The sequence below is a fragment of the Mytilus trossulus genome, chromosome 6, assembly GCF_036588685.1.
Source record: "Mytilus trossulus isolate FHL-02 chromosome 6, PNRI_Mtr1.1.1.hap1, whole genome shotgun sequence".
NCBI lineage: Eukaryota > Metazoa > Mollusca > Bivalvia > Mytilida > Mytilidae > Mytilus > Mytilus trossulus.
The window spans coordinates 84,598,079-84,670,167 of record NC_086378.1 but is presented as its reverse complement, the minus strand read 5'-3'; the positions used below and the strand labels follow the sequence as shown (position 1 = coordinate 84,670,167).

The window sequence follows — 72,089 nt, the reverse complement described above, 5'->3', positions numbered from 1 at the left end:
TAGAAAGAAAAATATATTTTGGTAAATTTAACAGTCTAGAATTGTTAATAGAGACATTCCGAATGTGTTTTGTCAACAAACGGACCAAATTGTTTTTCTTGGTATATCATTTCTGCCACATCTGAAACCTGTCGAAGACAGACATAATGTTTTTATAATGATCGGAAGTATTCGGATTGATGTTTCAATAAACAATACTTGTATATTTCATGAATCCTTGTTGTTTTCGCCGAACAACTAAAACAATATGTAGTGTTAGAGTATTACGCAAGAGTATGCTGAAAAGGGAAGAGTTTGTCATCAAGGGAACTCTATATAGCGCGGGAAACATACAAACAAATACTTATTTTGTGATAAAATAAACAAACCTAAAATAGAACACAAATATACTGACTATTTATGAACAACAAATTCAAACTTGAGTCAATATTTATAAAGATGGTAATTAATTAAAGAAAGGGGTATAAAGTCCCAATGACCGTCAGTTGTTGCAATTTCTGGTTAAAGTCTTTATTGAATGAAAGTGGTTTTATTTTATGTCGTTTTTAAGGATTATTAATTAACATTAGGATTTATCAAATTGGATTTAATATTGTATAGAAGGGAACAGGGTTCTTATATAGGTAGGTTTATATGTCTGAACAAAAAATAATGTTATCACACTGTTCTTGTTCGTTACAGGTATGCAACAATTAGGCAGCAACCATTTTTTTTTTTTTTTTTTTTTTTTTTTTTGGGGGGGGGGGGGGGGGGCTATGGATTTTTTTCCGGACATACTTTGTTTTTGCCTTCGGCGAAAAACAATCTATTTTTTTAATCAGCATTAAAAAGATCACTGTATTTTTTTTAAAAATAAGTTTAAAAAGGGTTGAAAATTCATTATTTGATACTTTGCAATGTTAAGCCTTGTTCTATAATTTAGTTGAAAGCTCTTTGGTTATTTCTAAGAGAATTGATGATATTCCATAGTAACGCAGGCACTTGTCTAAGATTTTTTTTTCGTATATACCTTATTATGAGGTATATAGGATTTTTTTGTTATGTGCATATTAAGTTAACTTTTGTGGAGAGTTGTCTCATTTGCAATCATCTTATTTTTTTATATTATAAGAAAATTTGTAACATTTCTCCAATAAAACTTTATACATCCTTTGTTTTATGTTTTTTCAACAATGATTAGATATTCTATTTCACGGGGATATACATTTCATACATTTTTTTTTTAGAACTACATGTATATATAAATATTAGATATATAGCAATAGCTTTCAATCAAATTATACATGTAGAACATGGTTAAAGGTTCCAGATGATAAAGATTGTCGAGCCAAGCCAATATAATATTAGTATTTCCAGTCGGCTGCAAATTGGCAATAGGTTTCATATGTGTGAAGAAAAACAATCTATCTTGATGGAAACCATACAACAATCTGGATTAGTCCTTAAATCGATTATTTGTCTTTGTCTTCAGACACATCCAATAAAATAACCAAAATGTATATTTTCGAAAGATTTATTTTGTTTTTATTTATTTATTGCCATTCAATTTATAGAAACATCGCAGTTGTTTCTGTCTGTTTTCTTGGCACGTTTTGTACAGATTGAAGATTAAAATAGAGTTCAAACCGTCTAGTGTCCGGGCACTGATGTACATAATTATAATTTATAATAAGCTGAAAAGATATTGATACTTTTAGATAGAAGCAGAACAAGAGTCAGATAGATTAGAATATTGTTTCTTGAGGGAAAGGAAAACATTTGCTTTGTTTCAAAATTAAATAAGCAGATCAATAAATACTTTTACCTATAATGGAAACGTTCTACATCGAATTTATAAAACCATATTTTGACATTTATTTTGCTGCATAATAAAAAAGGTTAAATTTGTTCCTTCTATAAGTTATACCATTGCATACATTTTCATTTTACACTACATTTTATATTTGATATCATAAATGTACGTCTTTATAATTAAATTATTTGCATTATTCATATCTCATATATAAATAATGATGAAAATACAGAAATGCTTTAAAATATATGTTAGCACTTTTTTTTTTTTTTTAAAGTATGAAGCTCAACATGGCTCTTTTTATTCTGCGATCTATACAAGCAATAATTAAGATTTTCTCTATATCAAATGGCATTAATACTCTTTGCTCACATGTCTCTGGGACACATAAAAGATTTGTCTGCACATTATAACAACGCTACCCTTGGTCCCAGGACAATTTTTAACAAATCAATTATCAAAACTTGATTGAAAGGTTCGTTCTTAATCAAAGAGATCTTTATGTTTATTTTCATACAATTCCATGTGAAAAGACCGATGAAACTTAAATCGTTATTTTGTTTATTATTAAGACATGATACGACCACTTTGATATTGTCCCGGGGGACGAACTTTTGTTTGTTTTCTTAAACCTATCATGGAGAATATTAAATGGTTTACGAGGTGAAGATGGCGAACATAAACATATTTTATTTTTCTTTTCGGCACAAAATATAAAATTTCTGTTATTATTTTGTAATAGAGGCGTGCTTTGTAAGCAAAGGGAAGATTAGTTGATAGTAGAAAAGAAAATGCTGATACAATCTATATTTTAATTGTTTTATAAACAGATGGATGAAATGTGATACATTAAAGGATTAGCCACAGAAAAAAATCGTTCTTTTCTTTTCAAAAAATACGTAAAAGATTTTATATGACGTCTACTTAAAAATTGACAGTTCAAAATTTGTGCACAATCCCCCCAAATAGGGCATTAAAAGATGAACTGCAGTTGAAAAATTTGAACTTTAATATTAACTTTTCACAAGAATATTTGAGATATAACTATACAAAAATCACAGAAATTAAGAAAATCATACATCTCATTCAAAACATCATATTTAAGTTTATATGTCATTTTAATGTGTCTTAATCCTTTGAAGAGTTATATTTCAAAATGCATTTTTTCGAACAATATTTATCTCTATCTGTTAATGATTTCTAAGGATTTCTGTATAGTCCTCGATATAACTATAAAATGGCTTCCTTCCTTCCAAAGAAAGAGTAATGATATAATTGCAGAAAACTGTTGAATGGTTTTTTTTGGTTAGAAAAATTTGTTTTTTTTTGTATAAAAATAAAAAGTTTACCGTTATAATTAACATGATCTTTTCCCTGCATTTTGAAATAAATACTCAATCTGTTTACTCAGAATATGCTGAAATATAAAAAATAGTTTTTTTTAATATATCGAAATTGTGTTAATGAAACATAAACAGAATTGTTTTAATTCTTACTAAATCATGTTTTTCTACAATTAAAATTATTGCTGACTACATGCATATATAATTCGGAATTTGGTTAATGAAGTGGCATTTTAAAGTACCATAGCGAAAAGTACAAAATCATGAAGATTATGTAAATAAAACGGTATACACTCTTTATTATTTAATTAAAACAAAAAGAAATAAACATCACAAATTTGCAATAATGTTTCGAAAACTTTAAATTACAAATGTATTTGCAATTATAACTTGTGTCAATCTCTCAGAGACAGTATTGGGATTTATTTTTATAATAAGATTATAATAAATAAATATTTTCATATTTGAGACTTTGCTTTGCAAAATTTGTTATTTATTTTTATACAGTCTACGAAGATTGTACTTTGAATTGTTAAACCATGAAAGCATTTCTCTTTACTCCCTAGATTAGGCATTTTCAAAAATGTTTCTGCAGTCTGCTATATTCTGCTAACCGTTTTGTGGGTTACACTAAAAACCCGAAAGCGGACATGACAAGATTTGAATAGGTCCGAAGATATATATATACTTCTCAATTTATTACAAATAAGATAACTTAAGGACCCTCCTCAAGTTATAATTTTATTAAATGTCAAGATTCCAAAGGTATAATATTTCAATGAACTCAAAATATATAGGAAGACTCTGTGTGTCTCTAACTTATAGGAGATTCTCATAAATTGCTCTGGTAATTTTCAGACAAACTGCATGCCCAATAAGTTCAATAAATGTTTTACATACGAAGACATAAACAAACGGTTCTTGCATTATATATAAAAAAAACATGCAATTGAAATAGAAAGGACTATTTACAAAATTAAGTACAAGTTTGAATAAAAAGATGACTTAGAATATCGTTGTAAAACCTTATATGATGAACACTATTTCTTTTTGTAATGTAAAATTAATGCAGATACAAGAATGTCTTTTTGCAATTAGATATAAGACACTGAAAATTGTTTTCATATCTGCTAAAAGAACAAATTGTCTAACCAACCAAAGAGCTCTGATTTTAAAGAAGCCATTGTCTATAAGTTATATATGTTGTGAACAAGATGTAAGTTTGTACAAATTATAATTTGTATGTAGAGTTTTTGTACAAGTTTTTTAAAGTTTTTTTACTCTTGAACCAGCTGATACAGTTTTATATTCTGAAATGTACTAGTTTAATGTTTTAAATTCAAATTTATATACTTCAACCTAACATTTAGTGCTACTCTTCTTGTCATCCAACTGGAATTGAGGATACCTGAATGGTTTAAATTCAAATTATATTTTTTTCCTGATACCACATTCATATCCATAAAAAGTCTTTTTGTGGTCTTAATATTTTGTTTTCGTATACAATGCTCAATATTAGATTGTATCATGTAGTTGTGAAAATATAACAGAAATATGCGAAACAAAAGACTGTGCCCACAGTAAAATGTAAAAAGACCCAAACCAAACCACCTACATATATACATCAAACTGTGGGTATATTACTACAAATGTATTAGATTCAAATGACACCAATACATTCATTCTTTCAAAGCTTTATTAAAAACCACGAGTTAAAAAAGTAAGTTCAAAAGAATCAAGTAAAGATCAGCTGTGTTGTCTTTGTGTATTTTGGAGTATTTTTTAAGAAATAAAAATGATATGGTTTCACGGAATGTAGAGCCCATGAATGCAGTTATTTCATATCAAAATTATAAAAGTTTAAAAAAAAAAGGTATGGGAGATATTACAGTATACTTTAGCTGACATGTTAACTTGATACGTTTGCAGCTGCAGGTTGTATATAAAACAAATGTAAACAAATGTAAGATTTCCAACCGAGAACCACTTAATTGTCACACCTACAACTTCGGAACCCCTCGGGAGGCAAAATCTATTGCTAGCAGATTAATTTGATATGGTGAGAGAATGTCAAACAATCATGATGATAATTATACGATTGATTAACAGAATAACTCTGTCTTCATTAGCCAGGTCATAGCTAGAAGAAAGGATCTCCAATTTGTATCATGTAAAAAATGAGGCAATAGAAAACATGGAAAAAATGGAAAATAGTGCAATTCCGATCCCCAATTATGATTTTTTTTTCTAACTTCTTATTATTACGGCGGTCTTAGGGCGGTCATGACTACAATGGTCCTTACCCATTTCTTTAATTGAAAAAAATATGAATTCAATGACATATATTTTATTGTATTTCATTTTGTGTATGAAGAGAGGGAGGATAACTCTTTTAAAGAAAACAATTTACGCAAAATAAAAGATACGTAATTATACATGATAAAATAATATAAATATAAATGAATTTTATACGACAACAAAATTTAAAAGTCACACAGCTTTGTTAAATGTGGTATTTGTGCATCAAATTAATGTAAGTTTGTAAATTAATTCCATCTTTGGGTCCACTCGATTTCATTACATGTGTTACATGTATTGAATAAATATTCATTAAAAATAAGTCAATTTTTCCACATTTAGATTTGGTTAGGTGAAAAAAAAAATTCATGTTGATGATATAAACGTTTTTTTGTAGATATCTTGCGTTCAAATAATTACACAAATTGAAAACAATGTAACACAATTGAATCTTTTGAAAAAATATTTTATTGAATCAGTTTTTTTTTATAATATTATATTGTATATGTATTTCTGTCATTGAGTTTATGCCATATTTGTTTTAATTTTTTAGTTTGAGGACACCGTAACTATTAGGACTATTTTAGGACACCTATTTATATATCCTAATTTTAGGACCAAATTTAGGACATATCTTATCTTAGGAGACTTTCGCTAACCTGACTTAAGACTATAAGACGTGTCCTAAGACCATCCTAAGACATGTCCTTGTACTAGGACAGCTTTGTGGACACGGGCCCTGGTAATTGAATAAAAAAGATGCAAGACTTTAGTCTTCCATGCTCTTGGACACATATATCATAGTAATTTTAGTATTCTCATTTACACATTGTCTTTATACCTTATTCATTGGAATGGAGACTTCATGGCAAAATATTATGACGACAAAAATTTTTTCTAGCATAAAATATTAATGATAAAGCTATTTTTTTTCACGTAAAGGTCCCTGGTGGAAACACAATTTTTTCATAACCTATTATCGCTGTTATTAGACTGTGAAAAAAGGGTTACAGCCTTCATAACTAGTCTCTCAAAAATTATATAAAAAGATTCAATTGTTATATTTTGAAAAAGTTAAAAAAGCATATTATTTTACCAACTCTGTCGTTTTCATTTGGTCCCTGGTGGAAAGTTGTCTCATTAGAAATCTTACCATATCTCCTTAGTTATTTATCATGCGTTTAAAAGATTATAGACTGGAGTAATTACGCAGAATGTAAATGGAAAAGTCGGGTTGTTGGTCCTTAAAAGATATCCTTAAAAATTTACATGGACAAGACTGTCTTTTTAGAATCGAACAGTCGTGGTGTGATGACAGAAATAAGTGAAATGTGAAGCCTGCTAAAGTGATCATAATAAAACGTTTATTTTCTAAAGAATTAATTTGTTTGTATAATCTGTATCGTACATAAAACTTATGTAAATGCACTGAAACATGGTATGCATGATTAATCCAACGGGCAAATCTAGTTTTCATGACCACTTTCAAAGATTACATAAAAAGATATAACAAGTACAACACACTAATATTCCCAGCGGGCTGAGGACAGAAACAGAGTTTTAATATTTGAACTCCGAATGGAACTTCTATTCGTAATTCCAGTTTGCGCTCGTGCAAATCACGAACCGGCGAGATGTAAACAGAGAAAAGTTTGTTTTAGCGGTTAAAATCACATTTGAATATGGCCATATGTTTTGTGTATTGACAATATTGTTTTGACTTGGTGAAAAGAAAATGTTTTCCCAGCAATCATTAGAGAAACAAATGAAGCTAGGAGCTGTTATACAACATCGTTTACAGCGTAAGAAAACAGACAAATGACAAAATTATTACGAAACTATGCCCAATCAACCATTTGCAATGTATATCGTCAGTTTTGCATATGTTTTATAAAGTTTTAACAGAAAGACAAACAAAACTACTAAAGTTGTGTTCAAAGCAGTTTTTCATGCGTTTCTCGTTTCCAAAAGCATGAAAGACATAGAAGAATTGGACATGTGAAAAACAAATTTATCAGGAAAAGTGGAATCCGGATGATAAAGAAATTAACATCCTTTCAACACTTTATGATTATATTTTCTTTTTGTGTCAGAATTATTTTCATTTTTGTAAATGAAGTTAAATAGATAAGTTTTTTTCTCGCTTTAGTTGAAGTCAAAGGCTGCAATGTCTATGTATATTAGGAACATCTGCAATAAAATACATTGAGATACATTGTAAAAATTATGATTTAATCATATAATAATACTTTCTCAGATCAATATTAAAATTTAATATTATCTTTATTTTACTACAATCATATATTGAAAGTTTAAGAATACCAATAGTGTTTTTAATAACAAATTATTCTATATTTCTTGAAAAAGATAAAATTGTAGCTAAGAATCGAAAATTAGGGAGAAAATAAATGCGACCTGCAAACGTCGGTGCACTTTGTTCCTAAAAATTAATACAAAAATTACACATTCATGCGATTAGAAAAAAACGCATTTGGATTTGCGTAAACTTAATTCGTACTTGAACATTAAAACTAGAATAAAAGTCAGGAGTCGGTTTCAAAAAAAAAATTACGACCAAGATTGATCGTACGTACACTGAGTTGTTCATGCCTTACGACCAATCTTAGTCGTATATATAAGTATCTTTGTGAAATTGACTCCTGTAGATTTGGTTAATGTATGAAATGCCTATAAGACAAGAATTTACCGAACAGTAAATGTATAGCCATCAATAATGAGCAAGCAATTAAAGTATAATAAAATTCTTTGTAAAGGCACGATTTTGTATGTTATCATCTTAAGTAACCTTAATAAAACTATAAAACTCGATCATCAGGTAGAGTTGACATCAGAAGATTTAGTTTGGTTATTTTTTGTTGCCAAAAGTTTGATTTTGGATGCACAAGTTTGCATAATCGAATTTATTAGAAAAACACTTAACTGTATACACATTGGTATTATATTTTATTTTAGAAAACAAGACATGCGCATGGTTTATTTTATACAAAACAGAAGTCCCTAAATATAGTCCAAATTGTAGGTAAACATTTTGTAAGTTTGATTGACTCATAAAAGTAAATTGTTATAGGGAAGTATAGGGAGAGCTGGAGAAACGTAATGTGCAATCAAAGCTGTTCTGTATTTATCGAAAAAAGTGTCTATATGTAAAGTGTTTTGAGGACTTGTTTGTCTGTTCGTGTCTCTCGGTTTTTGTCATTGGGTCGTCAGTTTCCCTTCGAGTTTCGAGTTTTGAAAATTGAATGTCTTTTTGGTACTCCCGACTCTCTTTTAGAGTATTTTGTGCAATGTGCTCAATATGAAGTTTTCACTATAGTATATTGTGTCATATGAAACATCTTTCTGAGTCAAATAGAAATTCACATAATAATTCAAACCTTAAATAAAAAAATCAATAAAAATATATAATATATATATATATATATATATAGGAAGAACCAAAAATTTGCGAAAGCAAATTTACAGATCTAACATTGTTGGGTTGATGTTTAGACGAGTTGTATATATATACAACTCGTCTAAACATCAACCCAACAATGTTAGATCATTGTTGGGTTGATGTTTAGACGAGTTGTATATATATACAACTCGTCTAAACATCAACCCAACAATGTTAGATCTGTAAATTTGCGGTCAAATGAACAAAAAAGTCTATACAAATATTTATTGGCTGCGATCAGGTGCCGTTGTTCTCTCTCGAAAACTGTCTTTTTGTTAATAAATGTGATATTAACTTGATGAACTAAGTATATAAAACATCTACTTTGAAATATATATAAAATTCGATTATTACAACGTTTTACACCAAGTAACAATTTACTATTTTCTGTTTAATTTTCTTGTCATGGTAGCTATTTACATTTTTCTGTTTAATTTTCTTGTCATGTTAGCTATTTACATTTTGTTGTTTCACATTTTTGTTGGTTCCGAGTTTCAGTGCTTTGCTATATCTAAGTACTTTATACTTGGTATCTATCTCGCACCTGAGGGTAACTAAATAATTTGATAAAGAAGTAGATTTTTTACCAAGATAGCACCTGTTTATAATCAAAAGAGCTTCACAAATGTTGAAAGGAACATTTGAGAGAGAAATTTAGATTTCGAGTCGAAACTGACATAGCTGCCAATCAAAGTTTGAAACACACGTCGCTCGTGGTGAAACCCAACAAAAAGCTCATCGCTCTTACAACTACTACGTCTAAACAGGGCTTTCATGCTTTCTAATTGTAGCCAGAATTTAGTTAAGGAAATTTCATCAAGTTTTTGTGTAATGCAATACAAAATAAACATTCTAACAATACAGTTTGAAATTTGCTTTAAAGCTGAAAATAAAAGGAAATCGTTGATGAATGTTGTTTTATGAAATTGAGTAGATGAGAACGGGTTTTGTCAGCGTGTCTTAGCATTTTGTTTTGGTGATAGCAGAAAATGGGCAGAATCTTTTTCGTTAACAATTATAGAATAATTAAACTCTTGTCATTCAATTTAACCACAAAAGAGAAGAAAGACATTGAAATATCATATAGTAATGAATAAGTCATACGAGAAATTATACAAGGTTGTTAACAGGGGGCCTGTTTTATCTTATATTTATTAAAAATGAATATCGTTCTGTATGTAGCGTTGTGGTTTCAATTGATTAATTGAATGGTTCTGATTAAATAATGTCCAGTGGCAAATACATCAAGTATATTTATACAAATAAGAAGATGTAGTATGATTGCTTATGACACAAATTTCCACAAGAGAACAAATGACATATACATTAATAAATATATATGTATAGGTCAATGTTAGAACGATATGGAATCGAAGCAATATGAATTTTACCCAAACAAATTTATCATACTAAAGTGAAAGGGATTTGTAGCGAAGTCTGATAGGCCAAAGAGTGCAAAACTGAACAATTACGCATGCCAAAATCACAAGACATTTTTTTTTATTGAACTGATAAAATTAAAAGTCTCTTCACCAACCGCAGTTCATCTAAATTGTTATACTCGGATGTTCTCGTGTTACGTCTTTGAAAAAAAGTAAAATTAAGTGTAAGATCAATTAAAAATTATTGCTTCGTTTTAGAACGAAACATTTGTATTTTCCTGTAATGCGAAAAGTACAAAAATTAAAAATAATAAACCGTTGGGTTAAATGCAAACGTTGATGTATCTTATATTAAACACCATCAGTGTTCAACATGTTTTGTTCTGCTACTCAGATAATAGGCAGGTCATTGCATGGTTTAACAGAACACTATCTGCTTTCTATATTGTCATTGCATTATCGTTTCTGTAGCAGAGGACATTTTTCTAAACATTTTGTTATAAATGTTAAAGCGAAAAAACTAAGGTTCAACTTTGCCATATCAAATGTCATGCCATATCAGTGTAACGGTATGGAATAATGTATTGTTTTTGTGTATTAATTATTTTAATCCCATAATTTATGAAAATTGATAACAGCAGTAAAGTCTCAGAGATTTTCTTGAATTTCTTGTCAAACATAATTATTTTATAAATTGTTTTAGTGCATATTTTAAAACCTGATTCAGTTAAACATGACATACGATACTAAGTAGGATTAAGGTTGTCAGTTTCTCACTGAAGTGAAAGCAACAGATATCATGTGTGACCGGAAGCGGAACTAATTCGACGTGTGACCTAGATAATTTGAATCAATGAAGCATAAAATGCCAATTATCCTGCTGATTAAGATTTTGACATAGCAACATACTACTTATATTGAAAGGTAATAGCGGGAAGTAACATAGCTTATGAATGTGGATTGACCATTTCCTTTGAAAGTATTAACAATAAGTTGGATGCAAAAAAAAACCAACTGGAAACCATAGACCAATTCCACCCCACCCCTCCTCCTAAAAATAAGAGAAAAGAAATACGGCCATCAAATCCTGAACTTAACGGAATGTAACGTACCGTTTATAGTTAATTCCCTTTTCATAGATAACTTCTGTCTTCTTGAAAACGACTTGAGAGAATTTCACCAAACTGGCACAAATTCATCCAAATGACAGGCAAAAAAAACAACAAATTCGATGTAGTATGGGATTTTAATTTCCAGAAAACCCATTCATAGATACAAGTTTAAAGACAGAAATAGTCCTAACCAGAATCAGACTTTCTAACGATGTTTGTTACTACTAAACTCTATGAATTGGCTTTATGTTTTTTTTTACATGTATCAAGAATGTACCACATACTATATAAAGCTTGTGCTATTTTAATTTTTTGGACAGAATGATTTTGGCTTCACATACAAGAACATGGACTTTTTTCCTAACTTGCAAATAGAGATAATTTTCAATGTAAATAAATAATAATATTTTTATCCTCTTTATATACTTGTCTTTTCCTAACAGAAATATGTTTTTGTTCATAAAACACACCTTACCATTGTCCATGATTGAAATCAGTCCACCCTCCACTTCAATGTACTCTTATTTTCATTATTTATTACAGTAATTATCACCTTTCCAAATAATTTGTTGTATCATACATGAATTTGAATTTACATGAAAAATGGAGGGAAAAGCAAAACAACATTTATAGACTAATATAGGTCAAAACTTAAAATATTTAAGGTTAATTAAAAATTTCAATATTTGACTATAGTAAATAAGAGTGTGACATTGAAACGATAAAGATCTGCGTAAGATTCTAACTTATCACATAATAATTAATTCATCTCATATATTATAAAACATGTGAAGTGTGGTTTTACAATACGAAGTGACAAGTAAATGATAAAACCGTGAAATGATTGACATTCGGAAGCTATCTTGATCTATCAGTAAAGGATGATCAATATCTGATCTGGAACATGATGTGAACATGCCAAGAAAACTATGAAGCGACGAGGAAAATTTCCCAGGAAACTTTTGACATCTTAATCCACCTAAAGTGCTGATAATTTTTAGAGACCGATGATTTTTCTAACTTTACACCACACACTTTGAAATTTTTGTTTTTGCATATAATTGAAGTTTTAATTAGTTCAATTCAATTTCAATTCTGTTATTAAGCAAATAATGCTCATCAGTACAAACTATCAGTTAAAATAAGATGACGTTGGAGAAATGGATAATCATGAAATATTTCTAAACTTTACAATCAAATTAGTAATATAGATTTATTTACAGCGTCTATCCTGTAATTCCTAACTACTTTGATCTCTTTGAACAGAGGAGATCTTCAGTAAGTTCCAATTCTTTGTGTTTCTTAATTTCTGGGTGAACCATTTAATGACCGACATACAGCTCCCATTAGGTTGTTAAGACGTGATGCTTCGATGTTAATAAGAATAAAATTAAATACATCCGGGACTTGATCTATTCTGATAAATAAGAGATTATTAATCGAGCGCGCCCTGGCGATGATGAGCGCCTTTTGAAGGTGAGAACATAAAACAAATTGATACTTTCACACATCGTCAAGTAAGAAACGAGCAAGTCCTTTGGGATTCAAAGCTGAATATGTTAAATTATTGCCTCGGTAATTGCAGTATTATTTGGAGGAGGAGACTTTATACACACTATTTGTATGATAGAATTAAATTATAAATGCTTTGAATTAGTAAAAACATACAAGAACAACATGTTTTTTTTGTTTCAAAAAAATGTTTATATTTTTGAAATAACTGAAAGGTATATAAAAAGAAATGTAGTAAAATAAACAACGCTTGTTTGTTGTGTCACCTTGTTGAATGTTTTTTGTTTGTGCGCTTGCCTGTCTACATGCATTTGATTTTTCTCTTTCGTGCATGGTTCTCTGGACTTCTGCTTTTTAATTTCTCCTTTTTTTCACTGAATTTGATATGCAGCCTCTTCTTGACGTTTTTTTTTAAATATTTTTTAATTGCTTTTATCGCAATCCATTAGCTAACTGGAAAGGAAAGAATTAATTGCACGAGATATAAAAAAAAAAGTGAGTGCAAGAAAGACATAGAGAGAAAACATATTTTTTCTTTTCCACTTAAACAATGATTTTTCTTTAAATAAAAAAATTGATAACACTTTTAAATTTAATAAGTCTTTCTGCAGAAAATTTAAACTAGTCATTTAAACATGTTTTTAAGATCCATTGTCTTCATATTAAAGTTATCTATATATTCATTGAAGACTAATAAAGGGTTACCTATAACAGAATCAATGGTTGCACTAAAATAAACTGGAGACGAACGATTATTTGGAATGAATTTTTTCAGAATGTGTATACGAGAGTTTTTTTTTGTATGTTTGCAAACACGAGGTTTACCTCTGAAGTTCCAACACCAGGTGGTTCCCCTTATACTGCAATATTTTAAGATCCCTCAGCAATTGAAAACAATCTTTCTATTACCTCCCACGAAAAAGACTATACCCACACGACAAATACAGATCTATATCTTTATATATATACTTTCTTCCTTCGCTTTGAAAAATGTTAAAACAGAAGGCTTTGATTTTTTTCTTTTTTTCACGATTTTGATGGAATGAACTGATAGTGTCCAGATATGAAGCTGTTTGTATGATGCTATAGTTCTGTTTGTACGATGCTCGAGTTCTCGCTGGTTCTGACATATTATGTGCCGTGGTTTAGGAATGATAGAACACCGTTTAGAGATAACATTTTTATCCCATCTTGATAAAGAGTAAGAAATTTCTTGTATATACAAAATAAAATCTGTTGCTTGTGAATCTTTTTCATCTTTAAACATTGTACCTAAGACGCATTAACGAGGCACTAAGTGGTATGAATGAGCAGACAAATTGATTTATAAACTATGCTTGTTTGAAAACTAAATTTACTTGTTGACTTTAAACATTATATATTGTTTCTGAAAACATATTGGGTGAACAGAGTCAATTTGATCACTATTAACAAGTCTAGAACAATATTTAGTATCAAATGAATTTTTATAGCTCTTCATTTATGATAATAGTCGAATGTATTTTTATTCATTCAAATTATGTGGAAATGGAAAATATTTATGTTGACACAAAAATATCGTATTCTGCCACGTATAGCTACCGTATCCTCTTAACAAAATAAAACAGAACTGATCCTTTTGTGAGATATTTAGACTATAATTTCCAAAGAAATTCATCCGAGTAGAAAATGTCCGTCCGTTTCACTCCGCCTTATATAAACAGTCCTAATCGTATCTATATGTCTTCGAGGCAAATTGATTAAAATCTACTGAAATTGAAAATAAATAATAATTGAAATTTGTCCATGTGTTTCATTCGAGATAATTGTTAATTTTTTCAATACAATACACAAATGGTTAAGTGGACATTTGGTTAATTGAGAATGCCACTCACATAGATGACATGACAAAATTTCGGACATTTTTCTGGTCAGTCTTGTTTTCAGTTGACCACATAATTTTTTGAATTATCATTTACTGTATGATTAATTTTACTTCGATTATTTAAAATGAAACAAAAAATACCCTTTTGTAAAATATAAATTCATTTTGTTAAACGATGCCAACTTTCGGGTCCAATGCTGAAGACATGTAAACTATAAGATCAAAATCAAGAGAGAAATTATATTTTTTTTAAAGCACATTTTGGCACGACTCTCCATTTTGTATTTACCGACCATTGACAACAAACCCGTATTACTTCCTATTCAAAATGCCTCTTTGAATTCACATGTTGGCCTATACCAAATACACCTCCCAAAAACTCCCGCAAAAAAATAAATAAATACAATATGTCAATTGAATTTGTCTCTTATGTCTTTGCTAACAATATTTTCGTTTTTTTCTAATGTACAAAAAATTGTGTGGACTGTCATGAAGTAAATATTAAGTATTATGAGTAATACTAGATAGACGCAGTGATACTAAGGTGTACTTTTGTAAATTAAATTAAATATTAAAATCATAAAATTTAATACTTAGAGCGCGAAGGCCACAGTTATTGTCAATTTGACACCGATTGACTGACACTTACATGGAGCCCCTGTCAGCTTCGGGATGGGTGAGAGAACAGCTAAACAACCGAATCAAATTACCCGAGCATAAACCGAGAGATACGATAACGGACCCGTACGGCGCGTACAAGTTACAGTATGTATAGCCACATCAACTTTTCAAAACCTTTCATTTTGAATTAAAATGACGAACCACCGTATTCAGTCATCAGTCTCAGTATTACGTTTTGACACTTAAAATGAGGATTTTGTCCAGCTCAGCATACCCCCATAATTTCAATTAAAATGGTTTACGCAACCCGTGGTGAAAGTATTTCCCTTACATTATATTTTAGATATCGTTTTATTTAAAAACCGTCTAAATATCATATTATTATGCTTTGTTAGATTATTTTCATTTTGCATCAAATGAACAAATAAAATAACAACGAAGGACATATATTTCTCTCAACAAAACGGGAAATTACAACAAAATGTTTTTTCAAAGTATAGACAAAAAAAAGTTATTATACTGTTCATCAAATTAAATTATTAAGAGAAAAAAATTATTCAAAATAGCGAAAAAATCTCTGAAGCAAGAAACATAGGATCCTAAAATCGAATATGTCAGCTTTTATTTTTTCCCCGACTAGAGAAAACTGCATTAACACTTATTTCAACACTTCGTATTTTTTTTTAAAGAAAGATCAATAATTTTACTTCTCGGTTAGAGGTATGCAAAAAGCACATTTTGCCAACTATGCCATTTTTTTAAGTTGTCAAAATGTGTAAGCAATTTATTTGGTATCTTCGTCAGTTAACGGAACCCATCTGTGTATGATTTCTGCTTGTTATTACTTATCTTACAAACGGATATACATTCAGTGTGATAATTCTAACTCTTGCTGTGGGAATAATTAACAACATTATTGTCATAATTTGTCTGAAATTTGAGTAACTGCGTGGAAAATAGCCAACGGTATGAATACCCAGGTTCCCTCTTCTTAACTCATATTTTAGACAGTATTTTTTCATAAGCATTCTTCAGTTTCGTTATATATTTTCGTGAGTTTATTTTTTTTAGCTTTTGATAAATTGTTTCAGATTGTTTTACAATAGTCGACTTTTAATTTATATATCCGATATCATTTCAACAAAAATAACCCGAAACCTTTATTTAAATAAGCAAGTACTTCAAAGAAGTTGATTTTTATAAGTCTGGTCGTACATTCTTACTTTTCCCCTGTCGTACGAATTTTCAGCTGCAACTTTTGCATAATTCAGTCTGACGAAAAAGGTATCGTTTTAACACTTAATTTTAATCAAAAATTGAAACTTCTTTTATTTTATTCTATAAGCGCATGGCGATATTTAGATTAAAGGTGAATTGTTATTTTTCGCTTGTCAGTTTAGGTTAAAGAAATCTATCTTTCATTCAGATCCACTTATTAGAAAATTAAGTTTGAATTCATTAAATGTATACCATCATTGAAAAATTCGTTGGAAATTGTCAATTATTTTGTAAACTTTTCATCTGTCTGTTTAACCAATGTGTGTGGCCATTTTCATAATTGATAAACAAGAACAGCGATTTGATTGGACTCGTTGATTGGATGGGCGGAGCTAATATCCTTATTTGGAAAGGCATCATAGAATGGTTTGAGATGTTGATTATAAGGGTAAAAGGATCAAATCTATCTTTGCTTATAATAACAGTCACTCGATCACAAAGTATAGAATAAGTGTAAAACAGACATTTCAATATAAACATTTTATAAGTGATTGTAAAAAACGACAGGAATTCTGATCGTTCTTGAGAAAAACACGAAACATTTGTCGTTTGACTTCGTAAATGGTGAATATGCAGCCTGGAACCCTACAAAGATTCCATCACAGCCCTGGAGTTTCTAGTTTGCCGAATGGACCAAGTCTAACAAGTATGATGCCAGCTCTGTTTGGAGACCAGAATTACTACAGACATGGAGGGTACATACCAATGAACGTGAACAGCATGGCGGCAATGTATGGTGACCAATATTCGGCGATGGGAAGACCGTCTCCATACTCCCCGTACGGACATCACCAAAGTGCTAAGGACATGGTTAAGCCACCGTACAGTTATATAGCGCTGATAGCAATGGCTATCCAGAGTACTCCGGACAAGAAAGTCACTTTAAATGGAATTTATCAGTTTATTATGGATCGTTTTCCTTTCTACCGTGAAAACAAACAAGGATGGCAAAACAGTATCCGTCATAATCTATCGCTAAATGAATGTTTTTTAAAAGTTCCTAGAGATGATAAAAAGCCTGGTAAAGGAAGTTACTGGTCTTTGGACCCAGACAGTTACAATATGTTTGACAATGGTAGCTATTTACGCAGGAGAAGGCGATTCAAAAAGAAGAAAGATATGGAACGAGCTTTAAATGATGACAAAACGGATTTAAACTTGAAACATGGCGACAGCAGCGACAATGAAAGTGCAAGAAACGGTGAGTGCGGAAATTCTGAGTATTCTGACAATTCGTGTAGTCCTAATAAGTATGACATTTGTAGAAAATCTCCTCCTTTAGAAACTAGCGTCTCAACAAAGTTGGAGCCCGTTGAACTTCAAAATTCTAACAACCTACAAGATTCTCAGCTAGAATCGCGCCCGAGCCCCAATACCCTACCTATTCCAGCTGATCCGTTGGAACCAAGCCAACCTTCTAGTTTTACAGTGGAGAACTTAGTGCAAAATTCCGCCAATTGTGATATGAGTGGATGTAACTTTTTATCCGGACGACAGAGTATCAATCCGCCAATTCCGTACTCGAGACCTACTGATATTTACCGGAACATTGGATCGTGTGGTCAGACATCACCTCAAGGACCAGGGTATCCGTATCCGACCTCTTCTATCATTCAACATAACAATTCTCTATCTGGTGTCAATAACGAGGACAATATTGAACCGCCGTCACCAGCTCACGCGCACGCGACACTATCGTCTGCTAACAGTGTCAACCCAAGCATGTTCCAAACGTATGGGAGACCAAATGGATGGTATGTTTCAAGTGCAGCTGACTTTTCACATCATGGTGCCGATTTTCCTGGAGGATCTTTTGGAAGTGTTCGGGACGTTTTTGAAAGCCAAAGACTTTTAGGACAAGGGAGTCAAACAACACCTCAATCAAGTTGCCAACTTGCCGCATTTAGGAACCCTTACAAATCGTATGCATGCGAATACAGCAAATTTTAATGACTTGTCTAGATTTATTTACCGTATGTATAATTTTGTTCTTTGTTCTGGAAATGTACTTGAGTGTGAGGTTATTCTCACAAAGTTTTCATAAGTGCAGTGCTTGTTTAACATTTACGTTGATCTGTATTTCTCTCGCGCTGAAAGATGGTTGTCAACAGGTTTCTGTCGATTGTGTAATTTGCGAACATTCCAATTAATTTTATATTCAGGCAGATAACAAAAAGACAATTTATAAATTAATGTGTCAGTTTTGAGGTATGTAGGAATCCATGCATATTTGTGTAAAATTAAAATGATATTTAACCAAAGTTTTTATGTATTTGATTTTTTTTAACGAATTAGTTTGTTTGTGCAAATACATCAATTTTGAATTTACGTTTGTATTCATATCAATGTTCTTTTTTAGTAGTACAAAGGTTTTTCAAATTATGTGTAAATATAAGTTCGAAACTAAAATATTTATTAGATTTGCTTTATCCTAATTTTTATTAGATGTTTAACAATAATTCGACTGATGAGAGAATATTTGAATTTTCTTTTCCATTAAGAATCGAATTTTCTACACATGGAACAATTTCGACAGGAAGACAATGTTTACCACAATATTTAATGACATAGTTAAGTTTATTAATATTCTTAATACAGATTAATTTGAATTTATATGGTTATTATAATAACAAATTCAAATTGTTTATAGTAAATTATAATTACAACTAAATATTTAAATGTCATTGAAATTTAATTTCAGAGAAAACAAATTAAAATCAAATATTGATTTAAGAATACACGATACAATCTGTAGCTGAAAGCTACCTAAAGAATTTTTACATCGGCCTTTTAATTTCATTGGATAGAAGTTCCCCTTAAAATTGGACACGGTAGAATTTAAACTAGAATATAAACCAATATTATTAGAAATTACACGAATTCATACTTCTTGGGAAACATATACGTATAAAAATAGACTCTGAAAAAGTCGTAGGTCTAATTTTTTTATGAACCACTCGATGGAAGTTCTTTTTATAATATGAAATAATTATTATAAAAACTCAGCTTCAGAATATCATAGAAATCATATAATAATTTTATTTTGAACAAAAATAAACAGTAATTAATTTGATCTTTTTCATTAACAAAATTTTTGAGTTCCAATTTTGACGGAATCTTTCATCTATTTGTTTGTCCGTTATTTTCTGAAATAGATTTGATCGCCCATTCTACACTTGACAGGAAATGTTATGTAAACTGATCGGACAAACTATTATTACATCAAATAACATTTTACTTTTTGTTGACAAAACTGTAAATTGGGCCGTCAGTAAAAGTTGTTAAGTTACAAAGTTTTATTTAGTTTATTTTTTCTCCTTTAAAACAGATGGTTTCACAAAGTTTTGTGTAACATTTGAAATTAATTAATTTTTACTACACTTGTCAATTTCATTTTATTCATGTAAAAAAATATATTTGCTACTTTTTTGTAAATACATTTCATTTGCAAAGGCATTTTATTTGTTTAAAAATTATATTAATTTCTCAATTTATTGCAAAACAATATATATTTGATTTGCTTTTAAAATGTTGTCGAAAACTTTATCAAATATTTTCAAATAATTTCAAGTTCAAATTTAACAGATTGGACAATTTATACAAAATAAACAATAAATTGAAATATATTTGTTTTGTATTTTTTGTAAATTATAAATTTAATAATTATTTAACTGCAACTATTCAATCCGAAGATAATTGATAATAAAGATATGAAGAAAATAAAAACGAATGAATAATAAGAAAGAAAAGTAAGTTATTGTAGTGTATGCGTCGTTAGAAAGAGAAAACCCGGACATTTTACAACTTTGAAAAACAATTATAGATGAAATGTATTGGGTCGATTTTTTTTTTGATTTTTGAAATTTATAACTAATAAATTATTCAATTTTTAATCGAAAATATAAAAGTCGTGCATTGGCTAATTTGTGCAATTCAAAGTGCTCGATTTACAGATATTTGTACTCGCAATATTTAAAACTTTAAAATAGTCTATTCTATTAGTTTTTGCTATACGCATACATGATTCGCAATTTTTCGACCGTGAAATGTTAAAAAATTATATATAATGCTAAACACGGACTTTAAATTCAATCATTAAAAGAAATAGATTGTTCTTTAGTGCAGACAGCATATTTCAAAATATTGAGGTAAAATAGAAGGAGAATTAATATTTTTTAACTAAAAGGTATTCTCATGAACAAATGAACAAAAGGGGATCTGTGATATATACTACACGACAATAAAACCACAATCCAACGAGACCACAATCCCACGAAACAGTGATAACCAAAATGAACAATTTCGGAGACATAATTTTTCCACTGCTGGTGGACGTTTCGTCCCCGAGGGTATCACCAGCCCAATAGCCAACACTTCGGTGTTGACATGAATATCAATAATGTGGTCATTTTAAAAAATTTCCTGTTTACAAAAGTTTGAGTTTTTCGAAAAACTAACGATTTTCTTATTCCAGGTATAGATTACCTTAGCCGTATTTGGCACAACTTTTTGTAATTTTGGATCCTCAATGTTACTCCAACTTTGTACTTGTTTAGTTTTATAATATTTTGATATGAGCGTCACTGATGTGTCTTATGTAGACGAAACGCACGTCTGGCGTACTAAATTATAATCCTGGTACCTTTGATAACTATTTTAGACACATGTAGAGTAGGATCTGCTTACCATTCCGGAGCACCCAAGATTGTATTTAGTGCATAGGGTTTGTGTTGCTCAGTCTTATGTTTTCTTTGTTGTGTTTTGCGTCAGTTTATTTTTGAATTGTACGTTTGTATAGGTATAGGAAGATGAAGTATGAGTGCCAATGAGACAACTCTCTCCTTATAGGTCAAAATACGGGTTTCAACATGGAGCCTTGGCTAGTAACGAACAGCAATGTATAAAGGGCCCCAACAATTACTAGTGTAAAACTATTTAACTGGGTAAACCAACGATCTATAATCTATATAAAACACGAATGTTACTTATGTATCTTTCATCTCTCTCTTATACAGTCTTCAGCAATGAACTGATTCCAAAATGCCAAACTTTTATCCTCAGCCTATAAATGTTGTGGATACCTTAAACAGAAACTGTCAAAGATGATCCAAATCCGACCCTTAACATAAAGTTATCCATCAAATTAAAAAACAGATGAAACATACAAGTTATATGGTCTCCAGCTATTAAATATTCGATTTCGCTAATTCATGTTGCTATGGTTGACGAGGCTTTCCCTACAAAAACATCAGTCGCCACAACCCCATGGAAAAAGAGCAAAAAACATAGGCTCCATACACACAGGAGAATACAATTTATCGTCATTATATTTTTTTGATTTTTTCCCGATGGTATCAAATAATAGGAAGGTTATATATTCTTTCAATTTTGTGTCGGTTATATTTTGTATCATCGTATTCACTGTGCAGTTTAGTATTTCATAAACCATACTAGTTTTGTTTATCTTGGAATTGTACATAATTGGGAAATTTTGATGTATTTTTTATGATTGAATATGTCTATAAGAAAGAGAACAAAACCCTCATCATTCTTGAATTTATTTTGGTACATTTTTTTGAAAGTTAGTATAAGCTATATGCCTCAATATGAAAATAAGAAAATGTGGTATAATGGCCAATTAGACAAAACAAAAGATACTAAAATGACGTAAAATTGAGGAACAATGAATTACCGACGGCCTTCAAAAATGAACATATCTCGTATCGCATAACAATTTATGAGTGGCACCAACATTACAAATGTAAAACAGCACAATTGAGAAAACTAACGACCGGATTAATGGTAACCAAACAAACAGCAAAAAAAATTACCGAAAAAACAGGAAAATAAAACCAAACAAGTGAAACTGCGAGCTACTGCTCACTGATGATACCCCCGCCGCAAGTGGATAATTAATATAAATAGTGTAAAAATATGCAAGTGTTCGGTAAACAGGAAGTTGTCGAGTGATGAATCTGAAAACACATCACACGGTATAGCTGACTTATATAAATCCTGAAACCAAATTTCAGATATCCTTGTATTGTAGTTCCTGAGAAAAATGTGACGAAAATTTTCAACTTGGCTATCTTGTGTGAAATCATACAAGTGTTCGGTAAACAGGAAGTTGTCAAGTGATCAATCTGAAAACGCATCACACGGTATAGCTGACTTAGATAAACCCTGAAATCAAATTTTAGAAATCCTTGTATTGTAGTTCCGGAGAAAAATGCGACGAAAAATATTCATGGGACGGACGGACTGACGGAAGGACAGACAGAGGTAAAACAGTATACCCCCCCCCCTTTTTTTTTTAAAGCGGGGGTATAAAAAACCCACATATGATATACAGGAAAAGAGGACTACTATGCCCTTTGGGATATAAATGTGCATTATGAATAAACATATACTATACCCCTGAAATTTTTACGAATGAAGGAACGCACACACAGAATGTGGCGTGGATAATTTATTTTCAGGGTAAACAAAATCATAAATTCTACATGTTACATAGAAATCATTCTTTTAAACAAGCAAGGTCCAACAGAAAATATTGAACCTTTTATTAGCCCGAGTCAAAGAAAAGAGAATGACTACAAATAAAAGACCTTTAAAGATCTGAAATCAACGCCATATATTTTCTAACGTCTAAAACATTTCCATAATACGAAGACAACCATTTAGAAGTATTACGAATTGGGGAAAGGCAACTGTGGTGCATGGGTGACGGTGATTAGATTTTGAGCCCTCATCACCTTGTTTCATCTGAATCAATCAGTTGAATAAGATACACAAGAATGTAAGCATATATATACTCAGAAAAAGACTCTGAGTCAACTCGATACAATACTGGTATACTTAAAGTACTAGTAATACAAACAATCATGTTTAACCTCGCCCCATTTTTGCGCCTGTCCCAAGTCAGGAGTCTCTGGCATTTGTTAGTCTTGTATGGTTTTAATTTTAGTTTCTTTTATATATTTCGGAGTTTAGTATGACGTCCATTATCACTTAACTAGTATAAATTTTTATTTCGGGGCCATCTGAAGCACGCCTCCGGGTGCAGATATTTCTCACAGTATTTGATATCCATTGGTGGTCTTCGGCTGTTATCTACTCTTTGGTCGAGTTGTTGCCTCTTTGAAACATTACCCATTTCCATTCTCAATTTTATTGTATACTTAGAGTAATAAGTATGAAGAGTAAAACATACGAATGTTCATGCTGTTCGACACTCTTTAAATATATAGTATCCATCATAGTAATCAGAAGTTCTTTTTTTTTTTTTTTAATATTAAACATATTTTATAAATAATCATCTGTTACATCAACCCTCAGTTGGTCCGAGTACACATTTATCGTCCTTTGATTATAGTCCTTAGTGTGGACAGTGTGTTACTTGCCAATTTTTGTTATACCCCTTCCAAATTTATTTCTTCATGTTTTATTCCTCATATAGCAAGAAGGGGGGGGGGGGTGAAATGACACTGTAAACAAATTTGGGTCATAAATATTAATGTAAAGTAGTGATTAGGTCCAGCTGAAAAAGGTAAAAAAAATAGCACTTCGGACACTGTCAAAAGATTTCAAGACCCCCTTAACATAAAACTGTCCATATTTTGATTGATAAAGTTTTCTATAATTTTGATATAATTTGTCCCAAAAGTAGTTCAATACACTTTAAAAATATTATTGAGAAAGCGCAGGTGTTTTTTTTTTTTAATTTTCATTTATTGTCCTAAAGAAATGCACTACGAAATAACTGTGTACTCGGACCAGTTGCCCAGAAATTCAACATATGGTTTGCGTACTGTTGGTAGGCATGGGCATTGCTTTAGAAAATGGATGTAATCTTCATTACATGTTCCAGATTAAGTACAGATACATAAATTATGTGGCACAGTTTTAATAACATGCACGTCTTGTAGCAGTTCTACCTCCCTTTTAACTTATATATGGGGGCAGTGTTGTAGCAACACGATATAAGAACAAACTCTCACATTAGTTTGCGACGACTTGACTCATTAGTCTTATAAATAAACAATGTTTTCCCAAACTGAAGTATTGATTAAGACACCTACAATGGATTTACTGCAATAACTTCATAAGCAGTTTCAGAAAAGCATGTCATTAGGCGATGAAATGTATAAGAATCCAAAGGTTCAGTGACTATAACTGTTGCTTTAAAAATGTACAATGAAACACTAAAACCGAGCAAGCTGGACAGTTAAAACAATGCTAGTTTTACAGCTTACAGAAACATTGTTTTAAAAGTCCCTGTATGGCAAACCTAGAAGGTTACTTTGCTATCGACCATACTTCCTTCTTCCAAATGAGGAATAATAAAATCATATACCACACCAATAGGTCAAAATATTTGTATAGCAAACAAGTTCCTCACCCCAAATCATAACGAAGAATAACAGTATATAATTTTAGACGTTTAGTGATCTTATGTTCTGAAGCTGATGGCAAACATTTAGAATTCTATATAGATGTAGAGATTAGGAATTATGGGGAAGTGTTGATAACAACACATGGAAAACACATAATACGACAGAAATAAATTACCACAGAACAGGTTACAAGGATTTATTTGACAGACAAAATTGTTTTATAGGCGAAAACAACACACATAAAACATTGTTTTGTGCAATCATCATAGGGAATAGATTGATTTATAAACCAATATCGAATAATGTTTTGTTTTGGTTTATTTTGTTATATAAGAGAGTTTCATGAAAACATGTAAATTCTAAAATAAAAAATTCATTGTGTTATGTTCGCAATTACGATTAAATATAGCCAACCAATGTTTTGAGGGGATGTGTCTAAGGACATTGTATTCCATTGATGGCACTTGATTATTCAGATACATGATAATTCTTACAGTTATTGTACGATTAATGCTCTGTTAGCCACCAACCTCATAGAGGCATACCTGTGCAATAATATAAATAAAGATCACCAGAACAAGAAAAATAGAACATTCCAAACTTTTGACCATCCTGATTATAATAAGAGGAATATACATATCACCGAAGTCTTTGTTCAATCTATTAGCTTCATTTTATGCATCTAGCAGGTCGTTGCATAGATGATGCATACTTGCTGTGGGCATATCAACCGTCAAAGGATTAGCAAATTGTGGAAATGAGAGTAACAGATCAGTGAGAGCTTCTGACAAATTTACTTTTCGCTTTACACGTAATTATAACTGACTGACTGATTCGGTTCTAATTAATTTAAGAAAACTGGCTTGGTGTAAAGACTTCAAAGGGAAAACAATGTACACATATGTATGGGTTGAACGTTAAAGTTTCTAAACATTTCCACCTCGATGAAATTTTGGGTAATTTAGAAGTAACGCTCGTATACGAAGAGATAAACAGCTTAACCTCTTGGAGAACAAACCATGGTTATTCCAGATTGTATTGTACGTAACTGTAGATCTCAATAAATATTAGTTTAGATATTGTTTTACTTGTAACTGTCATACTGTTACTATGTTACTTAATTTTACTTTACTGTATAGCTATATTTTTCGTCTCTGTAATATCGTCATAATAGGTGCAAGTGCTTTTCTGGATTGCTTTATATTGTCATTTTTTGCCTGTTCTTCGTCCTGAATAAACAGACTATACAATGGCTGCAAAAAATGAAAAGACAACAATAGTTTACAAAGCAAAACTTACAAAAAGTATCCAAAAGTTTGAGCAATACGTATCCCACAAAAAAACGAGTGGATCAAATGTTCTTTGGAATTGTCACAGATCCTGCACAACTAGTATCACCCGCCATGTGATATTAAGCCGAACAAAAGACGAATGTATGACTTACATTGTGTTGTTGAGTGTCTGATATTAGGTTTGTTTTGTATATAAATCAGGTCGTTAGTTTTCATTAAATTGATTGGGTATGTCATTGTTGGTCCTTTTTTAGCGGTCTGGTCCGAGAACACAATTAATTCGTAGTGCATTTCTTTTAGAACATAAATGAAAATAAAAAAAATCTCACCTGCGCTTTCTCAAAGAAACTTTTACAATGTGTTGTACTACTTTTGGGACAAATTATATCAAATTTATAGAAAACTTCATCGCCTCTAACTCAAAATATGGACAATTTTATGTTTAGGGCGTCTTGAAATCTTTTGACAGCTTCCGAAGTGCTCATTTTCAACCTTTTTCAGCTGGACCAAATCACTACTTTCCTTTAAAATTCTGGACCCAAATTTTTTTACAGTGTACTTTCATCCCCCTACTTGCAATTTGAGGCAGTGAACATGGAGAAATAAATTTGGAAGGGGTATAAAAATTAATGGCAAGTAACCCACTGTCAACACTAGGGACTATATTTGTGAACAACGAAAATCAAGGGACGACAATGGTGGTCTCGGACCGTCTATGTGGTATGGATTTTGCTAATTGTTAAACGCTGTACGATGTATATAGTTGTTATATGTTCTACATCATTTGTTCTCTGGTGGCAAATTATCTCATTGGCAATCATACCACATCTTCTTATTTTTCCAATACAGTCTCATTGGCATATACATCATATGTTGGTTTATTAGAAAATAAATATATAATAAAAAAAACCACAGAAATAATATATCGTCGTTTAGATGGTTTTAGTCTGAGAAACTATCATAAACCCCATGACCAATAAAACATTCTTTTAAATACACGAGTATGTAGACTATGAATCTTCATGCGATATTGCATCAGTAAAAAATGGTAAAGTTGATGGACAATTACACTTGTGTTTTTGAAGATACATCAGCACAACATTAAATGATTGATCGCCATTTCCAGTCCATTTCCAAACATTTCTGCCATTCACTGCCATTTTCTCTGCTAAATTCATTAAAGTTGTTCAAAATTACCGCAACCATATAAACACGTGTTGACCCTAAATTCTTTCTGTGCAAAATGCTTTTTTTTCATCCAGTCTGAGAACGCCCCCTAGTGAGACAATTTCTTTTATTCCCTAGATTCGCAATGACGGCTGTGGAAATCTAAGGTTAATTTTTAATCATTTCAAATCTCAGAAATCTCAATTCTGACAGGTTTAACAAAATAGCAGAGAATGTGAAACGTCTGAGGGGATAAAACACAAAGCTCTGCTGTTTTTTCACGTGACATTAGGAACTCTACATGGTTCTGTTGCGTGTCAAAATTCTGACTGACGAAAATAACAAGTGCTTTGTATCACCGATTTAAACTCACAAACGTACCTAGAAATACTCATATTTCACCAAATCTATTGTTTGGAAGAGATCTCGAGTATACAGACTGTGTATGTGACTGACGACAATAACAAGTGCTTTGTATCACAGATTGTCATGATAACTCACAAACGTACCTAGAAATACTCATTTTTCACAATTGATAAATCTATTGTCTGGAAGTGAGTACTATAAGAAGGACGAAATATACCAGAGGGACAGTCAAACTTATAGATCGAAAATAAATTGACAGTGCCATGGATAAAAAAGAAAAAGACAAACAGACAAATAATAGTACACAATTTAAAAGACACAGCATAGAAAACTAACGACTTACCAACACGAACCAACATAGTAAACTGACTTTGTATGTGACTGACGAAAATAAAAATTGTTTTGTATCAGCTTAACACATTTAACGCATCTAGGAATTGACAATGAGGGTCGGTTGAAAACAAAACTTTACACGACAAAAGAGATTATTTTAGCTTTCCAATTGTGAAATTTCCATTTCTAAGTAGCAACATTCCAGCAGCACCTGCATACGGGGTATATATCACACAATCGATGCGACATTCCCGTTCTTGTATTTCCTATCATGATTTTCTTGATAGAGGGTTGCTGTTCACAAGGAGGCTTTTAAACCAAAAGTTCCAAATAATGAAGTTGAAATCATCCCTTCGTAAATTGACGGACGCCACCACGAGTTGGTTGACCATTATGGAATACTAGTAACGGTTTCACAGATGGTATCGGATATTTTCCTTACGTCGTAACTACTATCCCCTTCCCTTTCATGAATGTGACCTACCGAATTAGACTATTTACCGGATTTGTTATAACAGGAACAATACGACGGGTGCCACATGTGGAGCAGGATCTGCTTACCCTTCCGGAGCACATGAGAAAACCCCTAGTTTTTGGTTGGGTTCATGTTGCTTTTTCTTTAGTTTTCGATGTTGTGTCATGTTTACTATTATTTTTCTGTTTGTCTTTTTCATTTATCATTGTTTTGCAGACGTATGATTTTGATTGGCCGCTTGGTAATGATTATTAATTACTTGTACTTTTGAACATTGTAAGAGAAACTGTATATATGCTGAATTACCTCTTGTGTGTTATCTTCTAATTTCTCTCTTATGATATAACTTGTGTGAGTATGCAGTTGGAGTGTGTTACTTTATCTATTAGAGGAAATTATAAAAAGAGAAGTTAGCAAAAGTACTAAACTCCAAGGGAAATTCAATATAGAAAGTCCCTAACTAAATGGCAAAACCAGAGGCTCAACCACATCAAACGAATGGAGAACAATTGCCATATTACTGATTTAGTAAAGACAATTCCTTATGTAGAAAATGGTGGATTTAACCTAACAGCTAAACCTCTCACTTGTATGACAGTCGCGTAAAGTTCCATTATATTAACAAGAATGTGCGACAAAACAAGAAGGCATAAAGGGTAAAAATGTCAAAAATTGGGGTACATCAGTTAAAAGAGGGACGAAAGATACCAAAGGGACAGTCAAACTCGTAAATCTAAAACAAACTGACAACGCCATGGCTAAAAATGAAAAAGACAAACAGAAAAACAATAGTACACATGACACACCATAGAAAACTAAAGAATAAACAACACGAACCCCACCAAAAACTGGGGGTGATCTCAGGTGCTCCGGAAGGGTAACATTGTGTTATCATAACCATATAAAAAGAAACAACTGTGTCAAATAGACAAAGCACATAAGCAAAACAGAAAGACATGTAGTAATACAAAAATGACAGTAGCACAATAGCACGATGGCGGAATGTATAAATATTAGGCCATTTCAAATAAACAAAATAGATTAAACAGTACAGGTTAAAAAGACAAATAAGAAGAACAATATGCATGATAATCAACGACAGTATCAAAGACCTTTATGTATCATTTGTGCCAACAATTTGTTTTAAAACTGCTACACAAAGTTCTTGACAGTTCGTGAATTGACAATATAATAAACTGTAGTAGAAAATGTAGTCTTTAATAATTTACATTAGCTATTACCTGACAAAGGTCAGAAATACATCTAAGAAGATAAGATGTCATAATAATGCTACAGTTTCCAATACTGATGACAACTGGGACTCATTTTGGTTTTGACTGCAACAAGTTTGAGGATGACTGATATATAATTATTTCGCCTAGCAGAGCACACACTAATATTAATTCCATCAAGTTTATAATACAAAATGTTGTGTCGATATAACCAGTTTATTATAAATACAAGATGTGGTATGATTGCAAATGAGACAGGAAACCAACTACGTTTAGTCCACATTGCCTATACCAAGTCATCAATATGACATTTGTTGTACATTCGTTTGGTGTGTGTAAGCTTTCGATTTTGCCATTTGATAAGGGACTTTCCGTTTTGAATTTCCCAAGGAGTGCGGTATTTTTGTTATTAACTTTAACTTTTCAGAACAGTGAAAATGGTAGTTATTTGCCGTTAGAAAATCGACAATTAAGTGTTGATTTTTTTTTTATACATTCACCAAAATTTAAATGAAATAATTTCATTGGTCAACTTTCGTATGCCTCAAACGTTGAATACCAATCATAATGTACCTCTATACTCTTTTAGACTGTCTACATAAAAAAATAATATCGATGTATATATTGGAATGTCAACAATTTCAAAGTTTTGATGTACACTTGTGAAATGTCAACGGCCACAAGTATACATATCAAGCCGAAATATTAATGTATGCTTTTGAAAGACACGTTATGAATTCCAACGTATGAATTTAGAAATTTATTTAGAATATTTTTCAAACCTTAGTGTGACAGCTTTGACTGGGTGTATGCAGGTGACGTTGACAACAGTTTCCTGTGAACGTTTTATCTGAGATATCTTATGTCACAAACAATGATATAATGTTCGAATGAGCAAAGGTCAAATGATTAATTTTTTATTTCATTTATTAACTGACAGGTATAATTAGTACAACTTTACCAACAAGTTCATTTCACGTATTTGTGAAGAAAAAAGTAAAATCACAAAAATACTGAACTTAGAGGAAAATCAATAATCACATGGCAAAATCAAAAAACAAAACACATCAAACACGAATGGACAAGAACTATCTTATTCCTGACTTGGTACAGGCATTTTTAAATGTAGACAATGGTGGATTAAACCTTGTTTTATTGCGCTAATCCTCTTACTTTGATAACAGTCTCATCAAATTCCGCTATATTTACAATGATGCGTTAACTAAACAGACATTCCTACTTTACAGATAAGGTATTCTATGCCTGGGATATGAAAATCTTTATTATTTCGAAAAATAATATTATTTATATATAAACTCATCAAAGATATAAGGATTGAAATTTAGTATTTGCGCAAGACGCGCGTTTCGTCTACACAAGACTCATCAGTGACGCTCGAATGAATCAAGTTAAAAAGGCCAAATTAAATACGAAATTGAAGAGCATTGAGGACCAAATATTCTTTAAATTTTTGCGAAGTAAAGCTAAGATAGTCTATTCCTGAAGAAGAAAATCCTTTCATGCTTTTCTTTCCCCGAGTGGTCTTGCATTATTTGGACTATATTCCTGTTTCGTAATAAGGGCATTGTAACGGCATTTTAAACAGTCATATTAGCAGGAGGTGTTGCTAGCCATAAAATATGGTTGAACATACCAATTCCTCTTAAGATGTCCTATACCAAGTTAGTAATATGACAGTTGATATCAAATATGTTGTTTCTATATGTATGTTGCATTGTCGTTTATTTTGGTTGTAATTCAGTATTTCTGTTCTTCCGTTGTTTTCATATTATAGTTGATGTTTTTCCCGCGGTTGTAAATTGTAACCCATATGACTTTCGAACAGCAGTATACTACTGTTGCCTTTATTCGTAGTCAACATTTTGATAAAACTTGTGGTATTTCTTCCTTGCGACTATTGTATACTTTGTGTGCAAGAAAGTTAAAATAAACTCATCTAGTATACCAGGCGTTAAAAGTTGTAAGCCAGCCGCTCATTTCGTCTACGAAAAGACTAATCAGTGATGCAAAAAAAATATGTTGAAAGGTAAAAAAATGTGAAGTAGTGAAATTTTGTTGATTTGCCTGCAAATAAGATTTTCAAAACTGAGTCTATGCTTTTCCCTATCATTTTTTCTTCAAAACTAAGCCATTTACCAACTTCTATTAATAACACAGCATCTTCCAAAACATTTTCATGTCATATCTGGTGTTTTTATTCCAATTCAAACCACCTAATGGGCGCCGAATGGGACTATTGTGGTTTTGTACTCGAAATTCAAATTTGAACGGACAAAAATGAGTTTAGATTAACGAAATTGTCATACAAAATTATCTATCGGTAGACAAATATAAGAAAGAAGATGTGGTATGATTGCCAATGAGACAACTGTCCACAAGAGACCAAAATGACAAAGACATTAACAACTATAGGTCACCGTACAACCTTCAATAATGAGCAAAGCTCATACCGCTTAGTCAGCTATAAAAGGCCCGATAAGACGATGTAAAACAATTCAAACGAGAAAACTAACGGCCTTATTCATATAAAAAAAAAATGAACGAAAAACAAATATGTAACACATAAACAAACGACAAACACTGAATTACAGGCTACTTTTGTCAGGACAAAATTCGTTTTCGTATCACAGATTTACTTTGGTTACCTTATTTGAAAATTAAGTTTAGATTCTGTGAACTAATTTGCTTACAAAACTGAGATTTTGTCAGAAAATTCAATGTTGTGTTTATTTTTGTTTAAAGACACAATAAAATGTTATGTCACAATTGTGTTTGAAAATTAGTTTATATTTGCCTACCAAATATTTTTGTCTACAAAATTGATATCGTCTACAAAAATGATATTTTCTACAAAAATGATATTTTCTACAAAAATGATATTTTCTCCAAAAATGATATTTTTCTACAAAAATGAATTTGATCTACAAAAATATTTTGTTATTACAAAATTAAAGCTATCATAAAACAAGTCTGTATCACATAGTTTTGTAAGACAAAATATAATTTGAATTTTGTGTACACAAAATTCAAGTCCCATTCGGCGCCACGTACCACGTACTGAGCCATCGTCAATGTTCGGTTTAGTGGAAGAAACCATTAACAACATAACATTGAAAGGAATTTTATCCTATCAACTGTGTATTTCCAAAAAAGGGTTACAGACTGATTAAGCTGATGGTATGCCATAAAACCAGTTTCAAACAATCATTTGTTTTTGTACCAAGTCAGGAAATTACCATTGTTATATTATAGTTCGTTTCTGTGTTACATTTTAATGTTGTGTTTTTGTTGTGTCTTTGTTCTCCTTTTATATTTGATGCGTTTTCCTCAGTCTTAGTTTGTAACCCGGATTAGTTTTGTTTCTCAATCGATTTATGGGTATACTACTGTTGCCTTTATTTATTAAGCACATATATGTGACAGGATAACATACTAGTATTAGGAAAATATTAGCTAATCTGAGTTTTGTAAAACGTTGTTCAACTTTTGATCTTCAATGCTCTCCAACCTAGTACTTTTTTGTTTGTTTTTTTCAGCGTTACTAATGAGTTTCTTTTAAACGAAACGGGCGTTTGACGTACACACTTTTAGTCATGGTATCTATGATGACTTTATGATTTTTGTTTAGTGAATGTGGATAACAAGTCATGACCATATTTCATACCACGTTTAAAGCAACAACAAAAAAATATACCCACAAACAATGCCTATTCTCATATGAAACATACCGTATATGGGACTTGATAAATACTAAATTATGACTGTATTGCCTCATTTAGGGAACAACAAACTCAAAACCGATCTTATGCTTTGAAGAATCAATGGAAAAATCGTGTTGCGTGGAAATGAATTATGTCAAACTGTCATTCACTTATAATGATTTTTTACTTTATGCGCAATCTTGTGCAATTCATTCGATTTTCTGTTACCTGTTATTCTACAATTTTAATGAAAGAAAAGAGATAGTCCATAGTATCACACAAATCCTGCTCATGTTCCATTCTTAATTCTTAGAAAATCAATTCTTTTTGACACATTTACGGTTGAACATTTATATGTTATGACAGAACCAAGTTATATTAGTAAGTATACCTTGTACGAATGAAAATGCTTGTATAAAGTAAGTACACATCAAACGAATGTGAAAGGTTCGCATTGAACGGGTTGTGCGTTTCATTGATTTATTTATATATATATATTTCTAGAAATGGTAAAACAATAAAAAGAAGAAAGGCGTATTCAATTTTAAACCTGGCATCTTTTGTTAGCTATCATTCGTGTGTTTCTCTGTCGTACATGTTGTTATTTGTATTGTAGTCCTATCATGTAATGTTTGTATTTTAATGTTATATTTAACATTGCCATAAATGTGGGAGGTTTGGCAAGCCACAAAATTAGTTTCAACCCAACATTTTTTTAATTAAAATGTCCTACACTTTATGCTCGTCAATATTTGCGCTACGTTCGTTTATCTTCATATTTCAATCTTCTTTCTTCCTTTTATTCTTAGCTGGATGTCCCGAGCGTTAATTATTTAAGATTTGTTACCTAATACAATAACCCGAATATAGCGGAGGGCGTTTATGAGGTTCGATTTGAACATACAGGGGTTTGTTCTATTTTGTTTACCCTGGTATTTGAATCTTCTAACTGTAAAGTAATATACAAATGGGAGGTTACTCTAGTCATTTAACCAGGTTTAACCAAATATTTTCTTTAGAAACTGTAATAAAAATGTCAAGAAAATGGTCATTGTTATATTATAGTTCGTTTCTGTGTGTGTTACATTTTAATGTTGCGTCGTAGTTCTCCTCTAAATGTTGATGTATGTCCTGTACCAAGTCAGGAAAATGTACATTTTTTATATTATTGTTCGTTTTTGTGTGTGTTACATTTTAATGTTGTGTGTCTGTTGTGTCGTAGTTCTGCTGTTATATTTGATGTGTTTCCCTCAGCTTTAGTTTGTAACCCGGATTTGAGTTTTTCTCAATCGATTTATGAATTTCGAACAGCGGTATACTACTGTTGCATTTATTTATCAAATAGTCCGTTTCTATGTTCCGTTTTGTTTGCCGTTTCCCTCAATTTTTGGTTTTGACCCGGTTTTGTTTCAGTTTAATCGATTTACGACTTTTGATCAGCTGCATACTACTATTGCCTTTATTAAGACGTTGCAGTAATAAGGTCATCAATTACTACAAATATCGATACACTGTGACAGTACACATTTAGTGATGTCAGTGGGAAAAATACTCAACTAAATTCAATTTTAATAAACGGAACTCAAGATATGAGGACATTACAGGAATGTGAGAAAATCTTTAAAATAGTTTAAATTAATCCATGTTGTGTTCCATCAAACTCAAACACGGATATTGTGATATTCAAACTTGCAATTACAAAATTTGAAGTTATTTGAAATAAAGGAAAATATCTCCCTCATAATAACTCTGACTTTTAGCGTTAGTTTTGTTTGTTATACCTAGTTTTATTAGCTCTTCAATTTAAGAATACGTTTTGTATTTACAAATATTGTGGCCTCGGGCATCTCTGAAAAGATAATAATTATCGACATGCGCATCTGGTGTATGACAATTGGTTCCATTTATGTTATAATAATGATCTACATGAACACTATTTCATATATATAGCTTGATAAAAAAAATAATCGTTGTACAAAATGTATAGTGTACATTACAGAGGGTAAAAAAAGATAAAATTGAGTACTAAGAACAATAACTCATGTTACTTTCGGGCGATTAAAATACAGTTATACATTCAATTTTTATTATATGAGGAAAATTCCAATGAATACAAATGTATGTAATGATAGCAGCCATACGAAGAGATGATACAATGATGAGATCATCTTTTGATTGCAGGTAAGACCATAGCACACCTCGTTTTAGTTTATTTTATCAAATTAACCACCTTAAACCGACAGTTGCCTTCCATGCCTACAATCTCTTTAGAGGTAAACTCTGCCACGACCTCACGTCTCGATCGGTATTTTCTCCTTGGTTTTAGTTTAACAGTCTCTGACCAATCTTTGCCTGGTAACAAAGTTCGCCTGTAAAAATACATACAATTAAGTAGTAAAACTTAATGCTTTTTAAAGTTCACGACAAGTAGACAAAAACAGAAACCCATACATTTTCTATTAAATATCTGATCATAAACAAGGTTCTGTCCACATTTCATAAAACTCCATGTAGTTCTGTAAAAGATATTGTTGGTTTAAAAAATAATTGAACCTCACTCCTAATCTAAATGTTAAATGTAAAAAAAATCATTTAGGAGTAAAATGCGGAAAATGAAAATAAATATTTTCAAACATTAGCTCTGGATACTGTATCGTGATCAACGCTTCTGTTCGAATTTCATACAACTCCATGTAGATTTGATAGTTATAATAGGTACCAGGATTATAATTTAGTACGCCAGACGCGCGTTTCGTCTACATAAGACCCATCAGTGACGCTCATATCAAAATATTTATAAAGCCAATTAAGCACAAAGTTGAAGAGCATTGAGGATTTAAAATTCCAAAAAGTTGTGCCAAATACGGCTAAGGTAATCTATGCCTAGAATAAGAAAATCCTTAGTTTTTCAAAAAAATTAAAGTTTAGTAAACAGAAAATTTATAAAAATGACCACATTTATATTGATATTCATGTCAACACCGAAATGTTGACTACTGGTGATACCCTATAGTTATCAATGTCCATAACACTTTAACCATAGACTGAATCTTAATGTTGACTGCACCGAAGTCGACGACGGAATCTAGGATCACTATGTCTCGGTTAGGCTAGAAAAATCGACAAGAATTTCAAAACTATCATGGAACTGCGAGTTGCAATGATGAGTCTGTAAAAACAAATGGAACCATATAGATAAAATCGTATTTATAATCAAGTTAATAACAGTTATAACCTCATACAATGACAAAACTTACGTATGTTCTAATTTTACTGCATCTAAGCAGCCAGGACTTTCAACATAGAAGGCACACTGTGTCAGTTTAAACCCTGTTGTGTTTGTAAATGTCAAAGTTGCTTCAGTCTCTTCACCATACTCCACCTCTTCTGGAACCTAAGTTACACATATAAATTTTACAAAATAACTATAACAAAAAAAACCTCTTTTTAATCTTTTATTTCTTGCAGGTATAAAAATGACTTATTTCAGTTTCTTGGAAAAGTGTTTATCATAGAACACATATTTACAGGAAAGTTCAGAATAAATTATCAGATACTCTCCTACAATTCAATTCAGACAACAATTAAAGAACCTTAGTGAGCGCGCTCACATAACCCACATCCCTACATTGTCCCTCGAGAAATAAAAGAACTAAGGAAAATAATTGTACAAGAAAAAAAAAAGAAAAAAAACATAATTGCCTTTTGATATACAAATCTACATAGTATGTCCTTCATGAAACTCTGTTGTGTGGTTTCAGAGGAGTTGCGATGACAAACTGTTGCAGAGGTAAATTGAAACAATTAAGTTCAAAGGGGCGTAACTCCTAGAAAAAAATGAATCGTAATTTCCTGTTGATATGCACATCTCCATAGTATGTCCTTATTATCGAAAAAGGTTTCATGAAATTATGTTGTGTGGTTTCAAAGGAGTTGCGATGACAAACTGTTGCAGTAGTATATTGAAGCAAATAAGTTCAAAGGGGCGTAGCTCCTAGAATAAAATTGAATCGTATTTTCCTGTCGCTATGCACATCTTCATAGTATCTTCTTATTATCTAAAAAGGTTTCGTTTCTGTTGTGTGGTTTGAGAGGAGTTGCGATGAAACAGGACTGGCGGACTGATGGACCGATGAAACAGGACTGGTGGACTGATGGACGGACGAACGGACGGACGAGTCAAATACATTTTACCCTCCAAAACTTAGTTGCGTGGGGTATAATTAACGATATCCTTTTACCTCACTCTCAGCCATATAGACAGTAATAATGATTCAGAAGTTGGTAACTGAGTTGAACGCATCTATTCCATCGAACTTGAGATAAAGGGTAAACCAGATGCATTTAAATCTGTCTCATATCTTCCTTAACATCTAAAAACTGAGAATGAGGGACGATATTACAAGAGACTTTCAGCTTCCACATTAAGAACTTTCCATTTCTATGTCGAAACATTCAAGCAGTGCTTGCAAACGGAATATATACCTCAAAGTTAATACAATATTCTAGGATTTCCGATCATCATTTCCTTGATAGAGGGTTGCTACGCACACAGAAACTATTGAACAGAGGCGGATTTAGGAGGGGGCCCGCCCCTCCCCCTTTTTGAAAAAAATGTTGGTTGCTTCTATAGGGAATAACAGAAGCGTAACTGGAGCGGGCCCCCTCTTAGGCAGTCAATGGTCCCCCTTTTGAAAATTTCTGGATCCGCCACTGTTGAATCAAAAGTTCCAATTGGTGAAGTTGAAATCATCCCATCACAAATTTTACGAACGCCAATACGAATTTGTTGGCCTTTATTGGAATATCTATTTCACAGATGACAACACAAACGATCCATATCAATTGTCGAAACTACACGCCCGTCAACTTTTCCTTCAACATGGCCTACCGAATTGGACATGTCATCAGCTATAAAGTTCCTTGATGAACATGACGAGTCTCACATCTGAAGCTGGATATGCTTACCCTTTCGGAGCACATACAAACATGTCGAGTATTTGACGGGGTTTATGTGGCTCAGTCTTTAGTCTTTATGCTGTGTTTAACTTACTGTTGTTTATTTGTCATTTCAATTTTAGCTATGGCGTTCAGTTGTCAGTCTATTTTCGACTTATGAGTTTGAATGTATCTGTGGTATCTTTTTTCTACTTTGTGCTTAACTATTCTACAAGTAAATTGTAAAATAACAAATGCAAAAATGCAAGAATTCTAATTGTATTTGTCAATTTCCCGAGTTCTTTTAATAGATCGAACTATGAAAAGATGGGCGAAAGATACGATAGGGACAGTCAAACTCAAATATCGAAAATACTCTGACAACGCCATGGCTAAAACGTTAAAAGACAAACAGACAAATAAAAGTACGCAAGACACAACAAAGAGAGCTAAAGACCAAGCAGCATGAACACCACAAAAATATATGGAGTCATCTCAGGTTCTACGAAAGGGTAAGCAGATCCTGCTTAATATGTAACACTCGTCGTGTCGATAATGTAATTACGAACCCGGTAAATAGTCTAATTCGGTAGATGACTACACCATTCAAAAGAACAAAGAAATAAAATTTCAAGAGGTAATTGCATGGCACCAAGACGTTGATTACTGGGAGTCGTTAAACATTTTGTTAGTTTAAATCAAGAAATGTTCATGTTGAAATCGTTATTTTTTTATCATTGTTTAAGGACCTTAATATAATGAACATGTTTTTGAAAGTTGTATGCCTACCTCTATTATGATTTCAGGTTTATTGAGAACGAAGGATTCCTCGATGGCATGCATTCTGCCTGTAGATACATTCTTTCCAGTGATGAAGATTTGGAAGCGAGCTTCTGGATTCATGGTAGGTCCATATTCTTTATAAGTGACAGGTAAAACTATCTTCTTCTCTGAAAGGTAAAATATATTACATGTTACAAACTTGAAACTAAAAAAACTAAAACAATTCAATGAGACAACATATTTGTAAATGAAAGTAGTCAATTATATGTTGCTTTGGGAAAGTCTCTGTCCTCTATTTTGAGTGTTCATATTTTCTGCACCAGGTTTAAAGTTTTACCTGGATTACATGAAAGGTTGTTTAAATATCTAGTAACGTGAAATTCAATGCAAACTTATGCACGTTCTGACGTTTTGATTAGTATAGATTAACTTTAGTGAATGACCCATTTGAAAGGTAACATAAACCCAATTTCAGTATGACTGATTATTCTAAGTTATAATTAATGCAACGAACACTTCATCAATGCCGTACATCGCTTGCGATTCATACCCAAACATTTCAAGGCAAGTAATTTATAAACCCGTAAAACATTGCATATACTAACAATTTTGATGTTTCAAAAAAAAATTCTGTTATATTGGTATGGCCATAGATAAGCAATTCGCATTTATAGATCACCAATGAAACCAATCCAAACGAAGTAAATTCCACTTCACTAATTATGTAAAGTTAGTTATTAATCAAATACTATGTAACTTACCTTCTCCGGCATCTAAGGTTTCAGTAAATTTCATGGTCTTCACACGTTTACCAGGAAGGCCAGTATAAAAGGAATTAACAAGCGTTGATTTGACAATAATATCCCTTTTCTCATCTGCAACATTCTTCACCATGACACACACAGAGAAGTCTTCTCCAACCATAGCGTTGTGTGGCAGCATTATGTTGAAATCAATCTCCTTCTTCGTGTCCAAGTTATAAATGTTCTCCTGGCGGCGTGTACTAAATCTATGAACGAATTTCACAACTCGCCTTTCCTCATCCGAATCTTTAAAACAATGAAAAATGAAAATCTATTCATACCATAAAAATAATTGCTGAAACCGACCAAACTTAATATCAGTATTCGTCTGGGACCTGTTCTAAATGATGATATGTATAACAATAATAAGCGATTCATTAATAGGTATGTGAAATAATTCCTTAGAAGTAAAACGCATTTCTTGAAAACGCATCCAGTCGCGCTCTCTTTTGGGGTGAATTAACTCCCTTGGTTGTCACTAGCTCATTCAATTTATAAGAGAGACATAAAGGCGGTAAAACAATGAATAACAAATCTTTTTCTCGGCTGCACGTGAAATAAAAATGGCAAAAAACATTGCATGAATTTTTTTTTAACCACCCTCTTATAATATTTCCATTAGAGGTTCAGGAATCAACAAGTGAAACTGTGAGCTACTGCTCACTGATGATACCCCCGCCGCAAGTGGATAATAGTAATAGTGTAAAAATATGCAAGTGTTCGGTAAACAGGAAGTTGTCGAGTGATCAATCTGAAAACGCATCACACAGTATAGCTGACTTAGATAAACCCTGAAACCAAATTTCAGAAATCCTTGTATTGTAGTTCCTGAGAAAAATGTGACGAAAATTTTCAACTTGGCTATCATGTGTAAAATCATACAAGTGTTCGGTAAACAGGAAGTTGTCAAGTGATCAATCTGAAAACGCATCACACGGTATAGCTGACTTAGATAAACCCTGAAACTAAATTTCAGAAATCCTTGTATTGTAGTTCCTGAGTAAAATGTGACGAAAATTTTCAACTTGGCTATCATGTGTAAAATCATACAAGTGTTCGGTAAACAGGAAGTCGATGAATGATGAATCTGAAAACGCATCACACGGTATGGCTGACATATATAAATGTTGATACCAAATTACAGAAAGGGTGGATGTGTAGTTCCTGCGAAAAATGTGACGAAAGTTTAATGGGACGGACTGACTGACGGACGGACTGACGGACGGACTGACGGACGGACTGACGGACAGACAGAGGTAAAACAGTATACCCCCCTTTTTTTTAAAGCGGGGGTATAACAACCAATCAAATTATAATTAAGAGCTTCCAATATAACAAACTGGTATTGCCTCTTATGCATTCTCTTATAATCGTCTACGTGGAAAACACTGTGTCTTGAAGGTGAGCCAGGTGTATCAACAATTTAGACTTAAATGATTGTTGTAGAGAGAGTAAACTGTATACCTGTTAATGTTTTACATGTAGTTGTTTCAATGACTTCATATCTTAATCAATTCATGAAAGAGTATCAATGGACGAAGTTCATATGTCATTTGTATTCTTACAGTTGTAATGAGTTTGGGAAATAAAGATTATTATATCCAACAATATTCAGTTGTGTTTTCAATACAGTTGTTTGTCTTTAGGAAAAGTTTCGTTTTATGTCATGACGTTTAAATTGTCATTGACTTATGATTTTGAATTTTTCTTTGATATTTCCCGCCTCTTTCTTATCGATGTTTTACTTACATTCCCAGTGTTTATATTGTTCATCTAACAATTCAACAAGGTCACTACCAACTGCTTTTGTACTTATGTTCCAACCAACAGAGTGTCTGTCTATCTGCATAACTTCCATAGTTCCTTTATCTTCATTTACCTTAAGGTAGGACAAAATATATTAAACCGACGTTGACAATCACTGCACTAACCATAATACCTTTCTATTCACTAACCTTAAAGTAGGACAAAATATATTATACCGATGTAGACAATCACTGCAGTAAACAAAGTACCTTCTTTATTTATCGCAACGGAGGCCAAAATCGGATACACAAATTTAGACATTCACTGCACTAAACATAGAACCAATCTCTTCATTTACCTTTATGTATGACAGAATATATTGTACCAATGTAGACAATTACTGCACTAAACATAACACCTTGAATCTTCTTCATTTATCACAACGCAAGACAATATACAATTCACACATGTAGACAATCACCGATCTGAACATAGTGCCCATCCTTCATTCACTTTATAGTAGGACAAAATATAAACCATTAATAAAGACAATATTTGAATTAACTTGCGTGGGTGTGTGTGAACAAAGTAATTTATTAAAAAGCAGGTAAAATAGTTATCAAAGGTACTAGAATTATAATTACATTAGACTAATTATACACTAATTACTATTTCAATGCATTGAAAATTATACCTTTCATGTCTGTTCTGCTCACGCATCGATGTAAATATAATGGAGTTTTGTTGTGACTGTCATACAAGTAAGAGGTTTAGAGCTATAAAATCAGGTTCAATCCACCATTTACTACATTTGAAAATGCCTGTACCAAGTCAGGAATATGACAGTTGTGACTATTCGTTTGATGTGTATTATCATTTGATTTTGCCATTTGATTAGGGACTGTCCGTTTTGAATTTTCCTCGGACTTCAGTATTGTTGTTATTTTACTTTTTGGAAAGTTTGATTGGAGGAAGCGTTATATTCGATTTTGTAAGAACATGATTTTAAAGGTAAGAGCATTGCAATCCCCTTCTTAAAATTTGTTTTTTTTTGTTATCTTAAAATTAAGAGCGATATCAAAATAACCAATCTAACCTCCCAAACAATTCTATCACCATTGACTTCTGAGAATACAAAACCAACATCGTAGTTAAGGTAAACATGGCCATCTTTTATTGCACGTAAGGGAGCTGGTCCACATCGCATTACACCTAAAATTCAACGCACTATTAATCAGAGTTCAAAACATCAGAAAAACGTATATTCGTTTATTTATTATTGTAAATGACAAATATAAAATCATTCATACCATATATACGATACCATTTGCTTGTAATGGGTGATAAAACATCTTATTAAAAAATTAACTTACAGATCTCTATGCTAATTAATATAATAAGAATTGTATTTACGACAATCATCTCTTTTTATATTTATAGTATCTGCCCTTGTTTGCATCTATATACATTTTAAAACCAAACATAACTGACTTTACGAAGCTTACATACCTTCACTGGTTTCTTGAGGAGTTCCATCATGAGCTTGCCAACCATCATAACCATCTGGAAGATCATATCGTTTAAACCAAGAATCATTCCAAACATGGAAATTCCTACAATATATCAATTAGGCTGCAAATTATCTATAACCTTCAACATTGAAACATAGAACAATAAATATAGAAATGTAGACCAATAAATCATTACCAGAAGCAAAGAAGTAAAGGATAATGAACTTCTGTTTGATTTGTTCTCCACTAGTCTTCTTGGCCCAGTTAGGACCCGTTATAGCTTGCTGTTCTACGTGAGCCAAAGCGCCGTGCATGTTGACGGCCGTACTTTGACCCCATAGTTTTAGTTAAACTTTTTAACTCAGATGGAGAGATGTCTCAATGGTACTCATCCAACATCTTTTATAATATATGACCCAATGGTTGTAAAAGGGAAACTTACCAAACCGAATCGTCTAAGTATTCCAAAGGTTCTCCCTCAGCGTCATAATGTCTATCGATCGTCATACTACAGTCAGTATCGTGGGCCGACTCGAAATTCGTCACAGATCGTGTAGGAATACCTATAGCTCTACATACTACAATGGAAAAATATCCAATATATCGTGGGCCAACTTAAAATTCGTCACAAATCGTGTAGCGATACCAATAGTTCTATATACTACAATGTAAAATATGTTATATATCATGGGCTCACTGAAAGTTCGTCACAGATCGAGCAGGGATACCAATAGCTATACATACTACAATGTAAAATATGCCATATATCGTTGGCCGACTGAAAGTTCGTCACAGATCGTGTAGGGATACCTATAGCTCTACATACTACAATGGAAAAATATCCAATATATCGTGAGCCGACTGAAAATTTGTCACAGATCGTGTCAATAGCCCTAACTACTGTTATGTATTATATCATTATATATGTCATAAAATGTGGAATGATCAAAATAAGTAACAGATCTAAATGGGTCTAATAATGGTTTTTGTTGCCATCTGTACAATTATATGTTGGTTTTGGTTGTCTAGCATCTAAATAAGTGTAACGGTGTGGTAAATGAGGATAATAGCAGCCAAAAGTTCATCATTAGAGCTATAAAACCAGGTTCAATCCACCATTTACTACATTTGAACAAGTCTGTAACAAGTCAGGAATTTGACAGATCTGAAGTTAATACAACACTGTTGACCAATACCATGACACTATAATGAATTTCTTGATCTTCAAGATTTGAAATTTAGGGAGGAAAAGAACGTCATGGATTCTTCTAATACATTTATTCATGTCAGTGTTACAAAAGGCACTTGGCATTCGCAGTGTTACAAAAGGCACCTGGCATTCGCAGTGTTACAAAAGGCACCGACTGTTTGCTAAAGTATGAAAAAGTAAAATCACAAAAATACTGAATTCAAAGGAAAATCAATTCGGAAAGTCCATAATCAAATGACAAAATCAAATAACAAAACGCATCAAAAACGAATGGACAAGAACTGTCATATTCCTGACTTGGTACAGGCATTTTCAAATGTAGAAAATGGTGGATTAAACCTGGTTCTAAAGCGCTAACCCTCTCACTTTAATAACAGTCTCATCAAATTCCGTTATATTTACATGATGCGTTAAATAAACAGTCACAATTAATAAAATAGTCAATATATGGGTACATCAGTCATCATCGTATAACAATTTTAAAAGGAATAATTGAACAGAACACAAAAAACATCTACTATCTACGATTTGAGTGTCTGACGTCAGAATTTTTTTTATACGTCACATAAATTTGTCGTTCAACGTGCATACAAACAATTTCAAAATTTACATAGGCAATGTAAAGCATACAGGGTTAAAATATCAATAGTATGTAAGAATAGATTACAGAAATAGACCGAGATTTAAACTAGTCGAAAAGTTATAGATAGAATTTACGAGAATCCCAAAATAGTTAATTCCACTACGAATTGTTTTTAATAATACGGATGTTCTTAGCCCAGACAGAAAACCCTAGCCGTATTGGTGACAACTTTTTGGAACTTATGGTCCTCAGTGCTCTTCAACTTTGTACTTGTTTTGCCTTTCGAACCTTTTTCATATGAGTGTCACTGGTTGGACTTATATGGACGAGGCGCACGTCTGGCGTATAAGATTTTAAACCTGGTTCTTCTTGTTAGCTATTATTCGCATGTTTAACTGACCTATATATTCTCCCATTTATTTGTATTGTAGTTCTGTCATGAAATGTTGTCATTTATATTATTATTAACATACAAGCGCGAGATTTGGAATGCCACAAAACTGATTCAACCCACCGTTTTTCTTTCTTAAAATGTCCTGTTCCAAGTCAGGAACATGCAATTGTTGTATTATAGTTCGTTTCTGTGTGTGTTACATTTGAATGTTGTGTTTCTGTTGTGGCTTAGTTCTCCTCTCATACTTGATGCATTTCCCTCAGTTTTAATTTGTAACCCGAATTTGTTTATTTCTCAATCGATTTATGAATTTCGAACAGCGGTATACTACTGTTGCCTTTATTTACAATGTTTCACGGACTTATTAATTCAATTATGTAAATTTTATCAAAACCTTAGCTTAAAAGGGAATTATGCAAGTTGCATGGTTGTTGAATTTAAAATCTAGATATGAAAGTTCAGCCCCCCAAATTGCTTTAGGATTGATCGAGAAAGAATCATTGTTTGAATCCAATGAATAATACTTCATTACTTGTTACTCAAGGAATAAGGGTATATGATATGTTTTCCTTCAGAAAATGAAATTATGGTATAACAAAGCTTCCAGAGGACCTATTATTAAGCAGACACATACTTTTTGAGAGATAATCATTGCATATAAATTATATCATGCAAGAAAGATATGTATGCTGTTTAGTACACTGTTCTACGTTTCTTTGACTTCTGGTTTAAGGATGTTACACTTTGTGCTTCCTTTTATTTTAAAAATATGAAAAAAAAATCCGAATAAATTAGTATGTATGTACTCACAGGTGGTAGTAAGACCAGAAAAGACCCAACATTGTCCAAATTGTACTGGTTCCTTGGTTTCCATGTACTGTTTGATAATGGCGACACTTCCGGTCCATGCTGTTGGCTTTGTACAATCTTCAGGGTAGTCTGCAGTCCATCTTCCTTCCAGCATACCATCGTTATCTAAACTGTTTACCTTTTATTAAGATATGAAGTGGAACAATAGAAAATTATATATGACACAATATTGGATCTAAGAACCATCCATGTAAGACAACGACAGTGCGATGCATTGATCAAGTTTTTGAGGATATCCCCTTTCAGAACGTATAAATAAAGGCAACCGTAGTATAACGCGGTTTGTAACTCATAAATCGACAGAAAAAAACAAATCCGGGTTACAAACTAAAACTTAGGGAAACGCATTACATATAAGAGGAGAACAACGACATAAAAATACCTAGTCAACCTGCCGGTACTAGTAAACGACAACTAATAACGTAGACTGAATAGGTAATTAATAACTAAACAGAAGGTAACTGGTACTCACAAATGCCGATATTGTCCGTATGATAGATACAGGGCTATTTCTCGCTTCGTCCGATAATTCAGCTTTGTCGAGAAGATAAAATACGGCATCTAATGCAGGCTCATCAAACTACAAAATATATGAAAAATATTAAAAATATATTAAAAAATCGGAAAGAATGAGATCGTGTAAACTCAATGATTTTACATAGCACACCAAAAATGAATCAAAAAGGTTAAAACAGTACTTGAAAAACGTAAATGACTTGCCTTTTACGTATAAATTAACTGGTTCAAACTCTAACCTTATCAAATGTTGTTTAATTGCCTATATAAAATTCCAAAATCCATCGTAACTATCTGTGCATCTTGCAAATCTTGCAAAAACATGACTGTTGAATATCAGTATTTCATTTTCCTATTGAATATTAGTGGCTGAATACGAACATCATGTAGAAAAGTAAAATTCAGCAGTCATAAAAATATATTGATTTTTATTAAAAATTGTTTTCATGTGACTGTCATACAAGTGAGTGGTTAAGCTAGCTAATCTACCATCATCTACATTTGAAAATGCCTGTTCCAAGTAAGGAATTTGACATTTTCTATCCATTGGTTTGATGTGTTTTCAATTTCGATTTGGCCGGTTAGGGAATTACCGTTATGAACTTTCCTTTGATTGCAGTTCTTTTGTGATTTTACTTTTTTCAAAGTACTACTACTGTTAGAAACAAACCTGTCCAAAGTTCCAAGCTCTTCCATAGTTACTCCACTTACTACCGACCAATATCCTCCCTGAGTCATTCATCACATACCTGTCCAAAGTTCCAAGCTCTTCCATAGTTACTCCACTTACTACCGACCCATATCCTCCCTGAGTCATTCATACAAACCTGTCCAAAGTTCCAAGCTCTTCCATAGTTACTCCACTTACTACCGACCCATATCCTCCCTGAGTCATTCATACAAACCTGTCCAAAGTTCCAAGCTCTGCCATAGTTCCTCCCCTTACTACCGACCCATATCCTCCCTGAATCATTCATACAAACTTGTCCAAAGTTCCAAGCTCTTCCATAGTTCCTCCACTTACCATGCTTACTACCGACCCATATCCTTCCTGAGTCATTCATACAAACCTGTCCAAAGTTCCAAGCTCTGCCATAGTTCCTCCACTTACTACCGACCCATATCCTTCCTGAGTCATTCATCACATACTCCTCCCTGAATGAAGGGTCATCCATGTATACAGAATCATCTGAAATATACATATTCATTAGGTGCTTTATGTCACTATCCGCAACTGACCTATATAATGTATATATACTAATACCTCAATGTCCATGTAAACTTACCTATATAATGTATATACTAATACCTCAAAGTCCATGTAAACTGACCTATATAATGTATATACTAATACCTCAAATACCTCAAAGTCCATGTAAACTGACCTATATAATGTATATACTAATACATCAAAGTCCATGTGAACAGACCTCAAAGTCCATGTAAACAGACATCAAAGTCCATGTAAACAGAATCATCTAAAATACAGATTTGTCAATCTGAAGCAACCATTAAAAACACTACTAATACCCCAAGCCTGTATGTGCAGGATAGCAATTTATCGATTGTGATAGCTATTTATTTCAATGTTTTTTTTGTTCTCTCGTGGAGAGTTGTCTCATTGCCTATCAAAGCATATCATCTTATGTTTATATTTTTGTGATTGGTAAAAGTGTAAGCAGGTTTAATATATGAATAAACAGAGATGAGAGGTATAAGTTAACGAGACCCTAACCTACCACACAAATAATTAAGAAACATCTACAAGGCAACTTACAGTCTGAAACTGAAGACAGGTATCTATATGATAAGTGAGGCTCCATTTTTTTTTTTATAAATTAGCAGCTATTAAAAAATTAATATAAAATTTAGGATTGAAGGAATGATTCAAAGAGACAACAACCATAACAACCCCACCAAAGAGCAGGGGGGTCTTTAACACATCGAGAGCTTTTCATGCAGGTTTTAAAAAAATAAATTACTAGTAATTACAAATTACATGTCGAAAGAGAGATTTAAGTAACTGATCTAACTGATCAAGTAACAATGTTTTTATTGGTTCTTTATGACTTACCTTTACACCATGGGTTGAAGAGGATTATAATCCTTCCATCAAATTTATGTCTGGAACTTTCCTTGCCATCTTTTAGTTTGGTTTCAACGAAAAATTCGTAATCCCCAATACAGGCATCTGGTGGCGGGGTGATGACACATCGTACCGCTTTGGATTCCTGTTTTTCTGTAACGATCTTCCAACATTTACCGATATCAGTAGATGTTGTGGTACTGTTGAGGTTGATGGGTATACGTATGATTGATCCTTTACTCTCCTTGGGTCGGGATCCTACAAAGAAAAATTCTGGTTACTTTTAAGAACAACGGTATGGTTCCTCGGGCCACACTTAAAACAAATTTGGTTTGCCTAAACCCTACCCAAGGTAAAGGCAGTGGTGAGATAGGAAGGCATTTTATTTTTTTCGGCAAAAAGAAATTGATGTGTCAGATGTTATTTTACTCATCATGCATATCTGATTAATGAAAAAAAAATTCACATCAGGACAATAAAAGATTTTGAGTAGACAGCTATTTTCTAGGTAGGTAGGGTTTGGGCGGCTAACCAACCTATTATATTTATGGAATTATATTGACTAATAGGTTCAGGCAAGGCATTTTCTGGTCTGAACTGTCGGTACAAGTTCCTGATCTGCTTGGATGACATGTCTCTTCATCGAGTTGTGAACGTAAAAAAACATGAAATCCATCGCACGTCACCGTAACTATATACAAGATAGCGTCACAATTCAACCATCGCACCTTGGCGTGACCAACAACACACTTCAGTGTTGTACCATCGTACATCAACGTGACCATCATGGTTCGGAGTACCACCGCGGTTCCTATACGACGTAAATACCAATGGGTGTCTGTTGATCATTGAAAATATTCTTGGTAAATACAATAAATGTGTTTTTGTTTATATACTAAAATCTGTCAAATTTAACACACTCTGTATAATCTTACCAAACACAAACTGAAGAGTAACGTAATCATATTCAGCATCTATATCTCGGTCAAACTCTACGTCCACTTTGAATTCCTGACCACGGCGTAAGATGACATCTTCTTGGTCGTAATCGTAGGTATTATGTGCTTTTCTGTTCTCATACGTCAGTGTGTCAACTTTGGAAACGGAGAGTACTTTGCCAGCTGTAATTTGAAAATGTAAATTATTATTCTTTCAAAAGCTTCAATGAGGGATAACAATATATCTTTAAGCCCTAGACATGGATAATTCATGTAATATGTTTTGAACTCTTAAAAATGACAGCTAACAGTAAAATGTAATATGTAAATTGACGGTTACACTTTTAACATTTAAGCAAAAGCAATTAACTGAAATATAATTTAAGCAATAAACGTACATTGTTGGAAAATATAACCGCATTTGTAGTCGCTTTGAAATAGGCGGATAACTCGGAAAGGTTCCGTATTTTCTTTTTTTCTCTCGTAAAATTCCGACACCTTTCTCCTTATTGCTCTTTTCATGCATTCTCCTCCTCCTCCTCTTATGACATTTAAATATTGTAAGAGGTCAATGTTCACATGTGTATAACGCTATGAAAATAACACAGTCATTAACGATACCAAAGAATCTGAAGCACATTTGCAGATCCAGAAATTATCATAAGTTTTGAGGGGGAGGGGCACATTGACTACCCTTAGAGGGCACTCCAGTCATGCTTCAGTGATTCTCTATATATAATGAACCAAATTTCCCACAAAAGGTCGTCCCCATTTGATCCGCCTATGCCGATGAATATCAAACGTTCAGACCTGGGAGTTTATTATTTAGGAATTCATCGTCTGTTACCCCTTTTCCATAATATTATAAAACGTTTCTTTCAGACTTGGGAGTTAATTATTCCTCGTCAAAGTCGATCATGTCCATTAGTGGGTCTTCGGCGCATCGAGAAATTACCGTACCCGGATTCGGGCTTCAACAGGCACCTAAATAGTAGGGAGCTTTAATCCTTATTTTCGAATTCCTCTATGTTATATATTCTTTTACACTTTAAAGCACTAACGTTCCCTTTTCTCTTTAAGATTAGGGAGTTTATTTCTGAACTCCTCGTACGTTATCGTTCTTTACACTTCAAAGCACTTACGTTCCTTTTTCTCTTTAAGATTAGGGAGTTTATTTCTGAATTCTTCGTCTGTTATTGTATTAGTTCTGCCCTCTGGATTTTCTGCTAGGTTACGTCGTCGTCTTGCTCTGGAACACAGAAAAAAAACACGTCTTTTATGTAGAAGTTTATTTCAAAATCTAATTCAACCAATACCCCTAATTTCACCTCTAATAAAATCACGAAAATACAATGTACACTTATAAATCACATTGTCAATATTTTCATTTTTATGAAAGAATGTTTTAAAACCCAAATTAAAGGACCGTGTAGCGTACATTCAGACTAATAAATAAATTATCATGCTCGAATAACAAGTATTTTTATTATGAAGCGTTACAAGAAATTATGTCTTCCAGTTACGATAACATTACAAGGCTAAATTATTTTTCTGTCGGGGTGAATCAGAGCGAAAAAAAAACTATTTGAAAAGTGCCGCGGGAAGAAGAAATAATGGTAATATTAGAGAAGAAAGATCGGTCATAAAGTTATTCAAAATGTTCCACATTAAAACAGGAAATATGGAAAGTTCCAAATTATTAAAGCTCTACACATCAGACAAATCTTCTCTTTACAGCTTTTACATTAATGCTAGCAAGTTAAATTTTTGTTTGGCTTGCTTGCCTTGCTTGTATCAATGTTTGCTGAAGCATGACAATTAAGATAGGCGGGGCTTCAGCTCGTATATATCATACTTAAATTTTATTGGGCCGGTTATGTTTGGGGTTAAGGACACGAAATTTTAAAACATCACAGGATGACAAATATAAAGCGTAATCATAAAAACGGAAGGCAAAAATTTTTTTTCTCGAAGATATGCATTTTCATCATCCAACTTAAAAGACTTTCGTCAAGTACCTTAAGAAAAACAAAATAGCTATTCGAACACACCTACTCTGATTTTGTGATTCATTACATAGGTATTTCATTTGACCCATATATGTTATCTTTTAGTACTGTTATTTTTTTATGTTATAAAGTCAACCTGTAGCTTTGATATATAAAGATGATAGAATCTGAAGCGAGATGATGTATCAAATGTTCTTGCTTTGTACGTTTTCAAGACAAAATATTAATTTCAAACACACCCTAACATAAGAAGGTTCACTCGATTTTCTCTTTTTGATACAATTGATACCAATTTTTTATTTTTTTTTCTTGAGTCACATAATGGAAGGGCAGACACGGAAATAACTGAACTTATAGATTTATATGTTCTCCGTCCGTGGTAATTTTAAAAAAAATCGGAGGTTATGCATTTTCTTCATCCAACTTGATAGATAACCATGTCGTCGACTTGATATCTAATTGTTCTGCTTAACTATGTAATAGATAAATTAAAAACTTATGGAAATGTTTGGTTTTTTTTTACAATAAAACACTTCGTATTTGAGAAGAAAATTGTTATTTTATTTGTTTCTATTAACTTTTAAAAAATTCGTTACTATAGTAAACATCACAGAAAGCATTTATCGCATTCTTTATAAACAAAGAATACTCAGTTTGAAGGTTTACAAGCAAAAATTAATCCAAAGTCCGCAATATTCAATAACAATGGTCATAATAAATAAAAGGGATGAATTAAGTAATTCCTCCCCTATTTAATTTATCCCTTTCATTAGAAAATCGAGTGAACCTTCTTATGTTAGGGTGTGTTTGAGATAAATATTTTGTCTTGAAAACGTACAAAGCAAGAATATTTGATACATCATCTCGCTTAAGATTCTATCATTTTTATATAGCAAAGCTTTAGGTTGACTTTACAACTTTAAAAAAAATCACAGTACTAAAAGATGAAATATATGGGTCAAACTTTGACATACCTATGTAATGAATCACAAAATCAGAGCAAGTGTGTTCGAATATATAGCTATTTTGTTTTACTAAAAGTACTTGACGACAGTCTTTTAAGTTGGATGAAGAAAATGCATATCTTCGAGAAAAAAAAAAACACAATTTTTTGGCTTCCATTTCTACGATTACGCTTTATATTTGTCATCTTGTGATGTTTTAAAATTTCGTGTTCTTAACCTCAAACATAACGTCCAATAGAATTTAAGTATGATATAAACAAGCTGAAGCCCCGCCTATCTTAATTGCCATGCTTCAGCAAACATTGATACAAGCAAAGCAAGCAAGCCAAACAAAGATTTGTCTTGCTAGCATTAATGTAAAAGCTGTAAATCAGGTCTTCTGTTGTCTTGTAGTGGTAAGAACTCTCAGTATTTAGTATATTCTCATCAAGAGTTTCATTGATTAAAATTAAGTTGCAAATATCTTGTTTAATATGTTTAGATGTTTATTTAAAATAAAAATGTATGAAAATTAATAGTTTAATTTTATTTTTGATATTATATGTTTATACCATTTTTAGTGCTAAGGGGACGATCATTTGATATTCTCAGGGGGGCCAGGAGGATTTTGAAAATAAATAACTCAGCCTTGATTATCACAAAAATAAATGGTTTGTTCTGTGGTAGTTTGAAAATAAATTACCTGACTTGTAATGTATTGAAAATAAAAAAACTCAGCAGGGTTATGGCTTAGTGGGCCTTCAGCGGTTCCAAAACCCTTCAAAAAAAATTTTGCCTCGCTCCGCTCGGCCAAATATGTTTGACAATACTTTTAAAAGAGGCTAGGAAAAACCAAACTAAATTAACTTCATTACTATGTATGTATGCATTATGTGTATATTGCTTGGGTATATAAATGATTCATTTCGTTAAGAAAATGATTAAATACTTAATCTAATTATACCAATTGTCTTTTATAATATACTTATTACTATGTATTTTGTCCTGTCTCGCTATGTATTATCTTAAAATGTTTGTATATACTGTCCTCTTGTACACAAGTATGTGTCTGACTGAGGTTATGAATGACATCTTGAATCTTAATATTTCTGAAGGGGATAATGATCTACTAGTATTCTGATTAAATTGTACACAATAACTTGACTATACATGTATTAATGGTTTATCTTTTTTTTAAATGGTTATTTGGACGGAGAGTTGTCTCATTGGCACTCACACCACATCTTCCTATATCTAATTATTCAAAATTAACAAATATTTAAAAAAAATGGATGTTTTCGAATATCATAAATATAGTGGTAAAAAATGAATAATCAGTCCCTTGCTTTAATGAAAATGAAAAATCTTGCTTCAATAGTACAGAAAATGAATAATCTGTCCTCTCAGTTTACAAAAATAAATAACCGATCAAAAACAAATCCTCCTGCCCCCCCCCCCCCCCCCCAGAATATCAAATGGTCGTCCCCTTAGACGACAACAATAACAACAACAAATATTTTATTTGCCAATCACGGCGCCCAAAATGAGCAGAATAATTACAATATAATTTTCAAACATAATGTAAAGTAAATTAAAAATAGGTAAAACAAAGTACATAATATGATTGATTTTGATTTAGCTAAGACGAGTAACAACTTTATTTCAAATATTTAATTTCAAGTTTTCATCTTGTATTTTAAAAAATCGTGAACAATGCAACACACACAGTCAATACTAGCAATTTATGCATTAAATGTCGAATTAAATAATTGATGCACATTTCATAAAAATAAGAATACTGTTAATAAATTGTTATATGCACAGAATAACACAATTGAATGTATAACGCGTAGTTTATTTCTCAACTGAGCAAATGAGACTATTTAGCAAATAACCTTGAACTTTTGATCTCTGTTATATGATAGTCCAAGTAAAATCACATCGGTACGTAGATCTTTAAAAATAGGGACTACAGGTAGATGGTAAAAATATCAAGGGTTTTATTCAATATAAAGTGTAACATAAGGAGCTAAACAGTAATATAACTTATGATTAGACTGATGTAATATAAAATCTTAAAGACCGAATTCATTTCAATCAATGTGTTAGCCAAGTTTTAAAAACTTGTAAACAACCTGCTGAGAAAATAGTGAAGCGTCTTTTATTGTTATAAAGTTTGGGATTAAAACTTAATATGAAGATATACTGTTAAGAAATTTTAAACAGGAAATGTTTGAGTCTGTTAAATTATACATCTTTGGTTCAGATATAACGGTAGAATTCACTCCTTGGTGATTTTTAATCCCGAGACATAAATTATAATATAATTATTTATAACTAGTATATGCCTATCAGTCGTTCTGCAAACTGATTAAGCACTAATTTAGTATACAGTTAACATTAGTATTTAGCATGAATGAATGATCTTTATTCTCAGAAACCAAATACATAGTTACAGAGAAGATTTTACAATAATATATATTACATATACAAGATATAACATTAAAACTGTTCGTAACAACCCACTTTGCCATTACAGACGATCATTAAGAACACCCTGACCCGCTGGGAAATTAAAAGTTTTAATAACTTCTGTTGGCCCTGTTGGTCGGAGGCTACAGTGAAAATCTAAATCTATATATTTACTTATTACGATCTAATCAAATATCAAAATATCATGATGACAATTTAAATAATTTTATTCTTTTAACTTAAATTTTTAGTTAACTAGTAAATCATTCTGTAACTGACTTTTCTTAGAGCTATATATATGTGTCATTTTAAGTTATTAAGTCTTTCAAATTCATACCTTTTATCTTGTATAAATATATATATCGAATTATAATTGCTTGATCAAATGCCCAGTGGCAAACATTTCATCTACATTGCATATGCGAATTAAAGACCACTGTGAAAATTGGAAACAGACGACCATGAAAAATACAGTTAATACATAGACGGATCAATTAACACAATTATCATTTTACACTGTAGTACAAGTTTTAAAATATAGATGATAATAGATAATAATTGATGATAATTATGTCCCTATAATTGATCTCGAGGAATAAATTTCAAATGTTTAACATCCTACTTTTATTTAAAGGCTTATTTATAATTTATTGATGGAGTAATGACATGTGGGTACTTTTAATAACAAATACCAAAATCAATCAACCATGTAGGAAATATTCCCAGCAAACACGAAATTTCCACACTAATCGTTTCCAAATTATCCAGCTGTCGCGCGTTGCAGAAAAACAGCATCTTCTTTATGTTTTATGATAAAAGAAAACAAATAAATAGTTTTACTTCATTAAAAAGAAATGATATTGATGATCTACATGTACACAAATGTTTACCGGCCTTCACGGTCTGATGGATATAGGTTAAATATCTGGCCAGGTGGACGACGCACATGGCTTGCGTTATGCCGGTATGTAAATACACAATAATAATTGATAGAAGATATATGTGTAGTAAATAGAACGTTTTTTAAATGACTTACGCTGTATCTCGTAAATTGTAGCGGCGTTTCTTTGGTGTTGTGGACGCGTTACCCTCCGTGGTGGATCGTCTTCGTGGCATTATAACCTTTTGGAAGTCTTGATGACTGCAATCCAGGAAAGTACTACCGTTTAGTTCTCTGTAAACATTTAAAAATACGAGAGGCGACCAAGGGAAATTGTTTTATGAATGAAAAAATGGCCTATAAAAAAATAACGTATTTACAAAAAAAAATTTTGCTTGAAATTATGCGCTTAAAATAAAAACTATTGATAAGACAATGTAAGAATTAAGAAACAAACGTATAATCTAAAGTAAATATTTAAAAAAAAAAATTAGCATAATGTAATTCTCTTCATTCTTCTTCTATTTATCATTTGATTATTTTTGCATTTTTGTTTTTATTTATAAATACGTTATTGGGTGTTAAATGTGTTATGTAGTATGTTAAGAATATGGATATCAGTCTTTGTCTTGTGTCGGTTAAAATGTTAAAGAGATTATTAGGAAATTGCTTTATCACCATATATCTCAGCCATATAGGTTTTCGAAATCATGTTAAACTCGGAAAAATATAAACACTCTTGAAACGGACATTTTGAAAATGGCCCTGGTGTAAAATAAATTCTGGGAACTTGGCTTACTTCTTTAATGAGATCAATCAAAGATCCGTCATTTGATATCATATTGAACAAATTTAAAATAAGGATTTTCTTTAAAAATTTGTGTGTGTATTTTTTTTATGAAGATGGCAACCTGTGCAACCTTCTGAAAATAAAGACTTAATTATATTAAGAAAATGAAAATAAGCTTAACCTCGTAACATTTTTTTAATTTGCCTTTGATTTCTCAAGTCTGACTTTCAAAGTGTTTTTAACTCAACCTCGAAATAACAAATGTAAAACAATTCAAACGAACAAAGTAACAACCCGATTTATGTACACAAGAATAATCAAATTTCAAATATGAAAAAAAGCAACAAACGAAAACCACTGAATAACAACCTTTTTTGACTGTTTTCAGATGCGGCGAATTTCTCTTAACAGTTGCCATGGTTGCGGTTGTTTATTATACCGTTTTTTTAAACGATAATGTTTTTTTTGTGAAAGTTACATCGAAAGAAACCTTGAATAAAGTTAATGAGTTTCAGAAAGGAAATACACAGCTTTCAATTGAGATCGATTTTTTTTTATTAAAGTTAGGATGATAACTGTTTTTATCTGTCAAGTTCTATTTCAAATGGAGGTACGAACCAGGTTTAAGCATTTTTATTTCGAAACGTATCTAGATAGGTTATGTTTGCCAAATAGAGGAATATCAATGAACCAAAGGACTAAGTGTGAACAATTTAAGGTTGTGGTACGGCCTTCAATGATAAGAAAACCAATACCGCCCAGTAAAATAAAATTCAAAACATAAGGAAAAGCAAAAAGAAAATGATTTCGTTGTCAATGTAATGGAATTGTGTCCGATTGTCAAACAAGTGCGAGGTTTAGCTAGCTATAAAACGAGGTTAATTCCACTATTTTCTAATAAGAAAATACAAGCAAACAAGTCAGAAATATGACAGTTGGTATCCATTCGTTTAATGTGTTTAGGTTTTTTGATTTTTCCATGTGCTAAAGGTACTTTTTGTTGAGAATTTTCTTCATTTTTTTTTTTTTTTAACTTTTTTTTTAGACTACGCAAACGAACAAATCAAACCTGGAATTCGACAACCAACGACCATCACACGTTAGTTTCTGTGCTGGAATTGACACACAAACGTTTCTCAATATAAAATAAGGGAAAGTGGTATGATTGGTTTATAAGGCAATTATCCACAATTTCACGTACAAATATATAAGAACTGTTTGTCTTTAAGTTGGGCTTCATGACAATCTGATCAATCCTGTCGTCAGGGGGGACTCGAATCATTGAAGGGGTTGGACCACCTTTTTTTATTTAGACGATCAATGCTTTTGAATGGGGAAATATTGTTGGAATCGCCGACTAAAATTGACTAGATCCACCCCTGTAGCTATACCTAGGGTTTGTACATAGTAATGTTTACTAAACAAATCCTAAGCTATACATAAGTCTTGGCAATTGAGGTTTTGATAGTATGATGATATAAATTGTATTTAGTTTTCAAGCGTAGGATGATTTACAGCCGATTGCATTGTGTGTGTAGATATAGGTTAGCTTGCTTGCTAGCTGAACCGTGAAGTAAGCTACCCTCCTTTGAGAGTAGACTTGTCCAACGGATAACCAATCTAGCTGTCTGTAGGACTAGGCTACATCGAAAGGAGGTTAGTCTACCTAACCTAATTATGAATTCACGGTCAAGCAAGCTAACCAAAGATATAACCTATACCTACACACTCAATGCAATCGGCTGTAAAGATATTTAGAAGAAAGTCTTTAACTAGGAGATATATAGTTAAAAACTGTTTGTCATGATAGATTTTAAATGTTTGAATTTATTCAGTTGAGTATATGTTTTCGAAAATATAGACACAATTAATCTTACTTTGAGTTACATTGACAAATTTTCCTGTTTCCTGTTTTTGATGATTGAATAATAAAAATCTTGATTATGTTTGTAACTAAACTTTTCAGTTTCCGTGTATACATTATAATTTTGTTATTCTAAAGTAGTGTTACATTTAAAAAAAAGGTTCCGGGTCCCTATTTAAGAGATTGTAGGATAAATACTAAATTTGGGTAATGCTATTTTGTCATCTTTCTTACACAATCATATTTGTGATGTTTCAAACGGGTTATATTGTAAAAAAGGCGACCTTCACTCATGTGACACCTGATCAAAAATGTGTACTAGAGATGCCAGCCAAATTGACGGTATTGCTTTCCAAATACAAAGTACATCATACCAACAAACTTAGAAAGACAATCTATACTTATACGAGTAGTTGCCACTCGTGCACTAAAACAAATCAATTATTGCTTAATTATGACAAGGGAGTGATACTCCAAATAAATGGACCTTCTCATATCCAGCCGAAGTAATACATATAATAAGTCCATCAGATGCAAGAAAGACATATGAAACATGCACCAATATAAACATTTATTTAACTGTGCAAAGAATACTCACATGGGATTTTTTCATTTCAATTTCCTTAAAATTTAATACGATATACAATTATCTGGACATACTCAAACATACATTAATGAAAACAATGACCTTAATAACCGCCACTTACTGACAGCCCATTTCCACTCTTTACACCGGAATGACTTAAGTGGATCACAGTCCCATTTCTTCTGAACTTAAACTTAATAAATCCATTGCAACCTTGAAAGCTACTTTAAATTTAAAGTTTGTAAAGTGTCAATGATGCATATAGACCATTTTGACTGTTTATCATAACAGCGTTAATTAAACTTTTCATTCTTGATGTGTAAATTTGTAAATGTGATTAATATAATACAGTTCATATACACTTGTTTTTTTCTGCACATATTAATTTTTATTTTTCAAAATCCCTAACGCAATACATCAGTTTCTCTTCTTGCCGATTTGTTTGTTTACTCATATAATGCAGAATGCATACATGATTTTCTTAGGAGGAAGCTTGCATTATCCCCAAAACGTCATCTCACTAAATATTCAAAGTTTGGTTACTGTTGAACACATCTATCTTACCAGTCATGACATAACAAATACTATATACAGTTACGTATGCCTCGAATCTTGACTTACATCTAGAAAAGGACAATGAGAGTCGGTTGAAAACTAAATTTTACGACAAAAGAACTGTTTTCAGTCTCCCAATTGTGAAATTTCCATTTGTATGTAGCAGCAGTCAAGCAGCTTTTGAATATGGGCAACATGCGTAATAAATTTTCCATAGGCGTTCATGGTTATGTTTTCTTTTGTAGCACAGTCCATATCGTAAACTGGCTCATTTCGAAGCTTAGACATTTAAACATATTACGGTATATTTTCGGGGAACGAAGTGTGATTCATTTTCTCGTAAATTAGCACTCCCCGAAAATCCTTTTGTCATGCGGCTCCTTGTGAATATTTAATACTTTGCCTAAATTTAATGACTCTAAAGTTTTTACACATTTATTCTTTGGTCTTGTACTTTTCAAATCAACACAAAAGGTTAGACTCAGTCACTTGTTAAAAATAGAAACATGCCCAATATCACTACACCGAGATATTTTGATAACTCACAACCTTAGTGTTCCTTAAATTGAGGCATATTAGGGATATTGACCCATATGGAGTACATCTTGTGCTTTATGGATACATTTGTCTCCAAATTTTATAGGGTGTGCGTTTCCTATCATGATTTCGTTAATAAAGGGTTGCTGCTTACAAGGACGATATCAAACCAAGAGTTGTCAGTGTTGAAGTCGAAATGAATCATTTGACAACATTTCGGACGCAATCATGAGTCTATGCCACTTGTGGAGCAGGATCATAATATAGCCTTTCAGACCACCCGATATCTTCCTGTGTTGAGGTGGGTTTTTGAGTGGTTAAGTCTTTAGTTGTCTATTGTATGTATAATGGCTGTCATTTGTCTTGTGGTCTTATTCTTTTTTTGTTACATGGTGTCATAAGTTTATTTACGGTATTCGAATGCATCTTCAGTATCTTTAGTTTCTCTTCTGATTGGAACGAAGTCAAATTAGTCCTTAATTTCAGTAAATCAATATCCGTTATTCATGCTTGTACTGAAGTACACTGGTATTGTGTAATATGAAAAATGAAGAGTGGTAAGTGTTTGTCTCCAACAACAACAACAACACAAGACAACATGTAACGAGGACTAGGGAATTCTTTGCGTTCACTTGACATTAAGTCTTCACATACAATAAATGCTTTAAGTGCTTGTGAGTGAAGTACTATCAATTTAATGTTGACATTTCTGAGCAAAATAAAAATAATAAAATGAAAATTTCATCACCAACATTTTTAATACACTTTTAATTTAGCTTTCTTTGACTTCGCAAGTTTATAGTTCCATCGAAAGTCCTGTACAAACTATATTTACAGAAGCTAACACCATCTCAAATATAAAATATCAAACCGTTTTTGAAACGCAAGTTTTTATTCCGTTCAAAGATTTGTCATAACAAATTTGTATTTCTGAATCAGCTATTCTAAAGTCAATGTGTTATGCAAGATTTCAGCCGCTGAGAATGGACACAGTTAGGAGTTAGGGAGTCTCTCTCTCTCTCTCTCAGTTCGTTGTCTTTCTTCTCCTCTAAAATATTATGTGTTACCATCAGTTTTAGTTTGCAACCCGGATTTGTTTGTACTTTATCAATGTATGACTATTGAAAATCGGTATACTACTGCTCAGCTGCCTTATCTATATATTATTGGACTTCGTATACTACTGCTGCCTTTATTTTTTTATTATTGACCTTCCTATATTTGGCTTTGCGCATCCGTTATGAAGGTAAATCAAGGGATTTATATATTCATGGTCCTGATGTTTGAACAATCATGTAAGACAGACAATTTTTGGTGTTTAATTTAGCCTTGTCAAAGTCAATTCAAGGATAATAAAATTGAGAATGGAAAAGGGAATGTATCAAAGAGACAACAACCCGACCATAGAAAAAACAACAGCAGAAGGTCACCAACAGGTCTTCAATGTAACGAGAAATTCCCGCACCCGGAGGCGTCCTTCAGCTGGCACCTAAACAAATATAGTGATAATTAACGCCATACTAATATCCATTTGTTCGCTTTGTTCAGATCAGCGACCGAAGCATTCATAAGTTTAACATTTTCAGTTTACTTAATGCATTTCAAATTTGTACTTGTTTGTCGTTATAACTATTTTGATCTGAGCGTTTCTGATGAGTCGTTTCGTAGACTAAACGCGCGTCTGCAGGTGTACTAAATTAGAACCATGGTACCTTTGATGTCCAATTACTTAAAAATTGGAGAGTTATTTCTTGAATGACTTAGGGGAAAACAGAAGCAAGGATTCCAATGAGATATTAAAAACTCATATGTATAACAATGTACTGAACACCAGAAAAAATTCAAAACGAGGAGGTTTACAAAAACTGACAAAATCTAACGTAAGATTTATAAACTAACAGAACGAATTCAATTAGTTATCAAAAGTACCACTTTAATTTTATACACCGGTGTCTACATAAGACTAATCAGTGTCGCTCGAATCAAAATAGATGTAAAGCCAAACAAGTACAAAGTTGAAGACCAATGAGAACCCAACACGCCAAAAAAGTTGTGCCAAATACGTCGAAAAATCGAAAAATTCAAAGTTTTGTAACAGGAAATTTATAAAAATGACCATATAATTTATATTCATGTCAACACCGAATTGCTGACTACTGGACTGGTTATACTCTTGGGGACGAAACGTCCACCAGCAGTGGCATCGACCCAGTGGTGTTGATAGTTGTAAAAGGTACCAGGAGTATAATTTGGGAATTTTGGTCCTCAATGCTCTTCAACTTCGTACTTTATTTGGCCTTTTAAACTTTGTTTTGGATTCGAGCGTCACTGATGAGTCTTTTGTAGACGAAACGCGCGTCTGGCGTATATACTAAATTTAGTTCTGGTATCTATGATGAGTTTATTTATACACCAGACGCGCGTTTCGTCTACATAAGAATTTTCAGTGACGCTCAGATCATAAAAGTTATAAAGCCAAACAAGTAGAAAGTTGGAAAGCAATGAGGACCCAAAATTCACGAAAGCTGTGCCAAATACGGCTAAGGTAATCCATTCCTGGGATAAGAAAATCCTTAGTTTTCCGAAACATTCAAAGTTTTGTAACAGGACATTTATAAAAATGACCATATAATTTAGATTCATGTCAACACCAAAGTGCTGACTACTGGACTAAGATAATCATCACATTCCTGACTTGAAACATGCATTTCCTGTTACAAAACTTTGAATTTTTTGAAAAAACTAAGGATTGTCTTATCCCAGGAATAGATTACCTAAGACGTATTTGGCACAACTATTTGGAATTTTGGGTCCCCATTGCTCTTCAACTTTGTAATTGCTTGGCTTTATAACTATTTTAGCAATCATACAACATCTTCTTTTTATAAGTATACTTAAGTCGTCGTGATCTTGCTTGAAATGTGAGCTATAAGATTCTGTTGACGTAACTAATACTTGAAATGTTGTACCAAGTCATGTTTATTGCATGGTATAAGTGCAATGAGGTGGACCTCTGTTCGAACTACTACCACCTGTGTTTTCAACCCAACATAATTTTGTCATTTGTCTTACTCCTATAGAAACAGTGTTTCTGTTCATACTCACAGTTTTGTTATAACTTGGGAGTCACACATCAGTCAAGGTTTATTGTAATTCTCATTGTAACACAAATCACTAAGTATAAAGTTAAAATAAAATGACATGATCACTGAAGGTCAAACAAAATTGACGGTAAATCTGAATCATTGGTGTGATTATTATAGTGTAATTGGTGTCACGTTTCATGGGAAATTTTTGAAAAAAAAAGAAAGATTAAAAGTGATTACTGTTCTGTTCTATAATCATGTATGGATCATATGATATTCAATGTATTGTGCCATTCATTGTTGAAAATTCAGAGGCAGGAAGAAACATAAGCCCATTTTCGTTAAGTCGTTTGCTGACATAACCTTCACACCGAAATACTAGAGCTAAACATTATTCCAAGATGGATAAATAAAGGCAACAGTAGTATACCGCTGTTCAAAATTCATAAATCGATAGAGAAAAAACAATTCCGGGTTACAAAAAACTGAGGGAAACGTATCCATTATAAGAGAACTACGACACAACAGAGACACAACACCGAAATGTAACACACACAGAAACGAACTATAATGTAACAATGTCTTATGGATAATACTTTTTATATGCTATATAACTAAATGATGTTAAAATTATACTTGCACGTCATTGATATTTATGTTGTTATTTCAATTTGCTGACTTTGGTTACCATGCTGTAACAAACATCCTCTAAAAGCAAAGTATTGAAAAAAGTTAAATCATAAAAATACTGAAACTCCGAAGATAATCCAAAACGGAAAGTCCTTAATCAAATGGGAAATTAAAATGATAATAAACATCAAACGAACGGACAACGACTGTCATATTCCTGACTTGGTGCAGACGTTTTCAAATGGAGAAAAATGGTGGGAATTAAACATGGTTTTATAGCGCTAAAAGAGGGATGAAAGATACCAGAGAGACAGTCAAACTCATGAATCGAAAATAAACTGACAACGCCATGGTTAAAAATGAAAAAAAAAGACAAACAGACAAACAATAGTACACATGACACAACAGAGAAAACTAAAGAATAAGCAACACGAACCCCACCAAAAACTAGGGATGATCTCAGGTGCTCCGGAAGGGTAGGCAGATCCTCCACCATGTTCTGTACTCATCTAGAATATACGTCAAATTGGCATGTTTTAGTTTGATAAAAAGTTAACAGGTTGGAGCGTGAAGAATATATCGTAAGATTCAAACCTAATGTACATACAACTCTACCCTGCTTATTACCTCCTTTATTCAGAGAAAAATCATTTAAACCTCTTATAACTTTTATTCTGATAAGAATTCACTATACTTGTGAATAATCTATCAGCAGCGTACTTACTGGGAACTACAAATACAAGTACTCTGCGTTTTTGTTAGATATATGTCTTATTATATTTCTCTGATGAGTTTTTAGCCCTTTTTCAACTAATTCTTATACCATATTCTTAGGTTGAACTGTTACACCATTGTCCAACTTAGAGGAGGGTTAGGAACTTACGGTCCTGCTAACAATTATAAACCTGCCATATTGTCTATGTTTGTGCCAGTCCTAATTCAGGAGCATATTATTCAGTGGTTGTCGATTGTTTTTGTGTTTCATATTTGCCTTTCATACAAATATTTTGAACATTTTGTTTCGTTTGTATTGTTTATAATTGTCATTTCAGAACCTTATCAGCTGATTATGTGCTATGGAATTTGCTCATTGCTGAAGGGCGAGCTGTGGCGAAAACAAATGGTAATATCTCTGTCATTTGATCTCTGACGGGGAGATGTCTTATTGGCAATCGCACCACATCTTTTTTTATATTTCATATCCACTAAAACAAATGATATGCAGGTAGTAATTAGGTAACACATTCCTTAAGGATGTCTGCTTGTCATGTTTTTGTCAGATTTTCGGAATCCTCTGGTTTAATCCATTTGATTGCCTTAAAACTTTTCCCAATGAACCCCCATTTTTTTTTATAAATCTTTTACATGTATAATTATAAGTCATTTGTAAAAGTCTTATAATTTATTTTTTTTATAGTATTTGAGTACTTTAACTGGTCAATGATAAAGCTATGAAAAATCAAGAGAGAGCATTTTCCCGCCAAAATTACAATGGCTTATATCTCAAAAACGAACACATTGACCCCTATACTTTTTTGCTTTTTGTATTCCTCAGTTTATTCCCTATCAATACATACTAGTTTTATGAAAAGTTATTTATTTTGAAACTGAGCAATAAACATCCTTAAATGAATTTGTTGAATTTTATTTTAAGGTGTCGCTAAAGCGAGTTTTATTCGTTTAAGTATACATAGTTTTATTTAAAGAATGTACAGAGGTGGTGGCAACATTAACAGTAGAAAACTAATGCAAACCTATTGGAAGTGGTATTAAACCTGTTAAAGAGACGAGGTTTTCAAAATTGAAAGATACTTAATGGATATTAAAGTTTAATTCGGCTATTGTCACTAATTCAGCCCGCATATTGTCCCAATAAATGTTACATGTGGCTATAATAGTTGGGTTTTCTTCACCGTGATAATGGGTTGTACTCAATCGTTGTTGAAAGTATTTATCAGTGTACATATTCATAAATCTTGGATCTGTTCATTTAAGACTTAAATCTAAACCATTTAACTTGACCACAAAATGCGTGCCTAAGCTGTAGTAATTTCCCATTGAACAACCAAATACTATTGCTCGATACGTAATCACAACTCCAGCTGCAGGCGTCCATGTTATATTCTCTGATAGCTGATACTGACAACTAGATATTTTAAAATCGGTCTGCCATGAATTATGATCTATATATGTTGAAGCCTTCATGTAAACAGTCATGTTTTCAGTTGCTGTCCTGGCACTTATAATTGGTTTGTATGGTAAAGGCACTTCTACAATGACTTCGGATATATTTCCATTGTTTTCTAAAAAAATAAAATAAGTAATTGATTCATATTATGGTAAAAGAAACTTGATATGTTGAAAAGAGCATTAAACAAAGAGAAAACAAAATATATGTAAAAATTTATTATTACACTCATCAGTAAATTTTTCAAACACACATTTAATTGACATTGTTTGACAAGGTTAACTGTTAACGGTCACCTGGATATATTACTGCACCTATGTGAGTGAAATTCGATCAACTTATTTGTTCAATGTATCATTCAGTATTATTTTGTTTTATAATATGGAAAATACCTCGTCTAGAAAACGATAAAAAAAAACACTTGTAAAAAAAAGGAAAAAGAAATGAAATAAACGTTATCACTGTAATTTAATAGACCATTATGGGTTTCATTGTCTCAAAGGGGCCTTTAATAGCTGACTATGCGGTATGGGCTTTATTCATTGTTGAAGGCCTTACGGTGACCTATAGTTGTTAATGTCTGTCATTTTGGTCTCTTGTGAACAGTTGTCTAATTGGCAATCATACCACATCTTCTTTGATTTATATTTGTATACTTACCGTTTATTATGCTGAAATTTTACTCGCCCGCATCAACACCCTGTATAACCCCGATACAGATGAAACCGGACGTTGACGCGTTCGAGTCGAACACACCGTGTAACACTGAGTCCAGACAGTCAGGAATTCATACTTTTAAAGACAATCCAATATCTATTCTTCGGATATTTTGCTCCAATATATTCTTTGCCATAATACTCATTAGTAACTAAAAGGTTTTTCAAAAATGTGACATTTTTATATACAAACATAAAAAAACGCACGACGATATCAATGATAAAACGTGCTTGGTATTTTTAAACATCCAAAACTTAATGTTTCTCTTACCTTATAGTTTTTAAAACATACATTTTTGAAAACTTCATAGTATAAATTAACAAACTTATAAAGATCGTTTGTTTATGTTGTATCTAGAAACAAAAAAAATACACGTTTTAAATTGTCTTTATTTTCATGTTGTGTACGCTTCGTTGTCATTACACCTTTTTATACTGTACGCTTCGTTGTCATTACACCTTTTTATACTGTACGCTTCGTTGACACAATATTGCGTTTGTCAATGAATTTTGCATGTATTAAATTATGCTTTGATATGATTATAACCAATATGCATGTTTGAAAATAATAATTTACCACCATAACAGGAAGTACACCACTAATTCATGGTCCCATTGCTTTCTATGTTAAATTCCTCCGTTTCAAGCAGGCACACCTCTTTTATTTTAAGTTCAAATAAATTGGCAATCATTGCATTTCAAAGCAACACTTTATGGTGTCTTGTACTGAAAAAATCAACATACCTTACCTGGCATATAAGAAAGAACTGGTTCCCAGAACTTCAGATGTACCAAAACAGGTACTTCAGATCTGACAAACAGACAAAATGTACCCTCTTTTTAAAATTTGGTGCAGTTTTTTTAATATTTAAAATTAAAAGTCCAAAAGTGTTCTACAATGATCACCAGTCCTTCAGCTTTCATTTGATACCAAAAATAACTTAATATTCTACATATTTTGAAAGTTACACTCATGCGTAGGAACTATTTTGTGTTAAATATGTACTACTTTCTGGTATGTGCTTTCTGGCCGGGCCTGAATTAGTGGTGTTACACCAACATGCAGACAGCAACCCATAATGTCCGTTATATTGTCGAAAAACTCTTGGAGGAAATTTTTACATGTAAAAAAATCCTCATGTATACGAAAGTGTAAATTGGTAGGAAAATACAATAACTCGACAGATGCAACTATGACTAAGCATACAGATACACACGTCCAAATATCTAATTTGATAGCATTTTAAAAAGTTTTTACCATACAACAGTCAATGTACGGTTAGGTGGTGGGTTGGGTGCCCGATAACATGTTTAATCCCGCCATATTCTGTATGTGCCTGTCCAAATTCAGGAGCGTGTAATTCAGAAGTTATATATATATTTTTTTGTTCACTACTTTGTGCATAAATTGGGTCGTTAGTTTTCTCGTATGAACTGTACTACATTTGTCATTTCGGTGTGTTTTATAGCGGTGTGGGCTTTGTTCATTGTTAAAGGCCGTACGGTGACCTATACGGTTGTTCATTTTTGTTTCGTTTGGTCTCTTGAGAAGAGCTGTTTCAATACCACATCTTCTATTTGATTTAGAAAGCAATAAAAAAAAATCAATGGATTATAGGTTTAGCCTTTTGACCTGAATCTCAGAGGCGGCTCCTAGGGGGTCATAGATTACCATAAAGTCACATTAAGGCTAAAGAATATGTGTATGCAAGGAACATGTAACTGATAGCCATCAATAGTAATACAGTTACTTTAAAGTGAAAATATAAAGATGAAGGGATTAACGGTTTTGCTTTCTTCAATTATGGTATTGTGTTTGTTTAATTTTTAAGGTATAAAGATTATGCCTAAATTCCTCGAAACATTAAGGTCTTTCTACTGTGGTGCAAAAATCTAAATGATTGGTCAGGTCATTCTGGCTATACATAAGCACCTTTAAAGTCTATACCCACCCATATGCATTTCATTAAAATGTTGATTCATTTCGCAGAAGACCACAGGGGCCATACTTATATTCCCCAGTTACCCTTGTTGTCATTGGTAAATTATGGGTTGAGCAAAGCATCAATCACCAACCTAACCTTAGACACATACTACATGCAAGTCCTGGAAGGAGACCCTCCGGAATTACGTCAGAAACGTTTGGACTGCCACTGGATAAAATGATGTATATTTTATAAGAACACACATGGTGCCTTTCAACAGGCTATTTATGAACCTCTCTTGAAGTTTTTGCAGGGGTTTGTACACTGTAGTTAGCGTGGTAATCTCTTTACACGGGACATTGGATTTTATATTCCCATTTGGACTGGACGTGACTATGTACTTTTACATCCCAAACAACTAAACGGATGGCCAACTTTGGTCGGTTTTTACTGCCAATCGGAAAAAGACCAAAGTGATCATATATAATAGTATACTTCCCAGTCACCTTTCACCAAATTCTTTCATAAAAAAAAAACTGGTACAGCAACACTTTCTATATTGTGGCCAATTTGTTTTTGGCCACAATATAGAAAGTTTTGCTGTACCTGTTAACACAAAACATCACTTAACATTATTACGATTTATGCACACTTATGAGAAGTCATAATATCGTACATCCTCTCGATACTGTTTATATTTAGCATAGCACAAGTTCATGCGTTTTATTACGTCTTTACCTAAAAGCGTAGGATATACTGGTTAACAGTTTAGATACATGATTTACTTCTTAGATGTAATTCGCTTTTCGTTTTTATGCCTTTTACCGACATTTTGAGTTTAGCCAATTGCAACTGAACTTTTTTTTTATCATGCATGTTGTGCTGTTACACCAGTGTTCTAGGTTAAGGAGAGGGTTGGGGGCTCACATGTTTAATCCCGCCGCACTTTTTTTTTGTCGATCCAACGTTAGGATCCTGTAGTACATTGGTTATATAGATCTGTCATTCTTTTTCTTCTTAACATAATTAATAAGTTATAAATTAAGAACCGTTACTTTTATCGTTTTAATTTTTCATATTTTTTTTAACTTTTTTTTTTATATCTGTGCTTTTTTTAGCCAACTGTATGGTATAGGTTTTTTCCAATATACAACATTTAACAATGAGGATTCCTCATTGTTAAATGTTGTACATTGGACTATAATAGTTGCTTTATACACCCACTTCATTTAAACTTTGCTGGAAAGTTGTCTCACTAGCCATCACACCACATCTACAAAGCTTCATATGTAAAAAAAAATAAAAAAAAAATTAAAGCAGTTGGAATGCCATCTATGGCATTTGGCAAATTAAGTTCAACGAGCTCCTACATGTATGTCTGCTTTCGTCTAGGCGAATTTGGACCAACATCGGCATTTGGAAGAGCCTCAAATTGTAAAAAGGAAGTCATTATATATTTTTTGAAACTTTATTTCCTCTGGAATACATTTATTAACTGTTCATTTCATCTGGAAAAAACATTGAAAGTCTCAATTTTCAATAGAAACATTCCAAGCAGATGTACGCTGGTTAAATATTTCAATTTTGGCTTTGTATGACAGATATTTTAAGTACAACTACTTTGACTAAGTTAACAGATGAACATTTACAATAGAATACAGAAAAAGGGTCGCCGACACCATCTCGAAAACCTTCACAAGAAAGTGATTTGTGACGGTTTTTGTCAACGAACTGTACAGTGATTATTTCAAAACGCACAACGAACGCGACACATTTGGTGGCACGAACAATACAGTAAGAGAAAATTTATTTTGTATGATATTGCGTTTATTCTAAGTTCTAGGGAACATTTGAAGGCACGCAGTAGTTCAATGTATAGTTATTTAGTATTGCTTAAGATATTTATACGCAAAGGTGTATACACGAAAAGATATTCAGCATTGTTTATATCATAAACCATATGAAATTGCACCATGTCTGTGCGTTTTGCATCTCGCAGTTTTATCAAACGTTTTATACAATATCTAAAACTTACAACAACTGTATAATTGAATAAATAAACTAACATGCTCATTGTCATATTTGTATTTACTCAAATACGTTCTAGAGAGGCATTCGAAATTATTGTCATCCCAAATGTTGTCCTGATTATCGCTTCGAACGCGTCAACGTCCGGATTCATTTGTATCGGGGTTATACGGGGTGATCAAATATAACATCGTTAGGTGCTTCAAATTTAGCGGTGTGTATTGTGACTAATTTTTGTTGATCCAAAACTCGTGTAAGTGAAACTATTCTTATATCAGGGGGTCCCATTGGTCGAATAAGCCCGGAATGCACAACCTTTCGAGAAAAAGAGAGAAAAAATATTACTGACTGTAACATGTCGTATTATTCCGTATAACTTTGCCGTTATGGAAAACTCGTTTCACAGATGATATCGGATATGTTTCTTACATCGTAACAACAATTCCTTTTTCTTTTCATGAAATGGGACCAACCGAATTAGACTATTGACCGGGTTTGTTATAACATGTGCAACATGACGGATGCGACATGTGGAACAGGATACCCTTTCAAACCACATGATATTATCCCAGTTATTTGTGGGTTTAGTGTTGCTCAGTCCTTGGTTTTCTATGTTTGTTCTTGTGTATCTGTTTGCTTTTATGACGTTTTAGCCATGGCGTTGTTAGTTTATTTTCGATTTATGTGTTTGACTGTTTCTCTCATATCTTTTGCCCCTCTTGCTGAAAACTCAACTCTTCGAGAAAAAGAGAGAACATAAAATACATAAAAGTAACATTGGTCGTATTTCGTCGGAAAACACAACGATTTTAATCGACATTTTAAGTCTTTCATCTTTACAAAAGTAGTTTTATCTGCT

The 72,089-nt window shown here is 32.4% G+C and overlaps 2 protein-coding genes across 2 annotated transcripts; one reads left to right on the top strand and one right to left on the bottom strand.

The window, feature by feature from the left end:
• The first annotated feature begins 16,447 nt into the window (after positions 1 to 16,447).
• LOC134722060 (forkhead box protein C1-A-like) lies at positions 16,448 to 18,914 on the top strand. Its single transcript, XM_063585501.1, has one exon. The coding sequence runs from the start codon at positions 17,221 to 17,223 to the stop codon at positions 18,607 to 18,609; it is 1,389 nt and encodes a 462-aa protein (XP_063441571.1). The 5' UTR covers positions 16,448 to 17,220; the 3' UTR covers positions 18,610 to 18,914.
• Positions 18,915 to 35,715: 16,801 nt separating this feature from the next.
• On the bottom strand, positions 35,716 to 63,806 carry LOC134722059 (protein-glutamine gamma-glutamyltransferase K-like). The gene is made up of 16 exons (XM_063585499.1): positions 63,763 to 63,806; positions 56,482 to 56,619; positions 51,163 to 51,269; positions 50,018 to 50,203; positions 49,071 to 49,340; positions 48,067 to 48,185; positions 46,953 to 47,060; positions 46,421 to 46,598; positions 43,866 to 44,001; positions 43,422 to 43,525; positions 43,009 to 43,124; positions 41,916 to 42,045; positions 40,125 to 40,412; positions 39,370 to 39,530; positions 36,900 to 37,036; positions 35,716 to 36,011 (listed from the first exon to the last, which is right to left on the bottom strand). Exons 1-16 carry the CDS (start codon positions 63,789 to 63,791, stop codon positions 35,852 to 35,854), a joined length of 2,367 nt encoding a protein of 788 aa, XP_063441569.1. The 5' UTR covers positions 63,792 to 63,806; the 3' UTR covers positions 35,716 to 35,851.
• Between the last annotated feature and the right edge of the window lie 8,283 nt (positions 63,807 to 72,089).

Coding starts and splice junctions, on each gene's coding strand:
- LOC134722060 (XM_063585501.1), top strand. CDS start 17,221: ATGGTGAATATGCAGCCTGGAACCCTACAAAGATTCCATCACAGCCCT.
- LOC134722059 (XM_063585499.1), bottom strand. CDS start 63,791: ATGTGTGACTCCCAAGTTATAACAAAACT. Junction 47,061..48,066: donor GAGCTTGGAACTTTGGACAG/GTTTGTATGAAT, acceptor TATATTTTGTAG/TTTGATGAGCCTGCATTAGA. Junction 39,531..40,124: donor AACCTTAGATGCCGGAGAAG/GTAAGTTACATA, acceptor TTTACCTTTCAG/AGAAGAAGATAGTTTTACCT.